The following is a 71,574-nucleotide window of genomic DNA, read 5'->3' on the forward strand; positions in this document are numbered from 1 at the left end:
GTTGCAGCAATTCGCCATCTACCTTGTTTATTGTGATACGTGAAAAGTATTGCAACTTTTGGTACTTTTTTAGGCAAAAAACAGGGTTGTATATCATGAGTACTGTGATTTCGATGTTGATTTCGCTAAAGTCACGAAATCAGATGATTTCATTTTTGTATCATGGTAAATTTTGCTTGATTTGATGCCGAATGTAAACCAAGCATTATAAGCAATGTCTTGTGTAATGCTAAGTTTACATTTACGAAATCCACTCGATTTCAACTGTCAATTTCATAGCTCAAACGTCAAATGAAATCTCATCTGTAAACCAAGCATAACAGTACGTTTACATATAACTGGATTTAGTCAATCCAGTGGGTTTCATTGCGTATACGTCAAATAAATCCTCATGAGCGGCTTAACAAAAAGTTTTAATGTAAACATGGCGTAAAAGAGTTTATGAATCTCCCAATTTACATTGGGCGAGTTTACTTACGGCAATTGTCATTTTGTAGGAAAGAGAGGTGAGGCATATGGTAACCCTTTGCCTCTCAGCACCCTCTCTCACTCATTGGGACAATTCTGAAGAAATGAGTGAGTATTCGATTTCATATTCAGGGGTTTATTACTAAATTTGTCTCACGGTCATGGGTGCGAATACATTGCGACATCACTTATTCGCACTATGGAAAATACAAAATACATGTTTATGTGTATAAACATCTTTAATAACACTGTGATACAAAAGTGGACAATTTTTTTTTTGCAGGATTTCTGATGCACAAATTCGGTTTTGTGGGAGTCCATAGAAGACGAAAATACCTTTGGTTTCTTTGGGTCACTTCGGGTTTTGATTTTATAACGGCAAATGTAGTGAAAAATGGGCTTTCTTGGATTTTCGTTTTTGTCACACTTAAACCACTATTACTTAGCCATTTGTTAACCGATTTTAAAAACCTATGGCTTGTTCGAAAGGCAATGCTTTCCCCTTTATAATGAAAAACAGTGTGTGCAAATCGGTTGTGGAAAAAAGAAGTAATGTCCGTTTAAAGTTGAAAATCCAAGAAAGCCCATTTTTCACTACATTTACCATTATAAAATGAAAAACCGAATTGACCCAAAGAAACCAAAGGTATTTTCGTCTTCTTTGGACTCCCACAAAACCGAATTTATGCATTAGAACCCCTGCAAATTTTCACTGTAGCACAGTGTAATTAGTTTTTTTCTAGAGTTGGATATCTAGTTCCTGGTATACTTGTACTAGTTCCAAAACGTATGATCAATGTCATAAAATCTAAAGTGTGGTATCACGTATACGCAGTTTGTTCATATAAATGATGTGAGCCCTTGGAACTACGTAGTGAACTAGATAGTTCCATATAGTTCATTTGGCACAACTTTAGCTTTTTCTAATTTCAACATGGTGGAAAGGATCCCATCGCCAAAGCGTTTCAATAGAGGATGAAAATCGGAAGATTCAACAGTCGACTTCCCTAGTGACGATCCTTTATACTTTTAGACCTCTCTCTCCAGATCATGAAGATCTCTCCTGACGTGCCTGGGTGGGGGAAGCTTTTCCACTTGATCGTGGCAGGGATGCTCACGGCGATAACACCCTAGCAGTTACTGCATCAACAACACCTTATTTTGTTGATGTACCGGTAAAATCGTCATCTTCTCATGAAGATGGCCCACCGACAGGTTTGAATTTTCTTCCACTGCGTAGCGCTAACATTTACATACCACACTGGCGTCGTATAACGTACCACAGACCGGCCTATTGCAATAAGGCTTCTTTGTCAGCACCCCAAGTGTTGCAGGCCAGCAACTTGAGAACCTTGTACCTAATTCTGTTCTTGTCGCAATTAGCTGTGCCTTGTGCGGACGTCTTAAACATGCTATCGAAAGTTACACCTAAGATCTTGAGGTACTTTGTGGTCAAAATCCGGACACCATCGACCAAGATGAGCAGGGCCAGCCTCATTTCAGACGCCCAGGTGGTGAACTGTGTGGCAGTGGATTTAACGGCGGATATTTTAATATTCCACAGATGAAAAAACTACATGTAAGTAGGTATTTAGCCTAAAGCCCTAGACACATCCAACTTTTAAGTAAAGTTGGACATCATTTCCGATAAGAGAATAAAGAAAAATTCGAACTGTGTTGCTTGTTACTTTATTCTTTTATCAGAAATGACGTCACTCAAACGTTGGATGTGTTAGGGCTTAGCACATACATAGTATGTCATCGACGGTAGGACCCGACGCCAAGATCGTACAAGTATCCGCATACATTACGATCTTTATACCGACTGGAGAGTGTGGAATTTCTGAAAGGGAAACTCCCTATTTCTGTGTTCGTGTCTTGGACTTCTTGTTTCTGAATTCTACAAATGACTGACGTCCACACATACTAACGTTTTAAACACAACTGGAGAGAGGTCTCCTCTATATCCTGGGATGAACAACAACTTGGATGTTAGATACTGCGTTTGTTGTTGTTGAGGAGTCTGCGAGGGTGTTTCGTATTCCGACGACGACGAAGTTGGAGTCACGCTGGGAGATGCTCTGGCGCAGCAAGAGGCAACACGGCCATTACATCTCACCGATCTGGACATGTGGTGGATGCAGATCTGGCAAACGGAACAGAACCATGGCCCGGGGTTGTTATCTATCCCAGCATGGACCAAAAGAGCTTGGGGCAAGTATTCCGGAATATTTTGCCGCTCCTATAGTGAAAAAAATATATGAACACAAACACATAATTGTCGAGGTGACGGCCCCTGGTCGAAGATTTCTCCGAGTCATTTCGGCGCATAGAACCTGCCGCCGTGGGATAGAAAGCCCAGCGTTGATCTGTTTGACGGCATATATTTAAAATGAATTTGAAGTTTCGGCGTCGACACCCAATCAAGGTATTTTTATATAACTAGGCGTTTACACAAGACAGTCTGCCTGAAATACAACTCTGATTTACTACCACATATACATATACATTTGTCGGCTGTCTCCCAGCTGTCCATCATTTTTCACAGACAGTGGGGTTAACAAATTTTTAACTTTTTTGTTAAAAAGAAGTGAGATGATAATTGAAATGTGTTGAAGACAAAAGAACATGAACAAGAATATAATATGTGAATGGAAAACAAAAAGAAATCGACGATTTTCATTCATAATTTTACAACTGTTTTTGCAGTTGTCTGGACGCCCACGTCATACAGGCAAGTTTTGGGTTTTTGACAATCAATACATGTACTCAACTGTCCTGTCATGTGTAAACGGAGCTTAAGGTAGAAGTGACAATCAGCTGTATTCATACTTTTTTGTAAATTTACAGCCAGTTTCTGTATGTCGAAAGAAGAATGTGTGCGAATGAAACACGCCCGAACTTTAGTTTTCGAAATAATTTTACCTTTGCTTTTGCGTCAAAACAAAAAACAAATTTGAAAAACACAAGAGTTTTTGGACGTGTTTCTTTCGCACACATTCTTCTTTCGACATACAGAAACAGGCTGTTAGTTTTCAAAATGTAATAGGGTGCTCATGAAATTTAAAACTTCTAAATTTGTTACCATAAAGTACTGCTTTTCATCACAAACGTGTAAAAAAGGACCAACGACAGTTCTGAATGCGTTATATTTACATTTTGATTCAAATTTGTTCTATTTTAGAGGATTTTCAAAATGTATTTATGTTTTTCTGAAAAAAATTGGAACGACCCTATTATTCAATATTATCTTTGAAATTAATTTTCAATAACAACAATAATGTTTTCGTAAATTTGTTAGTGTTGTAATTCATGCATATACCTTATATAAATTTGCCATGCACCCAACCATGGTACAATAATACAGGTAGCATTATCATGCCAGCTGATGGTAACATAATGTGTCAACTGCATTGAATTGATGTCAAATTTTGACACCTTATGTTACCAACAATTGCCGATGCGGCTACCTGTGTATTTGTACCATGCACCCAACTGTGTAAAAACAGCCAAGACGACGCAAAACTAAAGCCGAAAACAGAATCAACGTTTGGTCATTTAACTGTGCAGAATAAAATCCCCTGAGGGGGATTTGAATTTTTCGGCATCATGCCCAACAGTGTAAAAACGGCCAAAACGACACAAAACTTTACTCAAACGTTGCATGTGTTTTCAGCTTTAATGTCAAATTAAAGCTAAAAAATAATAAACGTTTGGGTATTGATGCCAACAAGTTCAATTATTTAAAATTTGATGCTACAAAGCACATCAACAGTTGTTCGTTCTCCTTGTGATTGATGTTTTCCTTTTGCCAACGCTTAAGCTGAAAACAGATACAACGTTTGATTAAAGTTTTGCGTTGGGCGTCGAGAAAAAAACAACAACAACAGGGCGACGACGACACCAAAGTCCAGCGTTTATCTGTTTGCCGGCATATATTTCAAATGAATTTAAATTTTTCGGCATCATGCCCAACAGTGTAAAAACGGCCAAAACGACACAAAACTTTACCCAAACGTTGTATCTGTTTACAGCTTTAAAGTGTAAACAGAATGAAATACGCCCAAGATAAGCAGGCAAGGCAGCTTATGTATTCACCCCTTAATTTATTTGAATTAGGTAGTACTTGGCCTTTAGTCTTTTACATGAAACTGAGCGTGAAAAAACGACGTATTTCATAGTGTTTCTACCTTTAAGGTGAGAACACAATGAAAAATGCATGCTTATCCAAGCCTCAATTTCTGTAAAAGAATAAAGAAATCCAAGATCGCATTTGTATTAGGTAGTTCCTGTTCACCTGTTCATTTACATGAAATTGAGCTTGAAGCAAGCAGCAAAAGTCATTGTGTTTTCTGGCCTCGACACACTAGCGGCTGTCTTTCTGGCTGAAGTCATCATTTCCCAGAAATGACTTCAGCCAGAAAGCCAGCCGCTTATGTGTCGAGGCCTTTAACGGAAAACTTTGTGAAATTTGCCGCCAAATACTCACCAACAACTCTTGCACATCCCAATAAAATTTAAAGTTTGAATCATCTTGCAGTTTCTATACTTAAATTCATTTCGTTTTTTATAAATTAAACGATCTCATTTCCTATGTAAATGATTTGAAATAATAATAAATTACAGAAAACAAAACGACAACAACTACAACAACATGAAATAAAAATCGCAAATCTCTTAATCTCTCAATTTAAACAAACAAAACAAAAAAAAAAACTTCAAAGATATCAACGAAAATTTTATTTATGTTATTTCATATCGCGCGTCATGTTAAACATCAAATGGTTAGCATGTGCGCGCCGGACATGCTGTTGTCCAGTTCAGCTTGCAGCCCACAAGCATGTGTGACGACTATGTGACATATGGGAATGCCGATATGTATGTTATCTATTATTACTGTTGTCTCGCTAAATGTGTCCATTGTTTTGTTTTGTTCCCCTCTATGTAATATTTATGTTTATAACATAATTAAGTACCGATTGAACAATCATCAACGTCATCATCACTGCTATATAGTAAACACGTCATCACCAAATCCCCACTGCCACCACCAATATTGCAATTGTATTTTGGTTTGAAAGTCATAAATTAGTTTTAAGGTCAACTGTAGAGTTTCACTACAGATTACAAGAAGACAAGATCGGGGAGTTGTCTTTCAATGTGAACATTCAAAGGAACATCGTCCACAATGAGCCATAATCCTAATCACCACAAGCTGAACAAAATCATAAGCTTGCTCTTGAAATGCTCTAGTACATGACCAAAAGGTCTCAGAGTGGAGTATCCAAGCGTCAATAGAAGCATGCTTTCATTCAGCAAGAGTCTGTAGAAGCACCCTTTCTTTCAGCAAGGGTCTATTATTATTATTATTATTATTTATTAATAGATCTTTCTTTACTTAACATATTTATTTACATATTAGTTTAAAACTATAATCTATATATAGGGCTAGCATAATGCTGTAAGCCATTATGAGATAATTCTATTTAAAAATTTAGTATGATCAGTTACAAAATGTATATGAATGTTTACATAAACATTTTTTTTCTAAAAATTGAATTCATTTATTAAATCTGTCTGGTTACTTTCCCAGCAAGAACTTTCTCAGAGAGTACGGTTTTTTATTCTCTTTTGCTAGAAAATTGTAAAAAGTAAACAGACACCTTCCCAGCAAAAACCAGCAAGCAATCAGCTGGCTTGCCAAAACAGAACAATTTGTCCGCCAATAAAGGAAGCAAACACGCTGTATTTTATTAACAATAAAAAAGAAAATGAAACAAAAAAGTATTTTTCCACTTTACAAATTTGTTCTCCATAAAACAATACAATTAGACTATGTTATTTCCACAATAAAATTTTTTTTAATGTTCACAAACATAAATAAACAAAAAAATAAAAACAGATGATTGACTGTTTTCAGGAAGAAGAAGCATTGCTAGTGCTTGCTATAAGAAATTTGTCCAGCAAGAATTTGCAAACTCTCAGTGAAAGAACTGTCAAAATGTCTCTCTCGTCTGTCTAATGGAAGCTTATAAATATTTCAGAGTTCGAAAATAAATAGTACACTAACATAGTGTACCGCTCCGAGTACAGTATCACTAAAATATTGTTACGAATGTAACTGATAGGTTTAAGTTAATTTAGTTTAATTTCCGTTAATTTAAAAATTTGAATTGTAACGTAACGTTTTATTACGCAGTTATTTTATTTAAGCAACAACAACTACCATGTAGAACTCTCTTCATCATTCTAGTCGTTACATTACCTTTTGTTAATGTTCTTTTGTTTGTTTTGCCATAATCATGTAATTATCGTTTAGTTTGTTACTTCTTTTCTTGCATTTATTTGTTGTTGTAATTACGTCATTGATCATCCCCCATGTATGTGAGTCTGGTTGTTCGCTTAGTGCGAATGTGCGTCTGTGTGTTCGTTGTACATATTCGAGGAGTTGCCAGACATTTTCTAGAGGACTCTCGAACAGGGAGACTTTGGGATATAAATACAGGGGAACTGGCAATGACGAGTTAGTTGTGTTTTAAGCGTTGAACTGAACAGATCGGTTAAAGAATAGCTGCGTGCTAACTAGAGACTTGCTGTGTGCTTAGTAATTAAAGTCGGTTCTGAATAAGAGTAATAAAGTAAATAAAGCATTGTAGAAACGTAATCTAAAACGAACCCTGTTTTATTTGGTACAAATCGTACTGGGGAATAAAACAACGTCTACACGGACATTAGTTAAATCTAATTCCGTAACAATATTTTTAGCGTTATGGATACTTTACACGATATGTATTTTACATATGGGTTGTCACTTTTTATATACAAAATATATACGCAATGTGACAGCACATATGTAAAATAACATATCGTGTAAAGTACCCATTAGTGTTCCGGAACACAAGCATTAAAAAATATTTTAGTGATACTGTTCATGGTACAATAAGGAAGGTAGAACAGGTTCTGAAAAACACAAAAAACTCAACCCTGAAGCTATTACCGATTTCTGTCAAAATTATTTATACATACATTTACAAACATCAACTTATTTTATTTATTTTTGTTTTCCTATTCTTGTGTTCAACTTTCAAAATCATTGAAATGTGCAAAATTGAATTAATTATAAGTTTAACTTTTCAGTATCGCGTTAAAAGTGTTGTTAATCGTTTTCTTGTCCATAGCTAAGTTTATTTTAACGCGGAGTTACCGAAAATGATGCTGTTTTCGAGCCTCAGCCCAATACATTCATTCCAGGGAACTAATACTATGTTTATATTTACGAAATTCACTCGATTTCAACTGTCAATTCCATTGCTCAAACGTCAAATGAAATCCAATCGATTTCAGATGAGTTTTCATTTGACGTATACACAAAGGAATTGACAGATGAAATCGAGTGGATTTCGTAAATGTAAACATAGTATAACAAGAGAAATTGACATGAAGGAAGCAACACGAAAAAAGGTCCCATATAGCAGGCTGTCATAAGGAGATTTCAACTTCTCATAAATAAACCATAGATATAGATGCATAATGCAGAATCAAAGTGCCACAAGCATATCACAAGATGTTTCTTCTTTCGGAGTTTTATCAAACCGTGACGCTGCACGGCAGAGCATAATAAGAAGTAGTGGCAAATGAGATCAACGATCAATACATATTGAAAAGTTATGTTATGATTTTGATGTTTTTATTTCGATATTACATGTAAATGAATAAATACATATGGATGTGGTGAGAGAGGAGGTAAATCTGTGGTTGTCAGAGGAAAGGATCATTTCAATTTGCATGAAAAGAGTAACAATCAAAAAAACTAAATCCAGTTTTGTGAAAAGTTTCATAAATTGGGCGCCAATTTGAACGTCAAAAAAGCCTGGAGGGTTTTCCAACACCACTTTGACGTCAAGAATAGCTTATTTTTCCCATTTATTCGAGTTAAAATAATTTGTCATTTCAAAAAAACAGCTAACTTGATCTTCAGGTATCGAAAATGCGACGTAAACAAATGTTAGTAAGCTCAAATCGACCTAGAAAGAATACAAAAATTGCCAAGTAAAACTGCAACCGAGCCCAAAAAAGAAAACCAACAGATTTCATCTAAAAATTATGTGAACTCTCATGCAAAATTGCTGGGATGGATTTTTTCTATTACTCAAACAATTTTCCATCCATTTTTCATAAACATTTTTACTTAAACCTACGTCTGTTCTTCTTCAGGCTCGATTGCTGTTTTACTTGCTAATTTTTGTATTCTTCCTAGTCGGTTTGAGCTTACTAACGTTTGTTTACATCGCATTGATCAAATTGGCTGTTGTTTTGAGATGCAAAATTATTTTAACTCGAATAAATGGGAAAAATAAGCGATTCTTGACGTCAAAGTGGTGTTGGAAAACCCTCCAGGCTTTTTTGACGTTCAAATTGGCGCCCAATTTATGAAACTTTTTACAAAACTGGATTTAATTTTTTTTTTTTTTTGATTGTTACTCTTTTCATGCAAATTGAAATGATCCTTGCCTCTGACAACCACAGATTTACCTCCTCTCTCACGTTAAAAATGTGTTTCTTGAAAACTGCTTTAAAGTGTCTAACTTATCTGCATTTTGAAAATAATTCGGGGACAACTTCCAAACCAAATTTCTCGTTGGACATCGGTTATCTAAAAAAACAACGATTTGCAAAAAATGTTCCTCAAATTTATGCGTGTAAATCCCTAATAATTGCCCTGAACCTGTCATTATTTCGCATCAAAAATAACGGAAAAAATTTTAATTTTTTATTTTGTCGCAAAACCAAATAATTGATATATTGACATCATGGGGAGTGCCCAACTCCATAATACGAAATTATAAAATCCCATAAAAGTCATCTGAATTATGAAAAAAATAGAAATTTACATGTGAACCTATCTTTATTTCGGGCACAGTACCCACAATGAACTATTTTCGAAATACCATGAAAAACACAAAACTGCATTATCAAGCGTATGTGAGGTACAAGTGCACAATTTTTGGACGATAGATCTTCAATAAACTCACAATTTACCCAAATATCAAATTTCAGAGATATGGTAAATTGCATTGTATATATATTTATTTTTTATATTGGGTGTATTCCAAAAAGGAACCTGATATTTAAAGACAATTTAAAGATGTAGCAGGATATGCTAATCAATGTGAATTTTCCAATTTTGGCATATTTTTTAGAAATGTATAATTTATATAATTGTTCCACAAACATCCCAGTAGGGACAAGGGAGGCTTCTATAATATCAATGAATTTATATTAAGTTATTGGTATGTGACCTAGTTTTTATCGCCGAGTCCGAACGGCGTGTCCTAAGTTGCCACTTGTGGAGACGTTTTTCATGGCTGAAATACTCAGGAAATATCGCCACCGTTGAAAATTTGATGTGGTAAGGCCTGGGAATCGAACCCGGACATTTAATTTATTTTTCATCACAAAAGTTTTTAATTCAAATCTATGCGTTGCTGTTTATTTGACGGCGGAGAAAATGAAATAAAAGAAAATGCAAAAAAAATCTGCAAAGAATAAAGAAACAAAACAGAATTTGCGAGTACATAAACTCAAACTTCTTTCCCATTAACTTTGAACGTCTAAACATCGACTATGGATTCAAGATGGAATAAGGTATTGTTTCTTTCTTCTATGTACTGTAAATAACTGGGTCTTGAATACTCATACAGGTTGAATAGCTGAAGAATCAAACCTAACCTCCTAAATTCAACTTAACCTCACTTTCGTCTAATTAACATTTCATCACAACGACATTGACCAATGTGAAGGTTTCTGGTACAGCGACTTAAGTCTATATACATATGTATGATATGTATGTAATATGTACACGGTCTGTAAGAAAATTGCCTATTGTCTCAAAAACACACATCCATCAAAGGTAGAAATTGTGGGAACGTCTAAAGCTTCGTTCTTTGTTTTAAATAGCTTCAATGTCGTTGGTGATGGAAACAGAATGTTTAAAGGTTTTTGTCATTGTTTACCCTGCAATGTACATTTACCAAGAAATGATGGCTTTGACTTTGAATTCTGTCTAAAACGTTTTATCATTACTTTAGGAACGGAGTAAACTTACCCATTGTCCAGGCTTTTCCGGAACTATAAGATGGCCTAACGACATGGGAAGGATTGTTTTTAGATACTCAAATCGCAGTTTATTTGAATGCTTAAACATTACCACCAAGATTCCGTCCACACAATGTTTTTGCATGCATTTGCGATACTTAGGAAATTCAGGCGGCTTGAAATTGTCTCCCATCTTCATACTTCACCTTCATTGAAAACTTGTTTTGTATGGGGGTTTTGTATGTTAATATCTTTTACTTAAACATATGTATTTTATGTCTTATATAAAAAACCTACTATAATAAATAGAGAGTGGGGGAAGAGAAATGCATTGAGACACAGGGATACATACATATGGGGGGTTTGTGACTTACAAAACTTCATTGTAATACCAAACTAATGTTACTTCTTAAGTATGATGACTTAATGACAAAACCTATTTTTAAAAGAGAATTCCCCAGGGAAAACTCTTTTCATACAAAATATGCATCTAAGTGGGCCATTTTATCTTTGGGTTGCCTTGAACCACCACGACCTCTACCGCTGCCGCCACGACCAGGTTTACCGCCACGCCCACCTCGAGCACCACCCCTGCCACTGCGTATATTAACAGGACGTGAGGCCACGGCACGATGTTTCTCCACAAGATTTGCGAAATCCGCAGAACAGAATATACAACCCGACTTTTCCTCAGAACCATCTTTGAATTTGGTTTTATCCGATTTGTAGACAACATTTACAGTTTGGGCACCACATTCCTCACATTTTTCATCTGCAATTAACAAAATATAATATTTATTTTTAATGGACTTTATTTATTTATTTATTTATTTAATTATACTTGGTAATTTCAAAGTCCGAAGACCACATATAAGAAATTACAATCTACAATAAACAAAATATAGCATACAATTTTCTTATTATCAAAAAAAATAAAAAAAATAGGGATATATGTAGATTAATATCCACGATAGGCCATGACTAATAACACATCTATATTCCACTAACTGACAACTTGCAATTAATGAAATTAGCAGTTAAATAGACAAGACCAAAACAACATCTGCCTTCCGACTAAAACAACTACTCGAAAATTCGAGCAGAAATAGCTCATATCAACAGAATATATACTAAATATAATATCGTGGATATTAAACACGAAAAATACAAAAAATTAAAAGTTTAAAATTAAAAGTGCATTAGCGTAAATTACTACTCAAAATTCAACGAACATTAAGGTAAATCATATAAAAAATTACAATGTAAAAAAATAAGTAAAATATATTTAATACATGTATGGTAAAAGTAAGTAAAATATAATTTAAAATATAATTTAATTGAACTTTAAGCTTTCTTTGCTCTTTAAACTTACCTTCCACAGTAATCTTGGTGGCTCCCTTAAAGCAATTAATTATGACATCACATCTATTGCAACCAACCTTCCAACTGGGCGCCAAGGTACAGTCCAGTACCAAAACACCATGTTCACATTCCACACAACCCGATATACCCAGCTGGTTTTGTGAATGGGGGCAGGTGGGATGTGTACATGAGTTACAGCCAGCATTTTTAGGCATATCCCTGAAGGGAGGATGATTATAACAATAAGGGCAAAAGGGATATGATCTCCCCTTGGCCCCTGTGGTAAATGCCAATAGTTCAAAGTCGTCCAACGGACATTTAAATTCACGATAAACTTTGACATTACCACCATTTGGCAGGGAATAGGTGTCATCACATTGGGAACAATGAAGGCGGGCAGGTTTGGATTGTATGTATTTCATATAACGGCGACATTTGCCACAACGTGAATGGGACTTTCCAGATTCGGCCAGCGGTGAAAAGGACACCTCAAACAAGCTATCCATATTGGAAATATTTTTAACAAAATACAAAAATTTCAATCGGAATATTTCAATGGCATGTTTCAATACGGCATGGAAATCTGCAGAGCCTTTTGATATCAAATTCAACATTTTTTCCACTTCCGAGCGCATGGTGGGCAGTACTAGCTCCGGATCAATCTGTAAGAAAAGCCTCTTAGTATACCTTATTCATATAAATCCCCTATCTTATCCTTACCTTTTGATACCCATGCACCAAAACAATACCCAATGTTGTAGGTATCAGCCTTCGCCCACTTTCTATGGTCACATAATTCCTCTGACAAATGTTGTTGATATGTACCGGTATTGAAGCATCTGTGCCAATACCATGCTGTTCCATAAGCGTAATTAGCTCAGCCTCTGTCAAATAATCTGGTGGACTTGTTTGACTTTCCGCCATGCGTACATCATTTATGGCGACCTTTTCGCCTTGAGTAAATGTGGGTACTGCCTCATCACGACCAAAGGCCAACCATGTCATTGCTTTGGTAAATCCTGGATCTACCAGGACATTAGCGGTACATGTAAAAGTTTCAGTGGCAACTTTTAGTTTGACAGTTGTGGCACGATATTTTAAGTCCTTTGAAATTGTACCCAAAAAGTGGCGGCAAATGAAATCATAAACACGCCAGGTGTCACGATCAAAGTCATTGCGAGTGGCCAATTTCATGGGGGTAATGGGAGGATGGTCACCACAATCTTTGCCTTTGCGTGGGGCATTGAAATCCGACAATATGGCATGGGCCTCCGCACCGAATTCTGAAGAGGGTTTTAAAATGTGTAGAACGGCACTAGGAAAATGAAGGGACATTATATGGGGAATATATAATGGTAATAAGGCTAGAAACTTACTTTAAATCAAAATTAGCTGGATATTGATTGGTCTCGGTACGCGGATAACTGATATAACCTTGTGTATAGAGGCGTTCAGCAATTTGCATGGCCTGAAAGGGGCCAATACCCAATCCGGAACTACAAATTCTCATAAGCTCAACAGTATTTAAGGCCTGAGGACGAGGGCGTGTCTGTTCCTTGGAGGACACGCTTTCAATGCTTTAAAAGAACAAAACCAAAGGTCAGAAATTATGGCATAAATCAATTTAAAGAATAAGTCAAATTTATGGCCTGATCGCGGATCTTATTGACATATGCACCATCGATAGGTCTTGGAGCTCTAATTACAATTCAGCAATACAAAATGTATATCGTTGTGGTAGCGCCGATTAGACTTGACCTGTACATATTGCTAGGGTACACGGCAGCGGGTTCTTTCGTACTGAATTGATCCGAAACCGTGTTTTTTCGGCCAGCGGCTGCCAACCCAGGATCAAACCTATACTTCTAGTACAACAACAACCAGGTAATCCGCAATCAGGCCTTAAACTTGATTTAAGTCCAAATCATGGAAACGCTATAAATATAAAAATACCTATTTTTCCTTTTTGTTTACTTACAGTCCCTCCTTTTGATTCTTCACCAAATTCAACAACATCGTGGCAATATCCTTCTTAAACACTCTTCCACGATTCCATTCAAACGAAAACTCCGGTTGCCCTGCTGTCAGTTGGAGATACCAAAAACTTTCGGGTTTAAAGGTTTGAATATCATCATGCCGTTTTACACAAAACCCCAAAGTGGGGGTTTGACAAGGACCATAGGAGATTAAGGAAGAATCTAAATCACCATAACGCCCCTGAAAGAATTTTGTTTGAAATCGTGTAAAGGCACAACCAATGCGTAAATCCAGCTCCTGGCGGGCATCAACTGATTTCGCCTCATTTTCATTGGGATAACCCAAATTGTTCATGGCTCCCTTGATATCTTTCTCAGTAATGGCTGAGAAATGGGCACGATAAGTAACATTATGGCTGTAGACATTATTTATTACTCTTGACACGCACTCCATCACCTCGTAACAAATATTTTCACCTTCTTTATCACAATCAAGCCAGAGGACCAAATAATCACAACCTCTAGCTTCATTTGCCAAGAAGCTAGGCATGTGCTGTTTAGGATTGGCTTCTTTCTTCTCTGTTGGACATCCAAACAGTTCTGCCGGATCCACCTTATCCCATGAATTATATTTACCCACAAAATCCAGAGACATAACATGGCCACACACAGAAGTCATGCGAAACAAGGCCGGGGAACCTTTAAAGTCTCCATTCCATTCATGTGTAGAACAGGAATTGGTAGTGCCTAGAAAATATGAGAGGTTTTATTAAATAGTAAACTATTTATGCATTTTTCGGCATAAGTTGAATATATAGACTGGATTCGAATCGATGATAAAAAATGTCGATTTAAAGGAAAATTTTGTTCGCGTTAGCCGATATTTGTTCCTGTCCATAGGAGAAAGTCTTAAATAACCGACCGAAAGCCGGCTATATTTGAAATAATTTCGATTTAAACTACTTATGTTGTTGTTGTAGCAAGTAATGCTACTTGATGCTGGGTTTGCACCCGCTGCCGTGGGATTGCAACTAAACAACTAAACTTATCGTCAAAACCAAGGGATTTTTGAACTTTCGGAGCCTATATCTCGGGAAGTATGGGCTCTCTGCCCATGATATATATACTGGCCTACCTGTGGTAGAAATTTCAGATCGATCCGAATCCAGTCCAAACATTCAACCTGCTCCCATTTTTCTATGCATAATGACATCACTAACCTTTTTTAGCATGACTTTTTCCATTGGACAAGATTTGCGCCAATGATGCAGCCAAAGATGGCTTCTCCGCCACCATCAACACTTTCTTCATTTTGTTTTACAATAAATTTGCAAGTAATTTTTGTTATTTATACAATTTTTTATTTATTTACTACAATTAGATGTGTATTTTCCTATTTTTTGCAAAAAGTTTTGACAAGCAAAGAAACCACCACACCACAGCCGACAATAGTGTTGTCAACGAAACGCTCTGAAAAAAACGCAATTTTTTCAAGAGGGATATTTTTACAATTGCCATTCTCTTAAAAAAATATTAAATTAAAATTTTAATATATTTAATATTTAATTAATTGTTTATTATTACCAACTAAAAATGAAGTTATGTTTATTTAGGGTCATTTGTATGAAAATATTAAAGAAGTATTATTGCGATTTCAGTATGTGTCTCTTAACTTTTCTTTGCGTGATATTGACAGCACTCTTTTGTTTAGTTGTCATTGGTTTAGGGATGCAGCAGCAAGATTTGTTATGATTTATAGCGCATTTACACCAACCAGACTTTAATAAGATAGCAAAAGCAAAAGCTATTAATAGGTAAAAATTTGTACAAGCAAACGAACTACATCCAGTAACTATTTGAAAAATTGTAATCATGGTAGAATAAATACAAGGTAAAGTTAATACTACAACAAATACAACTCGAACAACAACCACAAAGGAATTTGTTTTTGTTTGTAACGTTACTGCCAGTTGTATTTGTAAACAAAACAAGGAAATGTCTATAAATTATTGGAATTTAAAAAACTAATAATTTTTCACATTTGGTTCAATATTTTGGAAAACATGAATGAAAATTAGTTTCATTTTCAATTTTTATGTTTCCACATCATTCCACTAAATGCATAAATTCTCGCAGAAAGTAGAATTCTTGCAGAAAAGTTTGGGGTCGCTGGAAATTCATAGAAAAAGGAGAAGCTATTTCAATGTTTTGTTTTAGAAATCAAAGAAGCACATGTTCATTAGGGCTTTATTTTTTTTAATTTTAACAAAATACCTCACATATTAACAAACGTTGTATCGCCTCTACAAGCGGGGATTTACTGCGCGGCTTATCGTTCGAACTTGGAGGAGGTTACATATCATTGATATGAAGAAGTCTTTCTGGGAAATGTTTTTTTTTCGAATGATATATTTTTTCTCAAAAAATATATGTCCCTAATGTACATCGAAATAGAAATAAATGTATAAAATGTCATATGAAATTTGACACTAACGTTACAACCCAGTTCAGTCAGCTGTGTATTGCTGCTACCTTTTCTTATTCTACCATGATTGTAAAGGCCTGCGTACATAAGCTGCCTTGCCTGCTTACCTTGCTTACTTCTGATAAAAGAATAAAAAAGAAAAGGGCAACCCAGTTCGAAATTTCCTCGGCCTTCTTTATTCTTTTATTTTTATTATGTCAAAAATGAAGCAGGAAAGCAAGGCAATCAGGCAGAGCAGCTTATGTACGTAGGCCTTAATGCTTGATTTACATTTACGAAATCCACTCGATTTCAATTGTCAATTCCATGGCTTAAACGTCAAATGAAATCGAATAGATTTCGGATGAGTTTTCATTTGACGTATACGCAAGGGAAGTGACAGTTGAAATCGAGTGGATTTCGTAAATGTAAACCAAACATAAGTAAACGAACACACCAAATGATTGCTTAACAGCGTGTTTTTTTGTGAAAAGTTTTTGCCCATTCGTTCGTTGATTTCATGAACGAACAGCGTGTTTTTGTAAAAATGCTTGCCTGTCACACGAACCGTTCGTACTAAAACGTATACATTCAAAATTTGGTTCTTGTAAAATTTTACGAACAATTCGTTTTTATCTGAAAGCTTTCATCTATTTTATAAAAGCTTTTATATTTCAGGATTTCCATGATACTTGCATAGGCATCTGCACGTAAAATGTGTTACTTGATGGCAACCCCGATACACAGATATCAAACAAAAAATAAGAAAAAAATGTAATCAAATTTGTCCAAAAATAATTGTGATAATATGAAGAAACGGATGTACATATACGCATGTGCTTCTATGGAAATAAATAAAATTGCATTCCCTTCCAGTTTTCGTGTGTTTTGTGCCACTAATTACTCAAATTATTTAATTTTCTTTCAAAACGATGGGTCTTTTCCATTCGTTTATTTTTGACGTACTCGTTCGTCTGATTTTGTTACGAAAACTAAAAAAATTACGAAAATAAAAAGCTTTCATTTGTTTGTCACACGAATACAAACGTCAACCGCTATGAAAACCAAATTGTGTCTTCGTTCATGAAATCGACGAACGAATGGGCAAAAACTTTTTACAAAAACACGCTGGAAGACACAATTTGGTTTTCGTAGCGATTGACGTTTATGTGTACATCCGTTTCTTTATATTAGGTCTGTACGATAACCCAAAAGTTTGTACAAATTTGCACAAACTTTTACAAATTGCTGTTCGATAACAAACTTGTTCAGTAAAAGAGAATTGAGATGTCTTGCAAGTAGTTGCAAGAACTCTTTACTTGCAAAGTTATCGAACAGGCATAATATCACAGTTATTTTTGGACATATTTGTTTAATGGCCTGTTCCCGTACTTTATAAAGTGGTAAAAGTCGTAAAACTTGTAAAAGTCGTAAGCGATTTTCATATAAATTTTGGGTACGGGAACGCAAAATGTGTAAAAGTGGTAAAAATTGTAAAAACTTTTTAGTTCTGGAACAGAGCTTAAATTTTTTTCTTATTTTTTGTTTGTCATCTGCTTATCGGGGTTGCCATCACGTAACACATATTACGTACAGATGCCTATGCAAAATTCACAAAATAAGTATTAAGGAAACCCTGAAATATAAAAGCGTTTCTGAAATAGACGAAAGCTTTTAGATAAAAACGAATGGTTCGTAAAATTTTACAAGAACCAAATTTTGAACGTATACGTTTTACTACGAACGATTCGTGTGACAGGCAAGCATTTTTACAAAAACAGGCTGTAAGTCTAAAGTATGAAGTAAAATCGAAACAATCTAACAATTGGTCTGTTCCAGAACTAGTAGCTTCTTGCAGATTCTGGAACAGAGCAAATGTTTTGCATTTAAAATTAACCCTGCGTTTACATATGACAGGACAGTTGAGTACATGTGTTGATTGCCAAAAACCCAAAACTTGCCTCTGTGACGTAGGCGTCCAGACAACTGCAAAAACAGTTGTAAAGTTATGAATGAAAATCATCGATTCCATTTCGTTCTCCGTTCATCTATTTTGTTTTTGTTCATGTTCTTTTGTTTTCAACACATTTCAATCATTATCTCACTTATTTTTACGAAAATGTCAAAAATTTATAACCCGACTGTCTGTGAAAAAAAATGATGGACAGCTGGGAGACAGCCGACAAATGTATGTGTGTGTTAGTAAATCAGGGTTGTATTTGCAGACAGTCTGTCTTGTGTAAACGCCTAGTAAAGGAAATTGATCCCGTAGAGGTAGTTTATAGTACGTTTATATATAACCGTATTTAACACAACGCACTGACAGCCGCCTACAAAATTTACTGATCGCTACCAATATCATGATTTCATCCCGGCGAAGGGAATTATCAATTGGCTTTTTGAAACGATGATTTTACTAGTGAAATCCTGAACTCTTTAAGCATCGAGTATTCTCATGTTAATGAGAATGATGCTCACTTTCGGCTTTCAAAAAAAAAAAAAAAAAAAAAAAAAAACTCCAGAACAAAATATTTGGAAGCTGATTAATCGATTTTGTTTGTTATTATACATTTAATTTTTCTTTTTTTATATTGTTGAATTATTTGCATAGTTTTTATCTTACAATACATAAATAATAGGCTTTGTAAGCTTTCTTATGCCGTTGTCCAATGCTCAGGACCAGGAGAGTTCAAACAATGGGTGAACATACGTTATCATCTCTGACAACATTCTGCCAAGCCGAGCCGACAACACTGCTTCTTCTCGCCAAGGGTCTGAAGTGGCTTCAACACGAACAAACTACAGCATCTTAATACGGCTAACCTCCTTACTCGCTCTCTCTCTCCTTACAAATAATCTCTCAATCCGTAGCACTTACTTAATCATTCTCAACTATCCTCTAACTTAGTCCCAATTTACATTGGGCGAGTTTACTTGCGGCAATTGTCATTTTGTAGGAGAGAGGGGTGAGGCATATCCCAGCAAAATTAAATGGAAGTGATTCCATGTGAAATCATGATTTCACTGGTTCTTTTGCATGAGTGCGAAAGGAGTCGTGAAAGATCCCATCTTTTTCATCGAATTTTCATGAGTGTAATTGAAGTCGTGAAAGGTCCGATCTTTTTCATCGAATTTTCATGAGTGCAATCGAAGTCATGAAAGATCCGATCTTTTTCATCGAATTTTCATGAGTGCAATTGAAGTCGTGAAAGATCCGATCTTTGTCACAATATTATCATGAGTTCAAATAAATTGATAAGTAACCGCACAATAAATTATCAAATACTCATATACCCGAATAATTGTGTACTTGCAAAAGTAATTGTTAAAATGAAAATAAAAGTCAGATGAAAGTGGTCGATAGTGGCAAAATTTATATATTTTAATTAAAAATACAATGTAAATTGATATAAAACAAAAGAAAAATATATTTTGTGTTTGGAAACCTGTTTCGTTTTGTGGATATTAAAAATAAGTATGAAAAAGACCCGGTCTATAAACCACGAGCTTCCCCAGCCGACCAACACCGATATAGTAAAACATATCGAGCTGCAATTATTGGGTTGGTTGGGCCATGTTAACAGGATGGATAAAGATGCCACCGGCATATGAATACGAGCCATTTGACGTTATGCGACCCGAGGGAACAAAACTCCAATGGAAAGATCACGATATCACAAGCATGGCATGTAAAGTGAGAGAAGCAAAGTAGGAGATCGGTAAAATAAGTATAAAAGAGACCATAACGTGGTAACTATTACAGGATAAGCTTTTTCTTTTGAAATAAAATAACAGAATTCAAATTTATACTAGATTTCCCAAACGATGAGCTTGGTTCAGAGATTGACACATAATTTATCGAATATTGGAAAAACGGAACCCCCAAGTTGAAAGAAGTATCTTGCAGCCATCGGAAGAGATAAATATGATATTGCAGATTAATATAATATATAATTTTGAAAATTACATACAAAATAAAGAAAAATAACATCTGGCGATACAAATCATCTGCGCATTGTATTCTTATTAATTCAACAAATTACATAATTGTATTGCGAATTTTATTTCTGATTGGCAAAAATCCGGATCCAAAGCATTGGTGCAAGAAGCCATGACGATGAACTGGTGCAAGAAGCCATGACAATGAACTGGTGCAAGAAGCCATGACAATGAACCGGTGCAAGATGCTATGACAATGAACTGGTGCAAGATGCCGTGACAATGAACTGGTGCAAAATGTCATGACAATGAACTGGTGCAAAATGCCGTGACAATGAACTGGTGCAAAATCCCATGACAATGAACAGGTGAAATCAGGTGTCACTCCCTTGTAAATTTCATCGGTGATTCACCTAAATTTGCACCTATGACAAGTCACTTGCACCTATGATTCAACTCATGATCTGTCATCGAACATTTTGCTGGGATGGTAACCCTTTGCCTCTCACCACCCTCTCTCACCTACAAACTGACAATTGCCGCAAGTAAACTCGCCTAATGTAAATTGGGACTTACTTAATTATTCCTTTTTCCTACTTCTAAACTCGATATGCTATTATTTCTTTTCTTTTCTCCTACCCTTACTATAGGATGAACACAATGGACCATAAGGTCTCCGAGTGGAGTGGCTGTCCAACACGACAGCTGCGCGTCCTTTAACCTAACCTAACCTTTCTTTGTATTGATATTGAATAAATAAAAATAAAAACGTGAATTTATCGACACCCAGGAAGGTGTATTATGTACAAGGACAACTTCAAAGCTTTCTAGGATCTCAAGATCTGCAATATGACACTAACGTTGTAGTTTTTATAAAGTAAAGTACCTAAAAAATTAATGAAATTATCAAGGGTCCGCTTTAACGAACTTTACAAGAAGTCTGGCATTAAATAACGGCATATAATCCACAAGTATAGTTTTATTTGTTCAAAAACATATCTTAGATACCCAGAGGCATTCGCCAAAACAGTAAAATGGATAAATTTTGCTGCTAATTCCATAAATTGTACGATAATACTCATATTTCCTTGGGGCGTACGTAAACTTTTGTAACTATAATTTTTTGGTTTTTGAAAAATTTTACCGTTATTTATATTATGAAATATACTTTAGTTATATTAAAGACTGTTTATTAGTGAGAAGAAATAAAACTGCGTATGTACTTGGAATTTCATAAATATCATTACTTATCCTAAAACCCGTGATTTATGGGGCGTACGTATACTTTTGTAAGACAATGGGCCAATTATTATGTGTTCTTTTGCTATCTGATGAATTTGAAAACGAAAAAAAAAAACAATTTGGAGGCATTAAAAATATAATTTTTATATTGAAAGTTAATACCAAGAAGCTCCCCCTTGGAATTCAATAATCACTTTTAACTTTAAGTTAACCGGAACGCTATAAATATGTTCGGTAAATCCAAACTATAACAAAAGAAGACTTGTAATAATGGGATTATGTATACAAATTATTTGTCAAATAAGCAAAGTGGTTTATGTGGGAAACAAAAACAAATGTTCAAGAGGATTATTTTCAACAACTGAGATATTTTTTTGATATAGGGAAGATAAGAATACTAATATGCTGTTTATATTAGAGCTTTTTGCAGGGTTAACCTTCTTTATGAGGATTTGTTTGAAATATAAGCAATGGAATTGACATTTTAAACCCAGTCGGTTTGTTAAATCCGGTTATATATAAACGGGGTATTATAGTACGTTTACATAACCCACGTCTAATAAACCCGCTGCGTTTCAAATGTCAATACTATTGAGCGTACGTCAAATAAATCCTCATTAAAAGGTTAACCCAGCAAGAAGCTATTATATAAACTGTGTATAAAAAGATGCACGTTTACATAGTACTGGATTTAGAAAATCCAGTGGATTTAAATTGTAAAAAATATAGGATTGAATATGATTTTGATGATATTTTAACTCCTCCTTTGGCAATGTATGGCAATTTTGGTGACTATTACATGCAAAACTGTTCGAATTACCATTAAGAGGTAGTTTACACTACCTATCAATGTCGGACACGCCCACTTTTGTTGGTGTGGTTTTGCGTAAGGAAAATCCCCAATATTGCACACATTAGCGACTGTAATAACGATGGAATATTTCAGCACATATGACATTGATAGATAATGTAAACTACCTCTAAGGGATAAATTTCCTTTAATTTTAAATGCAAAACATTGTTAGATTGTTTCGATTTTACTTTCCCCCCACCATTAAGTATTTTTAACAAAAAGATGTTATTATTTTTATATTTATTTAATTTAATAAAAATATCTAGTTTTACTATATAAACTTAATATAGTTTACATCATAGTTATATATTATTTCAAAACGCACAATAACGCAGATCCATTCATAACGATAATTGGTAGATGATAGGATAAATGAAACAAATTTTCGCATATTACAAAAATTAAAAAAGGAAACTAGGCAGTTATTAATAAAAAGGGAAGAATAACTTAATACAAAATTACGTTGAATCTGAATCATTGCCATTTTGCTGGGTAAAACCAATGCCACCATTAAGACCCTTTGAGGCAGCCTCCAGCCGTTGAAGCTTCTTTTGTTTTTTCAGTTTACGTGAATCCTTGGCAGCTAATTTGCGTTTTTGAGCAACAGCAGAGTTATTAGATTCGGTGGTTGGCTTTTCTTTCTCCTCTTCATCATCATCCTCTGACGTGGCTTCAGATTCCGAATTATACTCTTTACCATTTTCCGTATGCTGGACCTCAGTATTGCGTATAACATTTAGCTTAAAGGCACCGCAGAAACGTTGATAAATGTGCGACGACTCGAGCTTTATTAATTTCCTAAGATTTTGTAAACTATTTAGTGTCTCTTCGGTGGTCAATTGTGAGGTTATATTCAAACGTTGTTGAGCCTTTTGTACATTTAATATCAATTCCAATATTGTTTGGAATTCTTTGGGTGATTGTTTAAGCGACTTATTTTGTGTCAAGGTCTGAATGTGATTCTTGAGGAATTTTTCGATTTTCTTAAAACGTTTCTTTGTTTCGTCTTCATTTAGCTTCTGCAGCTCATAATTTTTATAGAGCGTGGAAAGTATCTCAAAGACTTGTATACGCCGGAAGGTACGTGCCTCAAGATTAACTCCTTGTTGTGTTAGATCTTCAGCCAAATCGAAAATGTGACACCACCGCAATTTGAAAATATCCGAAAGTAAGGTTATGTTAATTGTAGGATTACGTGATTTTACAAATTCTTGGGTATATTCCTGGCAGAGAGCTAGAATTTTAGGTGTTTTGCCATTGGCATTGATTTTATAGGCATTGGCAATGAGGAAACAACAACATTTGTTACGCATTCTATTTACAATTTCAAAAACAGGAGCTGGTGCCTTCTTTTCGATGACGAGCCGGAGGAAATCTACGAAATTATCTTCCTTGAGATCTTCATCGGTGTTGTAGTTTTTAAGGGCAGTGAGCTTGAGTAGAGTTTTTTCTACCTTGCTTTGCAGGGGTTTCAATTCTTCGCCCACGCAATATTCCAACATATTGAAGAGGGCCAACATAATCTCAATGGAAATGAGCAGAGATGGTTTGTGTTGCAAATAGATTTCCAATAGATCTAGAACACGTATGCGGAAATGCATGACGGTTGTGGTTTTGACACGATAACTTTTTGATTTCTTGGTTTGAGAAGAACCAGTCTTCTTCATGGCCTTGAAGGCATTGGCTAAGGCTTCGTCTAATTTGCGGCCTTCTTCTTCGGTCATGTCATTTAAATCGACAGATTCCATGTCATCATCAACTTGGGTGCCACTGGCAATTAGGGCTTGGGAAACGGCATTGCGTAATTTGTCAATTTCGGTAACACCTTCTTCATCGTCTTCTTCTTCATCATCATCTTCTTCGTCGTCTTCTTCATCATCATCTTCCTCGTCATCGTCTTCGTCATCCTCTTCTTCATCTTCCTCCTCGCTTTCCTTTTTATTTTTACCATTAAGCTTGGGTTTCTTCTTTTCGGGTTCTTCCTCATCATCATCTTCTTCGTCGTCTTCTTCATCATCATCATCCTCATCTTCTTCATCATTCTTACCACTCAATGGATTTTGGCCATCCTTCATATCCAATACTCCCAAAATCTGATGTACCGCTGTCAAGGTTAAATTACCACACAAATGTGGAAACAAGGCATTGACAATATTACGCAGGGCATTGTTGTTTTGAGACAACAAATGTAGGAACAAATCCACCACAACCTCAATCCATTCAGGTTCTTCCCCATCCGCTTCTTCCACAGATTTCTTTGATTTCTTTTTATTTTTAGCACCTTCCTTTGTTTTGGCCATGCATTTCAGCAAATCCTCAACGGCTGGAGCAGCCATTTCAGGTTCCCTGAATAATTGAAGACCCATATTCAACAATAAAATATTAAAAACACTTTGCAACTTATTATCCGCCGAAGCTTTCTTCTTCTTCTGTGTTTGAGCTCCGGCCACAGCTTCGTACATTGAACGCCAAGCCTTTTGCAGTGACTCATCAAATTTAGCAATGCGTATAAACTTAGTGGCCTGCTTTTGGCTCAACTTCTCATGACAATACTGGGCCAAATTGTACAGCAACTTTTGCTCTTCCTGAATATCACTGAGCTTAGTTTGCAAACAGGTGTAGAACATATTCTTACATTGATCCGCAAAATCTTTACTAAACGAACCGGCCGCTTCTTTCTTACAGATCTCAGCCAAATCGGTGACATAGAATATGCCACAGGTGAATAGGAATTTCAATTGTTGCTCTCTCCACTCGTAGGCGTTGTGCACCGATTTGTGTTGCAATAAATGCTGCAGCATATAACCGGCATTTAACCTTTCGAAATTAAGCCAATTCTCTGAAGAATTTTCAGGATTTTTGGCCAAGGTTGCCAAGAATATACTTTTGTATAATTCGAATAACTCCTTGACACCCTCCTCGCCCAGGGTGTTGATCAATTGATGAATAATGCGATTATTGGTGAATTTTTCTATGTTAAATGTACCCGGAGGTAGTATTAAACGTCGTATAATTGCTACCTTATCACCATCTTGGCTTATTTTCGCACAGCATTTTACCAAAGACTCCAAGAAATCAGCATAGAAAGCCTTTAAGGTTTCATCCTTTTTCTGTTTCAAATTCTTGAGGCCCTCTATAAACATGTGCATGAAATTGTTACCCAATAAATCTTGCACCTTGGTCTTTTCCACATCCAAGTTGTCCAAAATATCGCTGAGAATCTTTAACGTTTCAATTTCCACCAATTTTGTGGGATTTTCCAAACCAGGATCAACGATATCACGCCAAAATGTCGTCAAATTCTTTGATGTTGCAATGTAGGCACCAAAATATTCGAAGGCTGGATGTGTTAGAATATCGGTATTGCTATGAACCCAAAATATTTTATGTAAAAATTGATATGACTCGGAATTTAGTAACTCCGCTCCACCAAAATGGGCCTTAAGGAATTTGGCGTTCAACACAGTGGGAAATGTCTTTTGCAATACTATAATACAGTGTATGCTTTGTAGATTTTGCTTGGCCCATGGCTTACACAGTTCCTTTTGTACTCCAGGCCATACGGCTGATTCAAATTGTTCTTGGGATAACTGAAAATATCGGGGGAAAAGAAAACAAGATTTTGTTATTAAATTAAAATAATTCTGAGTTAGTTTACTTGGATATTTCAAGGCCTTAGTTTAGATATATCTAACGCATTTTTTAGTTACTTTTCATTCATAAATGTCTTTCTACTTCTTGAAGAGAATTTACAATTTAAAAGAAAATCTTGTTGACGAACTCGCGATTTGCACCTGTCCATATGAAAAAGTCTTAAGTCCCCGGCCGGATGCTGGCTATTTACAGGTACATTGTTTTGTATATTATAGTGTATTCCGTAAGCTTTACAATGGTATCCATATTATCATTATCCTTTACAAAATGACAAAGTTATAAGCAAGGTAATTTTCGGAACTACAAAGGCCCATATTTCGGGAATATATGGATTTTCCCCCAAATAACTTTATATTTTTGTAATCAAGACAAAAATACATATCTATCATAAAAATTTCAGATGTTTCCGTTAGCTGGGAGAGTATTCAACTTGTTCCATTTTTAATTTTTCCTGTCAAAATTCCCGCCATTTAATTTACACAATTTTCTTTGTGAACCAATGTGCAAAGCCAAAGCAATGACAGATAACAACATATGAAACATGTGAGAGTTGTAGTGGGGAGAGTGAGAGTAACAAAAATGTTACGGTAGGTATCTCACTCATAACTCAGCTGCTTTGGGGTGTCATATTCCCCTTTGTTGGGGGTTTTAGGGTGGCAATGTTGTGAACAAAAAACAACAGAGACTTTTAAGTTCTTTGATTATTCTCTCTCACACATAGAGAATAACCCCACCATAAAGCACTCATTTCATATAGACTTCAAATTATATGGTTGGCGATAATGGTGACAACAAAAGTATTTGCCAGTATTTGCTTCAATTGCTATCAATTAAAACGACTAAAATTAAATAAAACGGCAAACAAAATAAGTATTAAGGGATAAAGTACTAATACAATGTATTAAATTGTGTTCTATAAAGAAAAAAATATTGTAAATCAGCATTCCAAGCAATAAAATGAAATATATTGCTGCATTGGATGTGGGTACCACAACGGTGCGATGTTTTGTGCTCAATGTCAAATGTGAAATAAAGGGGTCAGCAGAAGAAGTGGTAAGGAAGAAATGATGAAAAAAAAAAAACAAAAAAAGGCGCCAACTAGGAAATTCATGAATGAATTTGTTTTGTTTATTAGGTGCAACTGCTTAGTCCCCAGCCTAGATATTTTGAAATTGAACCAGAAGGATTGTGGCAACAAATTGTGAGGGTTATACAAAATGCAGTAAAAAGTAAGTCCCGTGTTTTAACTCTTTACATTTTCACAAGAAATAAATCACATTACTTCTTTCAGATGCCAACTTAATGCCCTCTCAAATTGCCTGCCTTGGCATTTGTACACAACGTTCCACATTTCTAACATGGAATCATAAGACCCAAGAATATTATCACAATTTCATAACATGGAAAGATTTACGGGCTAATGCTTTGGTAGATCAATTCAATAATGGATATATATTGAAAGCCTTGAATATAATTGGCAGTGCTTTATATTTGTTAACACGACGCAATCAATTTTTGGCCGCCAGTATTTTAAAGTTAATGAATGACCAAGTTACTATGAGACTATTATATGAAATGCAAAATAATCAACGTTTAAAGAGGGCAATGCAGCAGAAATGTGCACGTTTAGAGCTATTAGATTCATGGGTTCTATATAAATTAAGATCGGGTAATGGTAAAAATCCCAATGTACCACACATATCAGATATAACATCGTGTACTGGTACGGGAATGTTTGATCCATTTATATTGGATTGGTCACCAATATTGAATATGATTACAGGAATTAAGGTGAGTGGAATATAGAGAATGAAATTCATTCATATGCAGAAAAAAATCGGTTGTTTATATAGAATGATGAAATAAAACAAAATATAACTGTAGTGTTAGGCATTAACTTGGAGTTGTACTAAAGTAGCGATTGATATTGCGGAGCTGTGTCTGATGAAGAATACTGGCAGTTTTATATATGGTCTGTTCCAGAACTGTAAGAATCTAATAATTTTTACTATTTTTTCCGATAACATAAAGGAAAAATTGTTATCGTAGTTGAAATTAGTAGATTCTTGCAGGTTCTGCAACAGACATATAACGTTACAATTTTTTTGAATAAAATACACTTGATAGCAAGGGTTTGGCTCAATTGTCATTTGAGCTCAAAGGTGATGAAAACTTTCGACCAAAATAATAATACTGTTCTAATTTATATAGTCAAAGGTTATAATTAGTTTTCTGTTCTAATTTATATAGTCAAAGGTTATAATTAATTTACTTTGTAGAACCGAATAATAAAGGATCTTCGATACTTGACCAACCCCAGTAACAAAAAATCGAAATAATCAATAATAATACGTGACGTGCAAACCCTGATAATAGAACAATTTACGATTAGCGATATTGCAGACGTCATTCAAAACTCCAAATCAAAGAATTGGGACCACGAAATCTGAATGGTAATGCCTGGAAACTTGGCGGGCTTGTCATGCTACTAAAGTCTGGCAAGGAGGCCAGGCCGATCTCCCGCTTGTTGCCAGTAACAAATATTCTGGAGCCACTACTCTCCCCCATTGGAAGCTGTTGCCCAGTTGCCCAACATCAGCATGGATTCCGCCAAAAAGGCACAGCACCACAACAGCATTACATGTCATATCCACTCATATCTGTGTATGACGGAACCAGAACAAGGCGTGCGACCGAACAGCTATGGTGGATCTTATCCTATAGAAGGCCTTCGATACCGTCTAGCCATGCCAAGCTGTTCGAGAATACAGAGAAGACTTCCCTCCAGCTGTGTTTGAAACGTTGTATAATCAACTATATATGTGGGCGCCAGTCGTCGGTAGAATTCAGAAATAAGAAGTCCATGGCCCGTAGAGTGAAACAGGGTGTTCCCCAAGGCGGAGTGATATCTCCGAAACTGTTTAATATATATCTTTCTGAAATTCCACACCCTCCAGATGGCATAGAGATCGTAATGTACACAGATGTGTACGATTTTGGCGTCGGGTCCTATCGTCGATGACATATCGATACCTTGCTTTTTCAACTTGGTATTTAAAAAAAATTACCCAAAGGGTAATCCTTTTCAGAAAGGTTATATAGAAGCATCCTTTTTCAGAAAAGCTTTATAGAAGCATCTATTTTCAGAAAGGTTCTATAGAAGCATAATTTTTTTCAAAAAGGTAGCATTCAAAAGGAAGCATCCGTCTTTTGAGAAAGGTTTTATAGAGGCATACTTTTTTTCAGAAAGGTTCTATAGAAGCATTCCTTCTTTCAGAAAGGGTGTATAAAAGCAGACTTTCTTCCAGAAAGGGTTTACATACATAAGCACTCTTTCTTCCAGAAATGGTTACATAAGCACCCTTTCTTCCAGAAGCGCCCTTTCTTTCAGAAAGCTTCTATAGAAGCACCCTTTCTTTCAGAAAGCTTCTATAGAAGCACCCTTTCTTTCAGAAAGCTTCTATAGAAGCCCCCTTTCTTTCAGAAAGCTTCTATAGAAGCACCCTTTTTTTTCAGAAAGCTTCTATAGAAGCGCCCTTTCTTTCAGAAAGCTTCTATAGAAGCCCCCTTTCTTTCAGAAAGCTTCTATAGAAGCACCCTTTTTTTCAGAAAGCTTCTATAGAAGCGCCCTTTCTTTCAGAAAGCTTGTATAGAAGCACCCTTTCTTTCAGAAAGCTTCTATAGAAGCACCCTTTCTTTCAGAAAGCTTCTATAGAAGCACCCTTTCTTTCAGAAAGCTTCTATAGAAGCACCCTTTCTTTCAGGAAGTTTCTATAGAAGCACCCTTTCTTCCAGAAAGGGTCTATAGAAGCACCCTTTCTTCCAGAAAGGGTCTATAGAAGCACCCTTTCTTTCAGAAAGCTTCTATAGAAGCACCCTTTCTTTCAGAAAGCTCCCAGCAAAATTTGACGGAAGGGGTTCTTTGCGATGACGTGATTTCATGTCATCTTTTGCATTGGTTCAAAGGAAGTCGTGAAAGATCCGATCTTTTCATTAGGATTTGAACCAATGCAAAGGAAGTCGTGAAAGATCCGATCTTTTCATCAGCATTTGTACCCATTCCATCGATCCAATAGAGATGATGTTTGTGTTTTTATTTACACACCTGTTTATTTTCATTTTGGTATGTTCCAGTACTGCAAAAATCTACTAATTTTTACTATTTTTTCCGATAACATAAAGGAAAAATTGTTATCGTAGTAAAAATAAGTAGATTCTTGCAATTTCTGGAACAGACTAAAGTTGTTAGAACTGTCGTCGTGATGTTGTCTTACATTTCCTGCATATCAAACAACTAAAACTTCTAAACAATTGGTATTATATGAAGTCCCAACCATCGAGCTAAAAATAGAATCGGACTGCGCACATTGCTATTTTAAAAGTTCCCTTGTCTGTTCTAAATCTGACATAGAATGAAATCAATCAAATCTCGCTTCTTGGAATTTGAAAAAAAAGTCCGAAACGAAAAGGAACAAGAATCTGAAAATAAAGAAGAAACTACTTTTGGAAAGAAACAATTAAAAATAAATTAATTAATTAATCATAAATGGTATTTTCCATAAAAAGTCTCTCCTCCCCGTTCGTTACATTTTGTTCTTAGAGATCCCTAAAGCAAGCCGGGTTGTAGATCCCTACATATTTCCGTCACTAAACAAAAGAGTATAAATTACCAAAATGTTGTTATAAAATAACAAAATTATAAAATAAAAGTAATTTACGAAATAAAAATACTTAAAGGAGTGCATTTGGAGTCCATGTTGAAATCTGAACTGGTGATGGGAAGATAATTGAAAAAACCTTTTGTAAGATGAAAGAATATCAGTTGCGGAGAACGGAGGAAGCAATCTTTTGCGTTGCAGCGGTGGTGATTACATTGCAATTTTGGATGTAAACTTTTGAAAAACTAAACTGATAAATTAATTGTAGCTATTTCATGAATTCGTTTGAATTAATAAAGAGCTTTGTTTTTCATGAAAACCATATTTCAATACAGCATTTCCATTTTCCAAACAAGACATGAAAATTTCATGCCAAGGGGTTGGTGAAAATGACATGCCAAAGCATTGGTTAAAATGACATGTCAAAGCATGGGTGAAAATGACGTGTCAAAGCATTGGTGAAAATGACATGTCAAATCATTGGTGGAAATGACATGCCAAAGCATTGGTGGAAATGACATGTCAACGCATTGGTAAAAATGACATGCTTAGGATCCAGAAAAGAACGTCATCTTTTGGGGTCCACGCTCATATAAAATTCATCGATGAAGATGCTAAAAAGATGACATGCTAGATCACTTGCACCCATGATTGAATGTCATCTTTGGCATCGAACATTTTGCTGGGCTTCTATAGAAGCACCCTTTCTTTCAGAAAGCTTCTATAGAAGCACCCTTTCTTTCAGAAAGCTTCTATAGAAGCACCCTTTCTTTCAGAAAGCTTCTATAGAAGCACCCTTTCTTTCAGAAAGCTTCTATAGAAGCACCCTTTCTTTCAGAAAGCTTCTATAGAAGCACCCTTTCTTTCAGAAAGCTTCTATAGAAGCACCCTTTCTTTCAGAAAGCTTCTATAGAAGCACCCTGATGATGTTGCACAAGCAGTGGAAAAGTGCAGTCAGTATGTCAGGTGCCAATCCATACTCGAGTGATTTAGCCCAGTTAAGATCCAGACAATGCAGCCGCCTCAATTCATATTGGGCTTGAATTGATAGCGCGATGCCCAAAACATGCCTACATGTTGATTGGCACAAGCCATTTGTTTGTCTGCGCAGCTAACCCCTCTCATCTGTCTCCTGATTATGGATGCAGCCAGTTGAAGATGCAGAATTTCGCTTATCTTTCCTTTACCAACAGTTCACAGGAAATTATAAAAAATATTTCACACACAGATAGTGGTTTTTATACTGATTCCAACGGAAATGTATACTTCCCGAGATATAGACCTCGAAAGTTCCACAAAGTACAGACCGAAAGATGGCTATTTTGAGCAAACTTACGATTTAAAAGAAAATGTTTTTTGTTTGAGTAGCCGAAATTTGCACCTGTCCATAGGAGGAAGTCTAAAAGCCCCAGTCGAAGACCGGCTATTAAAAAACTTACGACATTACGACCCCCACCCCAAATATGTTGTTATCAACTACCACCCAAAAACTCCACTCAAGGAGAGGAGATTTAGTTTGATTGTGAGAGAGTAGTTTATCATAAAAAAACACTTGACAATGTCGAGAGAGGTAAAATGAATCTGGGAGAGAGAGACAAAGTTCAGAATGCGACATGCCAAGCAACGTTGAAATAACGCAACTCAGTTGCCAATATTCATTCAATTAGTTTAGAATAAAAAGTGGAAAAACGTGAAACTAAACAAAAACAATCCAATTTAAAATTGTAATTATAAACTAATAAATAAAAAATTGCCCAGATAGTAAAAAGTCACATTTAATTGACCACCAACTGTCTAACTATCAATAGAGATTAGCAACAATTTCTAATAGTTTTTATTTGATATAAGCCAAAGATTAAGTAAATATTGGCCGAGACAACAATCAATAATAAAAACAAGTTTTACACCCCACAATCGAACGCTACAACAACACTTTTTTCCAGCATAAAAAATATGTCTTATATTGCCGCATTGGATGTGGGAACCACAACCGTACGGTGTTTTGTGCTCAATGAAAAATGTGAAATTAAGAGTAGCTCTGTGGAAGAGGTGAGAACTATAACATGTGCTTGGGGCGCTTTTTATGAATGAAAATTTCATCTCCTTTAAACTTATTCTTTTGCTAAACATAAACAAAGGTGCAACTGTTGAATCCCAAAGCGGGTTATTTTGAAATAGAACCGGAAGCATTGTGGGCGCAAATTGTAAGGGTTATACAAAATGCCGTTAAAAGTAAGTTAAACTCTTAAAAAAATTGCTTAGACAAATAACCCAAATTATCACCCACCTCCCCCTTAGATGCAGACTTACAGCCATCACAAATTTCATGCCTTGGCATAAGTAGTCAACGTTGTACCTTCCTTACATGGAATCACAAGACCCAAGAATATTTCCACAATTTCATTACATGGAAAGATTTACGTTCAGATGCTTTGGTAGATGCGTACAACAATAGTGTGGCATTGAAAACTCTTAACAATTGTGCCTATGCTTTGTATTTGTTAACACGTAGTAATCGCTTTTTAGCTGGTAGTGTTTTAAAGATGATGAATGGTCAGGTGACCTTGAGATTATTGTATGAAATGCAAAATAATACACGTCTCAAGGAGGCCATAAAGAGGAAATGTGTACGTCTAGAATTATTGGATTCATGGATTTTATATAAACTAAGGTCGGGTAATGGAAAGAATCCGCAAGTGGCGCATATTTCAGATATAACCGCATGCACAGCAACGGGAATGTTTGATCCATTTCAATTGGAATGGTCACCAATTGTAAAGATGTTGACGGGAATTGAGGTAAGTTCGGGTTATTTCAACCTTCAAAGGTATCTAATCACCAATAGGGGTCCAAAGGCACCCCATTTCTCCGAAGAAACTTTGTGGTAAACAAAAAATGGACGTCTATGAAGACTTCCTCAAAAGGCGGGAGCTAAATTCTCTATAGAAGATCTTCATAGAAAACTTGAGGACCCAAACAAAGAGCTGTCTATAAAGACCTCCCATTGCTCGTCTATAATGACTCTAAAACACTCGTTACTGCTCGTTTATAAACAACCCACACTGCCTATTATTAAGTTATTTCTGTAGTTTCTAATTTCTAGGAAGGATTAATTTTACATTCCCCCCGCCTATGAATTCACCCTCTCACTTCTCCATTTTCCAGATTTCCCTACTACCAAAAATTGTCAACAATTCCTATAAAGATTTTGGTTACATTGATCCCGCAGATTTTGGTACGGAATGGCAAAATTGTCGCATACCCATAACATGCTCAATAAGTGATCAATGTGCAGCGACATTTGGTTCTCAATGCTTCAAGAAAGGCGATGTTAAAATTACCATGGGTACTGGGGCCTTTTTGGATCTAATAACTGGAGAGAGTTGTCATGCCTCGCTAAAGGGTATGTATCCGTTGGTGGCATGGCAGTATGGCAAAGAAACAACATTTTGTGTTGAGGGAGCAGCACATGATATGGGTACGATTATAGCATGGGGACAAAATTGTGGCCTTTACAATAATCCCAGTGAAACGGAGGCAATAGCTCAATCGGTAACCGATACAAACGGGGTATATTTTGTACCAGCTTTTAGTGGTTTGGGGGTAAGTTGGTAAATTGGCTTTAGAAATGACGCTTTAAAGTCTCATCCTTGTAGGCCCCCATAAATGATCACAAAGCAGCCTCGGGTTTTATTGGCATAACACCCTCAACGCAAAAAGCCCATTTGATAAGGGCCCTATTGGAAAGTATTGTTTTTCGTTTGGTAAAACTTATTGAAACAGCGGAAGAGGAGACAAAGCAACAATTGAAATTGTTAAGGTAGGTAGGCAGTCCTTCCCATCTCCTCAGGATATAACAGGTTTAATTTTATTCCTTTGTAGAGTCGATGGTGGTGTATCACGCAATAATTTCGTTTGCCAATTCTTGGCCGATGCCAGTGGCATTTGTGTTGAACGTGCCCGCAATCCCGAAAGCAGCATAATGGGCGCCGCCTTTGCTGCCGGCCTTAATTTTGGCCTTTGGAATTCATTTGAAGATCTTGCGAAATTTCGTGATGTTGAACGTTGTTTTGAACCCAAGCCTAAGAATTTTAAAGATATCCGTGAACGTTTAAATGTTTGGCTACAAGCTGTAGAACGTTTTGGCCATTGGTATTAAATGGGTCCGAAGTTTTTAATTGTAAAATTGTGATTTTTTTTGTTGGTTTTTGTAATTTAAGAATTTTTAAATTTGTATTAAAGAATTTTTCTAATAAATTGAGATAAAAAACAAGTAAAAAGTCGTTAAGATCGGCCGTGACGAACTTTTTATACCCTCCACCATAATATTTTCCTAACTAAAATGGAATAATTTATTTTCTTTCCTGTCCACAATTTTTGGTGCAAACATTCTTCCACCACGAATATCCCAAATGCCTAAATTATCTAATCTAACGTAAAAAATGTGTTCAAACGGGTGATAGATTTATATGGGGGCTATATCAAAGTGTGGACCTATGTCGACGATTTTTGGTGGAGATGTTTCGTGACCATAGAGAACCTCAAATATCAAATTACAGGTTCGGACAAAAATTGTAGCTAAAATCCTCAAAATACCGAAAATCCGGAGGTACCGTTATATGGTGGCTATACCAAAACGTGGGCCGATATAGCCCATCATCGAACTTGAATTGAGAAGTCTTGTGAGCACTACCGTTAAATGGGGGCTATACCAAAGCATGGACTTATTTTTACAATTTTTGGTTGGAAAGGTTCTTGACTGTAGGGACAAGCAAATGTTAAATTACGACCCCTGGGAACCTTAAATGTCAAATTAAAGCTATTTCGGCTAAAAATTGTGGCTAAATTCCTCAAAATACCGAAATTCGGGCCTATATATCAAATTTCAGCTGGTTCGGTCAAAAATTGTAGCTATAATCCTCAAAATACCGAAAATCGGCAGGTGCCGTTATATGGGGGCTATACCAAAACGTGGACCGATATAGTCCGTCATCGGACTTGAGCTGACTTCAAACAAAACACGCATCTTCCCAAAATTTCAGCGTCCTATCTCCATTTTTGTGGATGCCAGTGTGATTATCACAGACGGACGGACGGAAATGCGGAGATAGACTCAGGATTTTACCCTGACCAAGAATATATATGTATACTTCATAGGGTCGTAAATGATTATTTCAATGCGTTACAAACGGAAAAACAAACTTAAAAACAATGGACCTTTTATATCTTTAAGGTCTATAATAAAATAATCTATAATAATGAAGACTCCCTTCTGGTCGTTTGTTATGCCTTTCCTTCCTGGCGACTAATATGACTCCATTCTGGTCGTTTACAAAAACTACTCTCTAGTCGCCCATAAAGACAGGTTTCAATTCGTCTATAAGCACTCCTATCTAGGCCTCTATGAACATGCTTTCTAAACGTCTTTATAGCTTCCCTTCTGGAGGTCTGTAAAAACTCCATCCTGGACATTTGTAAAGACTCCCTTCTGTTTGACAACAACAAAATCCCTTTTAGTCGTCTATAAAGAGTCCGTTCTGGTCGTCTATAAAACGACCTTATTATCGTCTATAGACTTCTTTTTGGTCGTCTATAGACTTCTTCTCACTTCTGTTCGTCTATAAAGACTCCCATCTGGTCGATTATAAAGTCTTCCTTCTAGTTATCTATAAAAACTCCCTTCTGGTCGTCTATAAAAACTCCCTTCTGGTTGTCTATAAAGACTCCCTTCTAGTCATCTATAAAGACTCCCTTCTAGTCGTCTATAAAGACTCCCTTTTGGGCGTCTATAAGGAGTACCTTCTGGTCGTCTATAAAGAGTCCCTTCTGGTCGTCCAAAAAGACTCTCTTCTGGCCTTCCATACTTTCTCTATTTTGGTCGTCAATAAAAACTTCGATATGGAGAAGAATCCTATTGACCGTCCATAAAACTCTCATTCTAATAGGGTCTATTTCTGATTCATATTGCTTACAATGCTCTCTACGAGTTTAAATTTCCTTAAATATATATTTTTATAAATATCCAATTCAAATCTACTTACCGTTTCAATGATTTCACACAAAAACGAATAGCCCAACGAAGCATGATAGGTTTTGTGGCGTGTCGATTGCAACAGAATGTTGGTGATTTGTTCCAAATGTTCGGAATTAACATTAGCTAAACGTCCCGAATGTATAAGTGCACCAATAACTAAAATTTTGCCAACAACAGCATCAGCATCTTCCTTATTGACAACGGCAGAGCCAACATGTAATTCTTTGTTCATAACATCGAGAATCAGCTGTAGTGGTACCTCGTCGGCCGTAAATGATTTTAAAACACCAACAAGGCCAACATAGAAACCAGAACGTGAGGCATTTGTCGAAGAACCACATCCACGTATTAAACGTTTTAAACTGTATTGAAGTTCTTTTTGTTTCTATTGAAGAAAGAGAATTTATATGAGTAAGATTTCACCATTTTGAGACAAATCAGTAGAACACATGTTGGCATGTATCATATGTCCAACACAACCTACCTTATCTTCATCCTTGTTGCGATTCAATTGCTGCAGCAGGTGTACGGCTGCTTCCAAACGCTGTTTTTCCTCATCGCTAGTTAAATCCTTAAAATATTTAAAGATGTTGGTATCCAGCGTTTTGATTGTAGCTTTTGTTTTTGCTGGTGTCTCCTCAGCCACCTCGCCTACTTCATCACCATTTTCCTTGTTTAACTTTTGTTTTTTCTTTGACTTAACCGCTGCTATGGATTCCTCTTGTGTTTCGCTGCCTTGTGAACGCTTTTCAGCTTTTTTATCCTTCTTAATTTTCATTTTATTTGTTAAATTCATATAATTTTTGTTCCGCCGCTTGCACGTGTTTCGATGGGGCCGATGAGAAATTTTTCGATAGTATAAACAAATTCGATTACCGTGTAGGCAGGGCTGCCAGATTATTGTTATGAAATATCGTCAAAATAACGATTTTTAAAACAAAAATCGTCAAATCTATTTTATAAAATCGTCAAAAAAAAAACGTCAACAATTAAAATACGCACATTTAAGCTGGGTACACATTAAGTGTGTTCGTTTACTCAAAATTTGTACGAATTGTTACTGAATGTTGTTCGTTTACTCTACAGTACAATGCAAAAGACCTTAAGCTGGGTACACATTGTCAGTTTTGAATGACAGCTTTGTTGTTGCTTGCTAGTGTGGCCGTTCATTTTTGTCATTCATCATGCAACCACAAAATATTTTGTGGTTGCTGGACGGTTGGACAGTTATCGATAATTGTAAAAAATCGTCATTCAAAATTGACAATGTGTACCGTACTTTAGTCGTTTACAAGAAGTTACCGGACTTGTACAAATTTGTACAAATTATCGAGTGAACGAACACACCTATTGTCAGTTTTGAATGACAGCTTTGTTGGTGATTGCTAGTGTGGCCCTTCATTATTGTCATTCATCATGCAACCACAAAATATTTTGTGGTTGCTGGACAGTTGGACATATAATTGCAAAAAATCATCGTTCAAAATGACAATGTTTACTGTACTTTTTAAGCATAGTACACACCGGCCAACAAAACTGACAGTCATCGAGGTCTATTTTGTTAATGTCAAAGTCTAGCTGAATAATTACTTTCCTAATCTCTAAATAATTCTTTACATATTGTATATCAAGCATTATTTCCTAAACAAAAGTTTTTATTTGCCAGAAAATTGTAGCAAAAGTTCGTTGTCAGTTTTGATTGATGGTGTGTACCCCCCTTTAGATCATGTTTAATAGAGCTGGGTACACATTGTCAGTTTTGACTCATGGTACAATAATACAGGTAAAAGCAAGTCCCAGCTGATTAGATTCAGCCGTAATACTAGTGTCAAAATGTATATGACGTTTTGTCATTGTGTATACTTTTTTGTCAACCCTTGTATTGAAAGTTTAAAAAAAAATCATCCACAAACACATTAGAAAGTTATAGTACGTTTATATATAACCGGATTTAACAAACCCACTGGGTTTTAAATGTCAATTCCATTACATATACGTCAAACAAATCCTCATAAAGAAGGTTAACCCAGCAAAAGGCTATAATATAAACACGGCCTAAAAATATAAAAAATTGAATTTTTATATTAGCATATACATCGGTAAGTACAAAGAAATGCAATATTTTCATAAATAATGGTTATTGTGCGTATTCTGCGATGAAATAGAAATGAAGGAAAAGGACCTTATTTCAACATACCATTAGATCCACATAAAAGGCGTGACTGGGCTAAAATTTATGGAAAGGATTTCAAGAAGAATGACTGTATATGCTGGGATAACTTTTAACCGGAGGATACGAGAAGAGTAGGAAAAATGAAAGCTCATGCCACGTGCAGAACCATTTCTTGTGCATTCGACTATGGAATGGTAAGTAGCTGTATGTAATTTAGAATTGAACATTTATGTAACATGTACATATTTTATTCTATTCAACAGATGTAAATATACCATTCCATTCCAAATTGGTTGAAGAATATTGTGAGGAAATGGAAATAGATACAGACAAGGAGAAAAAGTTAGTCTTACATAAATAATCCATATTATGTGTTTACTGCATTTTTCTTTTACGCAGGAAATAGAATGGAATCGTAAAAGTTTGATGAATGTGGTACGCAGGCAGTTAATTGCCAATATTTTGTAACATTTTGAGTTTCATAAAATACAAAATAAAATTAGTATGTATATAAAATTAGTAGTGTTTTATTACTATTCCGCTACTTTAACAAGTAAAAAAGAACGATTCGTTGTTACTGATATATAATTACTTATTAGCATAATATAATTACTTTATGGGACTCCCGTGTCCAACATACCACATATCGTCCATAAATGCCCAAAGACGTATCTCCAAGCTTCTACGTTAAAAAATAACGATCCTATTCAAAAAAAAGGGATAACATTGCAGATTTTGTTGTAATGACGCATACCAAAACCAAGTGTTACCGCGGTTTTGGTTTCATTACTTACTCCCATTCGTATCTGATTGATAATATCCCATATACTCGCCTTCATAAGATGAATATTCCATAAAACAGTTTTTCATTTTATAACCTTTTTGTTTCTCCTGTGAAATTATTTTTCTGTTAGTTACGACTTTGGGCATTTATGATGACGATATATCAATGAATGTACGCCGATTCACGTTAGCTCAATAATGTAATGGAAACATATTTAAAAAAACCCTTTTCATGTAATATTCTCCTTTATTTAACTTCGTGTGGATTTGACACATGGAAATGGGACATTTTAGAAGTTCAAAATATAGGCCCTGTGAGAAACCTGGTGATGATCGAGTAAGGCCCACGTTGGTCCTTTCCCTTTCTTAATGTTCTCCTCATCTTCTGCACTATTTACTTCCTCTTTGAGGGCCGCAATGGCAGCACTCATCAATGGTTTGGCCTTTTTATGAGTTTCACTTTACCCGTTTCCAATTCTAACCTTCTTTGGGTAAATATCTCTTCGATATTTTAGCAGCTTTGTAAATTTGTGAATCCGGTTCATTCAATTGACAGGCATTCTTGTGGCAATTAATCTCAAATCAATGGGATATTCAATAACATCATAGTAATCAGGATACATTTTCTTGGAGGGCAGCAAAAACATTCTATGCAATGGGCGGTCATTCATGTTGCTATCCACCGATGTCATTACAGATGAAACAGTTCTTCATATAAATTCAAGTCATCTTTCTTATTACCGGTACCATCTTCATCGGCTGAGGAAGTCAAACGTCTGCTGCCTCTTTTCTTCGGTTCATCTTCGGCGAATCTGTATTCCAGTAGTTTTTGTTTGTGAGCTGTAACACATTGCCACAATGCCACAACATCTTGGTTTGTAGAAAGCTTTGGCGTTGTTAACCAACAATTGAAAATCTTGCACCAGCAAATCCAAATCATTATAAATATCAGTTTTAAGTTCTTGTTCTATTTTCAACAAATCACTTGGATATCTTTCAATGGAATAGGTTTTGTCATCCTCGTCCTCTTTCTTCATAATTATTGATATCATCTGAAAAATAATCAATTATTGATTGTAAATATTTTATTTAGAGAAATACATACCGCTAACAACTCCTTGTTAAGAAAAAATGTAGTGGAAACGTTAAAATTGAAAATCTAACGTTTTTTATTCATCTCTTTTTAATTTAAGAAGCCTTGACATTTTTCAAAACAATACTTATGAACCCTCAAAATGCGTGTTTATTTTTTTATATTTGTTTACATTTTTGCCCATATGGCTATGACACTTGTATTACGTACAAAAACAAATTTCTATGTGGTTGTTGTATCGATTGTTGTACAACAACACTTGCTTTTACCTGTAATAATTGTACCATGGTTTTGACTGACGATTTTTCGAAAATATCGATTGCTTCAGTTTTGTTGGGTTTTAAGTACAGTACACATTGTCAGTTCTGAATAATTTTTTGCAATTATCGATAACTGTCCAACCGTCCAGCAACCACAAAATATTTGGTGGTTGCATGATGAATGACAAAAATGAATGGCCACACTAGCAAGCAACAACAAAGCTGTCATTCAAAACTGACAATGTGTACCCAGCTTTACGGAGCGGCCACACTATCATTCATGTTGGATGCCAAGCCGTCAGTCAAATTATAAAATTTGCTCAATAAATATGGGCGCTGGCAACCACAAATAAATTAAAAAGTAAAATGATGCATATTAATAAATACATATATGCCTATTTTCTATTCACTTGGGAATGTTGTACATAAAAATCCCTACTCAGCGACCCATGACTCCATTAATATGAAAAATACACATATGTATAATGTATTTGCAAAACTACAAGCATTTATTTATTAATACAGCACATTTATTAGTATAGCACAATCAATTTAGACACGAAGATATTGAGCACATTTTCCATTGGCACAATACACGAATTTGTTTGTTTCTATTTGCTTTGGCGTCATACACAGAATCATCTCGTCTTTCACAATTTGGTTTTATGTATAGCTATTTCCACATACAATTCAAGCTCCGGGAGATTTTTATATTTGTCCAACAGCACAATGCACAAATTTATTTTTTCCTTTTTGTTTTGTCGTCATCCACAGAACCATTTGCTTTTTTCTTTGTTATGCCATTCACTCCATTTGTTATGACCGTGTTATTATCGCTAATTCCAATAGGAATTCTCCAAATTTAATAAAAATACGCGAATTATTCATTTTTATTTGATATTTACACCGCAAATTTATTCCTTGAATGACGTTTTGGGTTCACACTATCATACCATCATACAACCAACACCTGACTGTCCAACAACCACAAAATTTTTTGTGGTTGCATGATGAATGACAAAAATGAACGGTCACACTGGCAAGCATGGCCCAATTATAAAGGTCCTCTCTCAAAAACAAATGATTTTGATTTGAGCTGTCAAAATTCATATTTGTCATTTGAATTCGCTGTGAGGTAGAGAAATGTCAAACTGTAGAGGAACAGGTAGATGTATATCGAAAAAAGAAAACAAATCCACTTTATGTTGTACATGTAAAATGTCAACATTTGTTGTGTTTTGTATTAGAATTTAATTTACAATAACTTATTTTGGCAGTTAAAGATCGATCAGCTGGTATTTTCTGTTACGCCAAACAAATGGTCTGTTCCCTTACTTTTAAAAATGGTAACAGTGGCAGAAAATGGTAAAAGTGGCGAGTTGCTCTCATATAAATTGTATGCTTTTTAAAGTAAAGGAACACTTTGCTGGTTAAAAATGGTAAGAAATGGTAACCTCATGCAAGTAAAGGAACAGAGCAAAAAATAACTGCGTCAACAACTTTTTCTCGGAAAATGTTATATATGCATCTACCTTAATTGACAATAAAGAAATTCGCCTCAAACCATGGCCCAATTATACAGGTACTCTCTCAAGCGAATTCAAACAATAACAAAGATTTGAAATGTCAAAATTCATAAACAAAGGCGAAAAATTTGTTTTCGCCCACACGGAATAGCCGATAGCTTTTATTGCTAGTGCTTTTTGTAATTTTTCTTTATTATAATTTATAATTATAATAAATATATTTAAATAAATAAATAAATAAATTTATGTTTTTCTGAAAAAAAAATTTGGAACGACGCTATTATTCAATATTTCCTTTGGCAATTAATTTTAAATAACAACAATGTTGTTTTTGTAAATTTGTTAGTTGTTGTAATTCATGCCTTATATAAATTTGCCTTGGTCGCTATATAGAAGGTCACACTAGAGTGATTTCATTGAAACTTTTAGGGATTCTTAAATCGAGTTTCCCACTACAGCAACTTTATGATTTTACTCTAGTATAGAAATCGACCTAGGAACCTAGGAACGACCACTTGCACGTGTAAACGGTGGGTTATCGAAGTTTGAGACACCTACAATCACTAGAGCTGGCAAAAAATCTATGGGACTATCGAAAATATCGATTATTATTTAAAAATTCAATATCGATAGATAGTTTTGCCTATCGACATTTTCGGAATAAAAACCCCTAACCTGTAGTGCGATTCTCTAACTAATTTTTTAAGTTACCGACAAAAATCGGTAAAATTAATATGCTTATAAATTCGGTTATTAACATTATTTTTCGCTAAGTTAGCGACGAATAAAAAGAGGTCGTAAAGTTTTACCAATAGTAGTAGTGTTGTCAACTTTTGTTAAACTTTTCATTCATAATTTTGCGTTTTAATGTTACCGATTTTTGTCGGTAACTCAAAACATGAGTTAGAGAATCGCACTACTGAAAAAAAGAAATTTCGGCAAAAACTTAAATCGCTAGAATAATTGCCGCTGGAGTACATCTTTTCCTATGAATTCACCAATGAATTTTACAAGAGAGCGCGCAGCTAGGATGCACTCCATTTAGCTTCCACAGCACACATCTAGGATGCACTCCATTTTCGATCCAAATCACAGCCTTTGATGTAGTATTTTGGATTGAATTTAAATGCAGCCTAAAGATGCTATAAAATGCAAGCCATTGCAAATATCCCAAAATAAATAAAATACATTGCTTATCCGTGTAAAACAAGAATATTAACTTTATTACATTAGCACAAATTATAAAAACTCTCCATTAAATTTAATCGTAACTAAGTTTACTTTCTCTGCTTTTTGTGACACCGCAACTGATATTGCTTTGTCATCCAAATGGTTTTTCATTTTTCCTCCAACTCCAGTTCAGATTTCCAAAAAAAATCTAATGATAAGTTTACATTTACGAAATCCACTCGATTTCAACTGTCAATTCCATAGCTCAAACGTCAAATGAAATCTCATCTGGATTTCATTTGACGTTTAACCTATGGATTTGACAGTTGAAATCGAGTGGATTTCGTAAATGTAAACCAAGCATAACTCCACTTCAAAGATAATTTGCGTCTCGTGAATTACAGCAATGTTCGTATCTTTAGTTTGTATTTCTTTATTTTTTTAAACAAATTCTTATAATTTTAGACACTTTTCCTTGTGTTCAGAAGAAAAACTGCGACAGTAGGGATCAAAAAATTGGCTTGCTTGGCTAGGGATGTTTAAGCAATTGCTTCCATAATGTATCGAGCGCAGTGCATTTTCATAACCCCGTGTGGACTGCATCGAAGGATGTATTGAAATCATAACTCTACATTGCACTACTTCCAAACTTTTTTGCTGGGAAACTTTTCTTTGTTATTCTCGCTTATAGGGTTGCCATGGATCCATGTTATATACATTTTTTAATTGCCACAGGACCAACATTTTTTAACAAAGACTAACCCCCTGTTTTTGTAACTTATTTTTGTTCGTTCGTCTATATTCGTTATAATTTAGGCATCTATAGCTCAACCATGATACAATGAATAGGTAGCAGTAACTGCCGTTTTTGGTAACATAAGATGTCAAAATTTGACATAAATTCAATGCAATTGACACATTATGTTACCATCAGCTGGGCTGATAATGCTACCTATTCATTGTATCATGAGCTCAACCCCCAGAAGACATACATACCTAATTTTTCGTATACCCGTTCCATATACAGCTAAGAATTCCTCACTTAAAAATCAGCGTTCTACATTTGCGCTAAAGCGAGTAAATCGATCTACAAAATTTGACAATTCGTGTGAGAAGAATAGTTTTTTTTACAAAAACTGGGGGTTAAAATGGTTATACATCTTTTGGCCTGTTCCCGTACTTTATAAAGTTGTAAAAATCGTAAAAGTTGTAAAAGTCGTAAACGATTTTCATATAAATTTTGTGTACGGGAACGCAAAATGTGTAAAAGTGGTAAAAATTGTAAAAACTTTTTAGTTCTGGAACAGAGCTTTTGTTTTTAAGTATTAGGTTTTTTGGTTAGTCCCAATTTACATTAGGCGAGTTTACTTGCGGCAATTGTCAGTTTGATGAAGAGAGAGGTGAGGAATATGGTAACCCTTTGCCTCTCAACACCCTCTCTCACCAACAAACTGACAATTGCCGCAAGTAAACTCGCCTAATGTAAATTGGGACTTAGTCCCAATTTACATTAGGCGAGTTTACTTGCGGCAATTGTCAGTTTGTAGGAGAGAGAGGGTGCTGAGAGGCAAAGGGTTACCATATGCCTCACCTCTCTCTCCTACAAAATGACAATTGCCGCAAGTAAACTCGCCTAATGTAAATTGGGACTAATTGGGTATGGACTTCTAAAAAACTGAGATGTTACTGCTAAACCTAAATTACGACGGCACGTACACAAATATTTCACCAACCTACCAAAACAACGCTCTCTGAGCGTCTGTATGTCCCAATTTACATTGGGCGAGTTTACTTGCGGCAATTGTCATTTTGTAGGAGAGAGAGGTGAGGCATATGGTAACCCTTTGCCTCTCAGCACCCTCTCTCACCTACAAACTGACAATTGCCGCAACTAAACTCGCCTAATGTAAATTGGGACTATTACCCAAATACGTTGAGTCCCAAATCTCATTTAAAACACAAAATCCGCGACCGAAACTTATATACAATCGCTACTCACAAATGTATGTGTATGCTAAAATCGTTACATTGACTACACTTTTTTTTGGGTAGTCGGTATTTAATGCAAAATTGAACAGCCAAAAAATTGCATTAATTTCAAAACAACATTTTCACAAAGCATTTTCCAATACTACTAACTTCCACAATTCCCAACAATCAATATGGTTATGTGGCATGGAGTAAGAAAATTTGGCGTCGTTGCCTTAGGAACTGGTTGTGGATTGGGTGCCTACTACTACCAGAAATTGCGTGATAACCAACAGAATGTACAGATGTCATGGACAGTTAGTGATAAGCCGGTTAATCCTTGTGCTCTATGGGATAATAACTGGGATTGTAGGAATCCCAAAAGTTTAGTTAAACCAGCTAAAAATGATACACCGCAAGAACAGAATCGATATAACAGTGATTTGGAAAAGGCTACTACCAAGGTAGCACGCCACATAATTCTTATTAGACATGGCGAATACTTGGATTTGGGTGATACCGATGACACACATCGTCTTACAACTCGTGGACGTTTACAGGCACAATATACGGGAAAGCGTCTCAAAGAGTTGGGTATAAAATGGGACAAAGTAATAGCCTCAACAATGACAAGGGCCCAAGAGACATGTGATATAATCTTAAAGGAAATTGATTTTGATCCCAAGGATGTAAAGCACTGTGCCTTCATCAGAGAAGGAGCACCCATACCACCTCAACCTCCTGTCGGCCACTGGAGGCCCGAAGAATCGGTGAGTTAGATTGAAATAGTTTACTCTATAGCTTTTTACTTATAAATTATCCTTTGTTTCTCCATGACTACAATGCAGCAGTTCTTTCGTGATGGTGCCCGCATTGAAGCTGGCTTCAGACGCTACTTCCATCGTGCCTTGCCTTCAGATAAACATGATACATATACCCTAATTGTGGGTCATGGCAATGTTATACGTTACTTTGTGTGTCGTGCCCTACAATTTCCACCCGAAGCATGGTTACGCATTTCCATAAATCATGCTTCCATAACTTGGCTGACCATACAACCTTCGGGTAATGTTTGTATTAAATATTTAGGTGATACTGGATTTTTGCCTGCTCAATATTTAACACATCGCATACCTCGGGATGCCAAAAATGTAGTCTAAGTTGAAAGCCCCAACTCAGATTGTTGCTGCATTAACAGCCATAATAGTCTTATAAGTATTAAAAAAGTTAACTTTATGGAAGAAAAAAAAAAAAGTAAAATGCTGAGATTGCAAGATGGTTTTTGATATTAAAAAGATAACTAAGCCCTAAAAGTTTTTGAACATTTACATAGAATGTATATTATTTTATGAACCAATTGTTAATTAAAGAAGAATATTTATAATTGTTCTGTTTTCCATGTAGATTGAAAGTTTTTTTTTACCACTAAAGTACTTAATAATAATCTCTAAGAAAAAGAACTGCCAATTAATAAAATGTAAACATTCATACTCTCAACAGAGGATATTGTAATTCAATTTTTAATAAAACCGTTTTTAAAATGTTACAAATTAAAGTGTTTGATGTTAGAAAGATAATTACTGACAGCAAGTCAGTCGACGAATGATTAGGCCAATTTTGGACTCGATAGGCTGTTTTAAGAATTTCGTCCGTTCCCGTACTTTATTCAATGTGAACGGCTCTCATATAAATTGTGCCATGTTTTGTTACCGGATTGACCCGAAATCTTAATTGGGGTTATTCTGAACGAAAATTCCCCGTGAGTTTTTTACTTTCTCCCTTAAGTTGCAACGGCGGAAAGTCAAAACTCACGGGGAATTTTCGTTCAGAATAACCCCAAATATCTTGGTCAGCGGCTGCCAAGCCAGCATCAAACATATGCTGCTACAAAGGTTTCTTTGCTAACACAACGACAACATTCATGGGCAGCCCCCTGAAGCGATGATTGTAAATTCTCCGAAGCCTTGCCAATGGTTCAGAAAAGGTTCGTAGTTTGTGTTTGTTGGAATTTGTGGTTAGGAGTGAAAACATTTGGATTTGTTGTTATAAAAACTTCTTCCGTATATGAAATGTCGGTCATTTTATTATTTTGTCTGAAGCGGTGGCCATTTTCACAAATCTAGCAGTAATTCCTAATTTTTGTTGTCATAAAAACATATTCCAATATATCCCGTTTTTAAAATATAGGTCATGTAGATTAGTCTGGAGCGATTGTAATATTTATAAATCTAGCAGGAATTCGGACGTTTCAATATAAGGTTAGGATTGGCCATGTTTCTTTTTTTTATTAAAATCGACTTATTTCCTCCATAATTTTGATTAAGTTAAAATAGACTCAATAGACTCACATTTTATCTTTAACAGTTATAATTTATATTCGATTAGAGGTATTCTTTATGTAGCAATTTGAGGTTAGGTGTGCTTGGTTTTGAATTTTTATTAAAATCGATTTGTTTGTTCTGTGGTATGTTCTAAAGATTACAAATGTCATTTAACCTGTAGCAACTGCAATTTCACCAAATGGTTATCTTACTCTATAATATCAATTAAAAATTGTATACACGGTGTTTTCCTCCATATTAGCAGTCATTTTCAACAATTTAAGCTAATTTGTTTCGTTGGAATTTGTGGTTAGGTGCAATAACATTTGAAACTTTTTAAAATATATTCCGTTTATAAAATTTCGCTCATGTTGTTATTTAGTCTGGAGCGGTTGCCATTCTAGCAGGAATTCCTAATGTTTCACTTTGAGGTTAGGTCTGGCCATATTCCAATTTTTATTAAAAACGGCTCAATTAATATATAATTTTGATAAATTACGTTAACATAGACTTATATCTTGTCTACTCGATTAGCAGAATTCTTAATGTTCCAATTTGAGGTTAAGTCCAGAGTTCGAATATTAACAGTACACTAACATAGTGTACCGCTCCGAGAACAGTATCACTAAAATATTTTTAGCGTTAGTGTTCCGGAACACAAACACTAAAAAATATTTTAGTGATACTGTTCCGGAGCACAACGAAAAGCGTAGTGTACCACATTTTGGTACACTAAAAACGTTGGGTACCGCAGTCGGAACACTAAAAATCGTAGTGCTCCGCAGTCGGAGCACTAAAAATCGTAGTGCTCCGACTGCGGAGCAGTCCAAAAATCAAATCAGATGTTTTACACATTTACTTCTAATTTTTATTTATTAATATGTATTAATTTATCCTAAAAACATAAAATATTTAATTTCCCTCATAAATTATAATAAACAGACGATTACCTTAATGTTATTTTTAGCGTTTTGGCTCTTGGTACGCTACGATTTTTAGTGCTCCACAACCGAACACTAGAATTTTTATTGATCCATTGTTTCGATTTTTAGAGATCCGGCGGTCGGAACACTACAATTTTTAGTGATCCGACAATCGGAACACTACGATTTTTAGTGATCCGGCAGTCGGAACACTACGATTTTTAGTGCTCCATTGTCCAAAAACCAAATCAGATGTTTTTCACATTTTCTTTTAATTTTTATTTATTAAAAAAATATATATATAATATTAACCCCCAGTTTTTGTAACTTATTTTTGTTCGTTCGTCTATATTCGTAATAATTTAGGCATTCATAGCTCAGCCCCCAGATGACATACACATCTAATTTTTCGTATACCCGTTCCATATATCGTTAAGGATTCCTCATTTAAAAATCAGCGCTCTACATTTGCGCTAAAGCGAGTAAATCGATCTACAAAATTTGACAATTCGTGTGAGAAGAATAAAATTTTTTACAAAAACTGGGGGTTAATTTCCTCAGAAATCATAATAAATTAATGTATGGTTCATTACCTTATAGTTTCAAAACGTGGTACAAAACGATTTTTAGTGCTCCGGCACAACGATCTTTCTGCTTCATTCCACAAAAATTAAATATTGTTTTTTCATAATTTTGACCATATTTCGCAATGTGTTTAACTAATTTAAACATACATGGATGTAACAGTTTATCTTAATTTTTATTTGATCAAATTTAAACAAATATTTAATTTTCCTAAGAAAACATAATACCTTTATTATTTTTTAGTGTTCCAACACGTGGTGCACTATGATTTTTAGTGATCCGGCAGTCGGAACACTAAAATTTTTAGTGCTCCGCAGTCGGAACACTACGATTTTTAGTGCTCCGCAGTCGGAGCACTACGATTTTTAGTGCTCCGGCATGCGGTACACTACGATTATCGTTGTGTTCCGGTACAGTATCACTAAAATATTTTTTAGTGTTTGTGCTCCGGAGCGGTACACTATCGTAGTGTACCTATCCACCTTGGTACGGTACAGAACGGTACGGTACGATATTATAGTGTTTATTTTCGAACTCTGGTTAAGTCTGGTTAGTTTGCAATTTTTGTTAAAATCAATTTATTGGTGGCCGGTTTTACTAAGACGGATCGAATTCAAATTCGTTGAAACTACCATCAACCTTCTGTTTTTGAAAAAAAAAATATTTGGTTCATTTTTGTTTTCAATCAAATGAAAATTTTCTAAATAAAACAGGAGTTTAGTAGTATTTTGAACGAATTTCAATTCGAATAGTCTTCGAGAAACATACCATTGATCTGTCATATGCACTAAATATGACAAATGTTTTCATTTAATCTGTTAATATTGCAAGTTTTCCTCACTTAGAGCCAGCTTCTGTATGTCAAAAGAAGAATGTGTGAATGAAACACGCCCAAACTTTAGTTTTCGAAATAATTTTACCTTTGCTTTTGCTTCAAAACAAAAAACAAATTTGAAAAACACACAAAAGTTTGGACCTGTTTCTTTCGCACACTTTCTTCTTTCGACATACAGAAACAGGCTGTTAATTTCTTTTGTTTAAATATGAGCCTAGGTCAAATCGTAAAAGATAGGTATTGCCTTTTTCACAAATATGTATAGCAGAATTCCTGATATTTCAATTTGATGTTAGGTCCGATGATATTCTTTTATTAACTGTCTGTTTCTGTATGTCGAAACGAAAATGTGTGCGAATGAAACACGCCCAAACTTGAGTTTTCGAAATATTTTTTACCTTTGCTTTTGCTTCAAAACAAAAAACAAATTGAAAACACGCAAAAGTTTGGACGTGTTTCATTCGCACACATTTTCGTTTCGACATACAGAAACAGGTTGTAAAATTGACTTATTTCATCTACACTTTTTATTAAAGGTAACATGTACTGACATTTTGTCTACAGCAATTGTAATTTCTATTCATTTAGCAATATTCTCTATGTTCCAAATTGAGGTTAAGTCTGGTTAGTTTGCAATTTTTGTTAAAATCAATTTATTTGTGGCCGGTTTTACTAAGACGAATCGAATTCAAACTCGTCCGAACTACTATCAAACTTCTGTTTTTGAAAAAAAAATATTTGGTTCATTTTTATTTTCAATCACATGAAAATTTTCTAAATAAAACAGGAGTTTAGTAGTATTTCGAACGAATTTCAGTTCGGATAGTCTTAGAGAAACATACCATTGCCTTTTTCACAAATATGTATAGCAGAATTCTGACATTTTAATTTGAAGTTAGGTCCGATCATATTCTTTTATTAAAATCGACTTATTTCATCGACAATTTTTATTAAAGTTAACATGTGCTGACATTTTGTCTATAGCAGTTGTAATTTCTTTTCGTTTAGCAATATTCTCTATGTTCCAAATTGAGGTTAGGTCTGGTTGGTTTACAATTTTTGTTAAAATCGTTTGTTTGTTTGTTCCAAAGATAACAAATGTTGTCATTTAATATGTAGCAGCTACAATTTCACTCCAACTCACCCAATTTCATTAGTTTTTATTGGAGGTTAGGTCCGAACGAAATGAATTTACCATTTGATTTCTCTCCACTGTAATAAAATAAAACTACAATTACTACTTTAATTTGTTGTTGTTTTTTATATTTATTAAATCCTTTCTAAAGATAACACACTTGAATGTAAATTATCAATTAATTCGCAAAGAGAAATGTGTTAGTAATACATTTTAATTTTTCACTTTTTAAGAAAATTTCAAATTAAATGCTTCAACTTAGGTCTATGAACACAATAACAAAGACAAGGGACGTATTTTAAGTAGTAAAATCTTGAAACGGTAGAAGTTGCTTCATAGACCCTTGTCGATCCCAATGTGTTTATAGATCTTAAGCCGAAATGAGCAGCCAAATCAATATTATTGCACATATTTTTGTTGTTGTTAAATATTGAGATTTTTTATTATTTGTTATTATCTGCCATAGTTTAGGGAAGGACTTTATTGTTGTTGCATTCGTTGTATAAGCTTAAAATTAACACACACAGAGTTGAAAAATAAAATAACGACGATAATGACAATTAGATAGGCCCCTACAAAGAGATGGCCTAACCATAAGCACAATGGTAGGTATGTAACAAAATAAATATCAATTAATGTTGTTAACATTTTAAGAAGAAGGCACTTAGATGTTAGAGGTTTTCTTTGTTTGTTTTGTAGGGTTGGGTTTTAAGTAAAAAATGGTAATTTTTTTGTAAAAATAGAAACCTATACAAATGTTTTGATGTGGCGGCGGCGTCTTAGTATTGATACCAAGGTTGGCGACGAACCCATTGCAGGCGATTGGTGTGATCGGAGCGGATCTTAATGCTGGCACCCTCAGCGGCACGGACAGTTTCTTTGACCTAAAAAATTAACAGAAAAAACAAATGATTAGAAAGAAAATCCAAAAAATGTGGTTTTAGTTTTTTTACTTACACTTTGCATAAGATTTTGGGCATTTCCAACCAACATTTCTGTGGCCTCACGATCTTCATCGGAACCTTGAGCACCCAACATAGTTGCCTTGACAGTGGACAGAATCTTCAGCTGTGTACCAATTGTGGGTATACGTTCGCAAACTTGCAACAGATTTGTTCGAATACGACGATCAGTACACTGGCGTGCCAATTCCTTGGCCAAGCGTGTAACATCCTCGGAAGCTTCGGCAATTTGTTTAGCTGTGGCAATTAGCTCACGTTTACTGCCACGTGAATCAGATTGCACTAAATCGGAAAGGCGTGCCATTAGGATGGCCATTCTCTTGGCGGCGGCAATAATTTCATTGTCTTTCGATGACCATTGACGAACTTCTTGATGTAGGCCACGGGCAGCAATCTATTCGGAGTAGAGGGAAGTAGAAAAATTAGTAATGTTTTCAATGGAAGAAAATGTAAATGTATTTGTGTCTCTTAGCCTAATGATCTTCTAATCTATAAATGAGATCTAAGGTCACAATATGCCTGCAGTACCTGAGGCATAGAGTAAAAATAATTACCTAACAGCTGATTTTAAGAGGTATTTACATTGTTATAATTAGCTTTGATCTATTTTCAGCTGAGCTTTTTTGGAAAATTGGGACTACCAAGGATATCTGGTTACTACTGATGTAGTTGATATATAATGGGGTAAAATACAATGCGGGGGAGATATATGTGTTCTATTAATTCTACCACATGTCAAACTTTTAACAGCAATTTACCTTAAAACAATTTTCATCATTGCTGCTTGTATCGCTGCTTGTATCAATTGTAATCTTTTAGAATATAATATTTCATGCGTAGGTCCAGTCGAATTTGTGGTTAGATCCAATCGATTTTGATTCTGCATTATTTTTGTTTCTTGAAAAAGGCTTATTTGCTCTAATATATTTGGTAAATATTAGCTGCAGTTGTAATTAGCCTACTGTTGCTGTCAAAATTAGCAAACTACTCCCTTTTGAGGTTAGGTCCGAAGATATTACAATTTTTGTAAAAATTGTTGCTTTTTGATCTATCTACTATTTAGTCCATGCCAACTTTCATTTTAGATAATCTAGCTCTATTTATTTAAGTGGATTTCATAAACCTGTTTTAACTTTGAGGTTAGATCTGAACAAAATTGTATTGGCAATTACTTTTTCCATTAAAATGGTCACTTTAGTCTACTCTTCTTATTAGAAATAGATATAGCATATAATTACTGTTACTATTGGTAAATCTCTGGTATTTAAATTTGAGGTTAGGTCCGAACTTGGTTAATTTGTGGAAAAAGGCTTTTAACATATTCTATTTTGTGTACTAAATTCTATTGATATTACCACTCAGCTTTTAGAAGCAGTCATTTCACTAACTTTAATAAAACTTGGGGGTCTTTAAATTTGAGGTTATGTCCCATAAAAGTTTCGTTCATAAAGAATCTTTTTTCAACAATTTCTTAGAACTTTCATAAAAAAAACTTACCAAAATTGGTTGATTAGCATGTGGCATAGTACGGAAGACACCCTCATCTTCATCATCGGTTTCTGGTGGTGGTGGACGCTGAGGAGCCAAACCTTCACGGGGTAGTGGGGGACGGGGTGGAGCACGCTCGGCTGGAAAAATAGGAATACAAAAATATATGTATATTTAATAATATTTTCTACAAAATAATTTAAACAAATTTAGATAGAAAGTCACAAAAAAGAGATAAGTCAATCTGCACCCTCTATAAAAAATATTGAGCAAACGCTTTTCTTTCAGAAAAAAACAAGTTAGACACATTTCTACAGAAAATCAGACAACTTTTTCTATATAAAAAGTCAAGTCCGACAACTTTTTTATAGAAAAAACCAAGTCAGACAATTTTTTCTATAGGGAAAGTCAAATCAGGCAACTGTTTCTATAGAAAAAAAGTCAAGTCAGACAATTTTTCTATAAAAAAAGTCAATTCAGCAAATTCTACTACGGAAAAAGTCGATTCAGCAAACTTTTTCTTTAGAAAAGGTCAAATAGGACAACTGTTTTTATAGAAAAAAGTTAATTCAGCTAACTATTTCTATAGAAAAGGTCAAATTAGCAAACTTTTTCTAAAGAAATATCAATTCAGCTAAATTTTTCTTTAGAAGAAATCAATTCAGCCAACTTTTTCTATGGAAAAAATCAATTCAGCTAACTGTTTTTTAGGAAAAGTCAATTCAGCTTACCTTTTTTAGCAAATGTCAATTTAGATAACTTATCGTTAGAAAAAGTTAATTCAACTAAAATTTTGCTATAGAAAAAGTCAAGTCAGACAAATTTTTCTAGAGAGAAAATCAATTTTTTTCTTTTTCAATAGAACAAGTCAAATCAAAAAGTAAGTTAAGCTAACTTTTTCTTAGAATAAGACAATTCAGCTAACCTTTTCTTTAGAAAAAGTCAATTGAGCCAAAGTTTTCTTTTGAAAAAATCAATTCAGCTAACTTATTCTTTTAAAAAAGTCAATTCAGCTAACCTTTTCTTATAAAAAGTCAATTAAGCTAGCTTTTTCTTTAGAAAAATTTAATTCAGCTAACGCTTTTCTTTAGAAAAAGTTAATTCAGCTAACTTTTTCAATAGAAAATGTCAATTCAGCTAACATTTTCTATGGAAAAGTCAATCCAGCTAACCTTTTCTTTAAAAAAGTCAATTCAGCTAACCTTTTCTTTTAAAAAGTCATTTTAGCTAACTTTTTCTTTAGAAAAAATTGATTCAGCTAACGCTTTTATTTAGAAAAAGTTAATTCAGCTAACTTTTTTGATAGAAAATGTCAGTTCAGCTAACATTTTCTATGGAAAAGTCAATCCAGCTAACCTTTTCTTTAAAAAAAGACAAATCAGTAAACCTTTTCTTTTAAAAAGTCAATTCAGCTAACTTTTTCTTTAGAAAAATTTAATTCAGCTAACGCCTTTTTTAGAAAAAGTTAATTCAGCTAACTTTTTCTTTAGAGCAAACTTTTTTCTATGGAAAGTCAATGCAGCAATCTTTTTCTATAGAAAAAGTCAATTCAGCTAACTTTTTCTTTTAAAAAGTCAATTCAGCTAAACTTTTCTTTTAAAAAGTCAATTTAGCTAGCTTTTTCTTTAGAAAAATTTAATTCAGCTAACGCTTTTCTTTAAAAAATGTTAATTCAGCTAACTTTTTTGATAAAAAGTGTCAATTCAGCTAACCTTTTCTTTTAAAAAGTCAATTCAGGTAGCTTTTTCTTTAGAAACATTTAGTTCAGCTAACGCTTTTCTTTGGAAAAAGTTAATTCAGCTAACTTTTTCGATAGAAAATGTCAATTCAGCTAACATTTTCTATGGAAAAGTCAATCCAGCTAACCTTTTCTTGAAAATAAAGTCAATTCAGCTAACCTTTTTCTTTAAAAAGTCAACTCAGCTAACTTTTTCTTTAAAAAAAATTAATTCAGCTAACGCCTTTCTTTAGAAAAAGGTTATTCAGCTAACTTTTTCGATAGAAAATGTCAATTCAGCTAACCTTTTCTTTTAAAGAGTCAATTCAGCTAGATTTTTCTTTAGAAAAATTTAATTCAGCTAACGCTTTTCTTTGGAAAAAGTTAATTCAGCTAACTTTTTCGATAGAAAATGTCAATTCAGCTAACATTTTCTATGGAAAAGTCAATCCAGCTAACCTTTTCTTGAAAAAAAGTCAATTCAGTTAACCTTTTTCTTTAAAAAAGTCAATTCAGCTAACTTTTTCTTTAAAAAAATTTAATTCAGCTAACGCTTTTCTTTAGAAAAAGTTAATTCAGCTAACTTTTTCGATAGAAAATGTCAATTCAGCTAACATTTTCTATGGAAAAGTCAATCCAGCTAACCTTTTCTTGAAAAAAAGTCAATTCAGCTAACCTTTATCTTTAAAAAGTCAACTCAGCAAACTTTTTCTTTAAAAAAAATTAATTCAGCTAACGCCTTTCTTTAGAAAAAGTTAATTCAGCTAACTTTTTCGATAGAAAATGTCAATTCAGCTAACTTTTTCTTTAAAAATGTCTACTCAGCTGATTTTTTCTATAGAAAAACTCAATTCAGCTAACTTTTTTTAGGAAAAATTAATTCAGCTAATTTTTCCTTAGAAAAAGTCAATTCAGCTAACTATTTCTTTGGAAAACGTCAAATCTAATTATATCTTTACAAAAAAGTCAATTCAGCTAGCTCTTACTTTAGAAAGCGTCTATTCAGCTAACTATTTCTTTAGAAAAAGTCAAGTCAGACAACTTATACTATAGAAAATTTCAATTCAGCTAAATTTTTTTGTAGAAAATTCAATTCAACAAAATTTTTTTAGAAAAAATCAATTCAGCAAACTTTTTTCTATGGAAAGGGTCAATGCTGCAAACATTTTCTACGGAAAAAGTCAATTCAGGTCAATTCAGCTAACTCTTTTTTTAGAAAAAGTTAATTTCAGCTATCTGTTTCGTTAGACAATTTTAATTCAGCTAACATTTTCTTTAGAAAAATTCAATTCATCTAATATTTTCTTTAGAACAATTCAGTTCAGCTAACCTTTTCTTTAAAAAAAGTCAATTCAGCTAACCTTTTCTTTTAAAAAGTCAATGCAGCTAACTTTTTCTTTAGAAAAATTTGATTCAGCTAACGCTTTTCTTTAGAAGAAGTTATTTCAGCTAACTTTTAGTCAATTCAGCTAACTTTTTCTTTGGAAAATGTAAATTCAGCTAACTTTTTCTTTGAACAATATCAATTCAGCTATTTTTCTTTAGGAAAAGACAATTCAGCTAACCTTTTCTTTAGCAAATGTCAATTCAGCTAGGTTTTTCTTTAGAAAAATCAATTCAGCTAACTTTTTCTTTGGAAAATGTCAATTCAGCTAACTTTTTCTCTGGAAAATATCAATTCAGCTAACTTTTTCTTTAGGAAAAGTAAATTCAGCTAAACTTTTCTTTAGAAAATGTCAATTCAGCTAATTTTTTCGTTAGAAAAAGTTAATTCAGCTAACATGTTCTTTATACAAGATCAATTCAGTTAACTTCTTCGTTAGAAAATGTCAATTCAGCTAACTGTTTCTTTAAAAAAGTCAATCCAGCTAACTTTTGCTTTAGAAAAAGTCAATTCAGCACCCCTTTTCCTTAGAAATATTCAATTCAACTAACTTTTTCTATAGAAGAAGTCAATTCAGCAAACATTTACTATAGGAAATCTTAATTCAGCAAAAGGTATTTAAAATTGCAGTTATAAGTTTATGTGTGTGGGAAAACTTACCGTTCTGATTGGATAAATGCATGGCACTGAATTCTGGAATTGGTGGTGGTGGTACCTCGGGCAATGGTGGTGGTTGTGGAGGAGCAATGGCATTGCGAACATCTTTGACATCACCCAATAACTGGAAATAATAAAAAAGGATTCATTAAAATGGCCTTTTGTAACACATAACCTCAAACTATTTTGAGGTTATAATTTTCTCTTAATGGGAAAAATCAGAGATTTCCAACTCACCCTTTGGAATGATGTCTTCCATGCATGCGCCGCAGCAGGATCATTGATGTTAGTTGCCACCCGTTTAGCATCTCCCACCATTGCTGGCAGGGAACTTTCCAAACGATTTGCAGCAGCATTCAATTGGGCGGTATACTGGGGATCTTCTGAGTTGTCAGCCTCCTGTTTGGCCACCAGCAAGACACGATTAATCAGACGAGCAATATTCGAAGTATTGTCCACCATCTTCTGCGGTTGTTTGGCATGAATGGCATCCTCACAGAGTTTGGCATACATCTGCATATGTTCCTCAGAGGTTTTTATGAAATCCGCAGGATCTGTGGCCTGATCACAGACTGTACGCATGCGTAGCACCGTATCGGCATATTGCTGCTTGAGATTTTGTAAATGTTCATCGGCCGCCTTACTGGCTGGATAATTCATGCGAATGCGTCCTGCATTGATTAGCTGAGGTGTCAGAGAGTCCACTTGCGATGCAGAGGAGAGTAAAATTTCGGCAATTTTCTTATTTCCACAGGCACCACCGGCGGCAACCATACGCGATGTCTTGGAGGCACGATCAGAGAAGGCCTGAAGATTATTGGATTTTTGATTGAAATTCTGTTCCCGTCCGGGAGTACCTTCGGGTAGCATAACAGCTTCGGTGAATTGTTTCAAAGGAGTGCTGACATCCATAAAGTCCTGGACAATGCGATTGACCAAAGCATTTTGGACAGCAGCCTTAAGTTCATGCAGTTTGTGGGTCAATTTCTTGGCTGCTTCCTTGGCTGCAGGGGTGTTGCCAGCAGCCTGACGCTTTAGACGTTCCACTTCATCACACAACTGCATAATTTCAGCCTTTTGATGTCCCGGACAGCCCTCAGCAACTTTGCGGCCTTCCTCAACAATCAGATTCACTGCCCTCTCACCCAAACCGCCATCATTGATTTCAGGATGTTGCAACCATTTGACAGCCTGTTCCAAACGTCCTTGAATTGTGTGGGCTGTTTGCTGGACACCAGCCTTATCAACACCCACAACAGCATGTTGTATCTGTGACTGCAATTCTCCCAGCTTCTCGCGTATGCTACGGGCCAAAGATTCAGCCTGTGGCGAGGCTCCCTTACCTTCCTGTCTCAACTCACACAGGCTATTAGCCATGGCAGCAATTTCGTCAGCGGTACGGCGTATGGGATACGAATCTTGAGGCAAACAACGTTCCGAAATTTCATTGGCATTTTCAATGATTTGCCGCAGAGCCTTCTCGCCCACACCTCCCTTCAGGGCATAGGGATTATTCAACCAATCATTTGCCAATTCCGCCTTGTTGTTAATGGCATTGCTGAGCTTCTTGAGCACCGTTAAATTGTCCAGTTCACTGGTATCTTCATCATAGGTAGTCAATTGAAGAACTCTGATAATTTCTTGGATTTCGTCACTCATCCTCGAAGCCAAATAGTTACGATTCTCGGCAGCCTCCTCAACCCCCTTTCCCTGCTGTTCCACAATGTGGATATACACCTTCATGCTGCATATCAAAATGGGGGCCAATATCTTGACTTGTTCCAAGCAACGCACCAATATTTCACTATGCACCTGATGTGTCAGCTCCTTTTCACGGGCACTAACCTCACGCGATACCTTACTCAGGCAGGGTGATAAGTCTTTTAAGAATTGCACCAAATCTTCCATGGTATTGATGATCTCAGCCACAGCCAAATAATCGAGGACTCGCTTGCACTCTTGGATTATTTTACGCACCTCGGATTCATCAAAGCAGAGCAATAGCGAAGAGGTGCCTTGCAGTATACCGCGGCTTCCCTCAATTAGCTTTTTGCGTGCCGGCCCTGAATATGGATCGGCCCGCAACATATCGGAAGCTTCTTCCAGCAACTGCGAGGCAGTCTCAACGCGATTCAATGCTGCTGGCATATCTTGACGCAGGATATTGTCATCGGAACTGTTGATGGTGTCGCGACCAACTTTCACCAAATTGGTAACGGCAGCCGATACCACCTGTACCGGACGGCTAAGATCGGGCATGGCATTGCCATCTTCGGCTTCTTCATGGAGGATAACTAAACGAGATACCTGGGCGGGAGGGAGAGAAAGGAAGAAAAGTATGAATGGGGAATTAGGGGATGCATACATAATTTGATAAATAAAAATTAAAAAGCTAATTCAGCAAACTAATTCAGTAGAAAAATTCAATTCAGCAAATTCTTTCTTGGCAAAACGTGAATTCAGCCAATCTTTTCTATAGAAAAATTCTATTCAGGCAAAAATGTTTATGGAGTAATCAATTCAGCCAATTTTTTCTACAGAAAATTACATTTCAGCTTACTTTTTCCATAGAAAATACCAATTCAGCTATTTTTTTCTCTATCAAAACTCAATTCAGCTAACTTTTTCTGTAGAAAAACTCAATTCAGCTAACTTTTTCTATGGAAAAACTCAATTCAGCCAACTTTTTCTATAGAAAAACTTTATTCAGCAAACTTTTTCTGTAGGAAAACTTAAGTCAGCTAATTTTTCTAGAGAAAATCTCAATTCAACTTGCTTTTTCTAGTGAAAAACTCGATAAAGTCAATTCAGCTAACGTTTGCTGTGAATTCAACGTACTTTTCTATGGAAAAAGTCAATTCAACCAACTTTTAATGTAGAAAAATTCAATTAAACTTAACTTTTCTATGGAGAAACACAATTCAGCCAACTTTTGGTGTAGGAATATTCAATTCAGCTAACCTTTTCTATAGAAAAATTCAATTCAGCTAATTTTTTTCTGTAGAAAAGGTCAATTCAGTAAATTTTTTCTGTAGAAAAACTGAATTCTGCTAACTTTTGATGTACAAAAACTCAATTCGGCTACCTCTTTCTGTAGAAAATGTCAATCAGCAATTTTTTTCTGCAGAAAAATTCAATTCAGCTACCTTTTTCTGCAGAAAAATTCAATTCAGCTACCTTTTTCTGTAGAAAAACTCAATTCAGCTGAATTTTTCTATAGAAAAACTCAATTCAGCCAACTCAATTCAAAAAACTTTTTTATACAAAAAATCAATTCAGCTAACTTTTTCTGAAGAAAAACTGAATTCAGCTAAATTTTGATGTTTAAAAATTCAATTCAGCTATCTTTAATTGTAGAAAAACTCAATTTAGCTAACGTTTTCTACAGAAAGAATTAATTCAGGAATCTTTTTCTATAGAAAATTTAATTCCGCAACTATTTTTTATAGAAAACTTCAAGTCAGCTACTTTTTCTATGGAAAAAGTCAATTCAGTCAACCTTTTCTTTAGAAATATTCAATTAACCTGACTTTTTTCTGCAGAAAACTCAATTCAGCCAACTTTTTATGTAGAAAAACTTAATTCAGCTAACTTTTCTGTAGAAAATAGTAAATTCAGCCAACTTTTGATATAGAAAACTCAATTCAGCTAACTTTTTCTGTAGAAAAACTGATTTCTGCTAACTTTTGATGTAGAAAAACTCAATTCAGCTAACTTTTAATGTAGAAAAACTTAATTCAGCTAACTTTTTCTGTGGAAAAACTCAATTCTGCCAACTTTTGATGTAGAAAAACTCAATTCAGCTTCATTTATCTGTAGAAAAACTCGAACCAGGTAACTTTTTTCTATAGAAAAACTCAATTCAGCCAACTTTTCCTGTAGAAAAACACAATTCAGCCAACTTTTTATATAGGGGAACTTAATTCAGTTAACATTTTCTATAGAAAACACAATTGGGCCAACTTTTTCTATAGAACAACTCAATTCAGCAAACTTTTTTATACAAAAACTCAATTCAGCTAATTTTTTCTGTAGAAAAACTGAATTCTGCTAACTTTTGATGTACAAAAACTCAATTCGGCTACCTCTTTCTGTAGAAAATGTCAATTCAGCAATTTTTTTCTGCAGAAAAATTCAATTCAGCTACCTTTTTCTGCAGAAAAATTCAATTCAGCTACCTTTTTCTGTAGAAAAATTCAATTCAGCTGAATTTTTCTATAGAAAAACTCAATTCAGCCAACTTTTTCTATAGAATAACTCAATTCAAAAAACTTTTTTATACAAAAAATCAATTCAGCTAACTTTTTCTGAAGAAAAACAGAATTCAGCTAAATTTTGATGTTTAAAAATTCAATTCAGCTATCTTTAATTGTAGAAAAACTCAATTCAGCTAACGTTTTCTACAGAAAGAATTAATTCAGGAATCTTTTTCTATAGAAAATTTAATTCCGCAACTATTTTTTATAGAAAACTTCAAGTCAGCTACTTTTTCTATGGAAAAAGTCAATTCAGTCAACCTTTTCTTTAGAAATATTCAATTAACCTGACTTTTTTCTGCAGAAAACTCAATTCAGCCAACTTTTTATGTAGAAAAACTTAATTCAGCTAACTTTTCTGTAGAAAATAGTAAATTCAGCCAACTTTTGATATAGAAAACTCAATTCAGCTAACTTTTTCTGTAGAAAAACTGATTTCTGCTAACTTTTGATGTAGAAAAACTCAATTCAGCTAACTTTTAATGTAGAAAAACTTAATTCAGCTAACTTTTTCTGTGGAAAAACTCAATTCTGCCAACTTTTGATGTAGAAAAACTCAATTCAGCTTCATTTATCTGTAGAAAAACTCAAACCAGGTAACTTTTTTCTATAGAAAAACTCAATTCAGCCAACTTTTCCTGTAGAAAAACACAATTCAGCCAACTTTTTATATAGGGGAACTTAATTCAGTTAACATTTTCTATAGAAAACACAATTCGGCCAACTTTTTCTATAGAACAACTCAATTCAGCAAACTTTTTTTTTATACAAAAACTCAATTCAGCTAACTTTTTCTGACGAAAAACTGAATTCAGCTAAATTTTGATGTATAAAAACTCAATTCAGCTATCTTTTAATGTAGAAAAACTCAATTCAGCTAACTTTTTCTGTAGATAAATTCAATTCTGCTATCTTTTGCTGTAGATAAGCTCAATTCAGCTAACGGTTTCTACAGAAAAAAATTAATTCAGGAATCTTTTTCTATAGAAAATTCAATTCCGCAAATATTTTTTATAGAAAACTTCAAGTCAGCTACTTTTTCTATGGAAAAAGTCAATTCAGTCAACCTTTTCTTTAGAAATATTCAATAAACCTGACTTTTTTCTGCAGAAAACTCAATTCAGCCAACTTTTTATGTAGAAAAACTTAATTCAGCTAACTTTTCTGTAGAAAATAGTAAATTCAGCCAACTTTTGATATAGAAAACTCAATTCAGCTAACTTTTTCTGTAGAAAAACTGATTTCTGCTAACTTTTGATGTAGAAAAACTCAATTCAGCTAACTTTTAATGTAGAAAAACTTAATTCAGCTAAATTTTCTGTAGAAAATAGTCAATTTAGCCCACTTTTGATATAGAAAACTCAATTCAGCTAACTTTTTCTGTAGAAAAAGTCAAGTCAGCCAACCTTTTTCCATAGAATAAATAAATTCAGATAAATTTTTTTATAGAAAATCACAATTCAGCTAACTATTAATGTAGAAAAACTCCATTCAGCTAACTTTTTCTGGGGAGAAACTCAATTCAGCCAACTTTTGATGTAGAAAAAATCAATTCACCTAACTTTTTCTGTAGAAAAACTCGAACCAGGTAACTTCCATAGAAAAAATCAATTCAGTCAACTTTTTCTGTAGAAAAATACAATTCAGCCAACTTTTTCTATAGAACAACTCAATTCAGCAATTTTTTTTATACATAAACTCAATTCAGCTAACTTTTGATGTAGAAAAACGCAATTCCGCTATCTTTTAATGGAGAAACATTCAATTCAGCTAACTTTTTCCGTAGAAAAATTCAATTCTGTTAGCTTTTGCTGTAAATAGACTCAATCCAGCTAACATTTTCTACAGAAAAAGTCAATTCAGTCAACCCTTTCTTTAGAAATATTCAATTAATCTGATTTTTTCTTTAGAAAACTCAATTCAGCTAACTTTTTCTATAGGAAACATCAATTCAGCCAACTTTTTGTGTAGAAAATGTCAATTCAGCAAACTTTTTCTATAGCAAAATTCAATTTATCTAACTTTTTTCTGTAGAAAATGTCAATTCAGCAAACTTTTTCTATGGAAAAGTTAATTCAGCTAACATTTTCTATACAAAACACAATTCAGCCAACTTTTTCTATAGAACAACTCAATTCAGCTAACTTTTTCTGTAGAAAAACTCGAACCAGGTAACTTCCATAGAAAAAATCAATTCAGTCAACTTTTTCTGTAGAAAAATACAATTCAGCCAACTTTTTGTATAGAAAAACTTAATTCAGCTAACATTTTCTATAGAAAACACAATTCAGCCAACTTTTTCTATAGAACAACTCAATTCAGCAATTTTTTTTATACAAAAACTCAATTCAGCTAACTTTTGATGTAGAAAAACTCAATTCCGCTATCTTTTAATGGAGAAAAATTGAATTCAGCTAACTTTTTCCGTAGAAAAATTCAATTCTGTTAGCTTTTGCTCTAAATAAACTCAATCCAGCTAACATTTTCTACAGAAAAAGTCAATTCAGTCAACTCTTTCTTTAGAAATATTCAATTAATCTGATTTTTTCTTTTTTCTCAATTCAGCTAACTTTTTTCTATAGGAAACATCAATTCAGCTAACTTTTTGTGTAGAAAATGTCAATTCAGCAAACTTCTTCTATAGAAAAATTCAATTTAGCTAACTTTTTCTATAGAAAATCTCAATTCAGCCAACTTTTTCTATAGAAAAATTCAATTTAGCTAACTTTTTTCTGTAGAAAATGTCAATTCAGCAAACTTTTTCTATGGAAAAGTTAATTCAGCTAACATTTTCTATACAAAACACAATTCAGCCAACTTTTTCTATAGAACAACTCAATTCAGCTAACTTTTTCTGTAGAAAAACTCAATTCAGCTTACTTTAAATGTAGCAAAACTCAATTTAGTTAAGTTTTTCTGTAGATAAACTTAACTCAGCCAACAATTCAGCTAACCTTTACTGTAAAACGTTTCAATTCAGCAAACTTTTTCTATAGAAAAATTCAATTCAGCTAACTCTTTCTATAGAAAACTTCAATTCAGCCAACTTTTTCTGTAGAAAATGTCAATTCAGCAAACTTTTTCTATGGAAAAAGTTAATTCAGCTAACATTTTCTATAGAAAAACTCAATTTAGTTTACTATTCTGTAGAAATAGTAAATTCATCCAACTTGTGCTATTGAAAAGGTCCATTCAGCCAACTTTTTCTATAGAAAAAGTCAATTCAGCCAACTTTTTCTATAGAAAAAGTCAATTCAGCCAACTTTTTCTATAGAACAACTCACTTCTGCTAATTTTTCTGTAAAAAAACACAATTCAGCTTACTTTTAATGTGGCAAAACTCAATTAAATTCAGTTTTTGTGTAGAGAAGCTTAACACAGCCAACTTTGGATGTAGAAAAAACAAGAAAGTTACTGTAGAAAGTTTCAATTCAGCCAACTTTTGCTATAGAAAAAATCAATTCAGCCAAATTATGCTATGGAAAATTCAATTCAGCTAACCTTTGCTATAGAAAAAGTTAATTCAGCAAATTTTTTCTATGGAAAAAGTAATTCAGCAAACATTTTCTATAGAAAAACTCAATTCAGCTAACTGTTTCTGTAGAAAAATTCAATTCAGCCAACTTTTTGTACAGAAAATGTCAATTCAGCAAACTTTTTCTATGAAAAAAGTTAATTCAGCTAACATTTTCTATGGAAAAACACAATTCAGCCAACTTTTGCTATGGAAAATGTTAATTCAGCAAACTTTTTTATGGAAAAAATAATTCAGCTAACATTTTCTGTAGAAAAACTCAATTCAGCTAACTTTTTCTGTAGAAAAATTCAATTCAGCTAACTTTTTCTGTAGCAGATCTCAATTCAGCTAACTTCTTCTATAGAAAAGTTCAATTCAGCTAACTTTTTCTAAAGAAAATGTCAATTCAGCAAACTTTTTCTATGGAAAAAGTTAATTCAGCTAACGTTTTCTATAGAAGAACTCAATTTAGCTAACTCTTTCTGTAGAGAAATTCAGTTCAGCAAACTTTTTCTATGGCAAAAGTTAATTCAGCAAACTTTTTCTATGGAAAAAGTTAATTCAGCTAACATTTTCTGTAGAAAAACTCAATTCAGCTAACTTTTTCTGTAGAAAAATTCAATTCAGCTAACTTTTTGTACAGAAAATGTCAATTCAGCAAACTTTTTCTATGGAAAAATTTAATTCAGCTAACATTTTCTATAGAAAACCACAATTCAGCTAACTTTTTCTATAGAAAAATTCAATTCAGCTAACTTTTTTTGTAGCAGATCTCAATTCAGCTAACTTCTTCTATAGAAAAGTTCAATTCAGCTAACTTTTTCTATAGAAAATGTCAATTCAGCAAACTTTTTCTATGGAAAAAGTTAATTCAGCTAACGTTTTCTATAGAAGAACTCAATTTAGCTAACTCTTTCTGTAGAGAAATTCAGTTCAGCAAACTTTTTCTATGGCAAAAGTTAATTCAGCAAACTTTTTCTATGGAAAAAGTTAATTCAGCTAACATTTTCCTTAGAAAAACTCAATTCAGCTAACTTTTTCTGTAGAAAAATTCAATTCAGTTAACTTTTTGTATAGAAAATGTCAATTCAGCAAATTTATTCTATGGAAAAAGTTAATTCAGCTAACATTTTCTATATAAAAACTCAATTCAGCTAACTTTTTCTATAACAAAACTTAATTCAGCTTACTTGTTTTTTATAGAAAAGCATAAACCTTTCTCTATAGAATTGTTTTTATCGGTAGAGTGGTTCTCCACTTCTCATTGTTCGAGAAAATCACTTTTAGTGACAGCTGTCAAATCAAACAAGTCGTCAAATCCGAGTCCACAGATTTATGTGGCCTATCAACATCTGATATTAATGATCCACAATGATGGATATCGTTGATGGATCTGTGGTCTTGTCCGAAATAATTAATAATTCAAGGCATTCCGAACACCATTCTCATGTAAACAAAATCCATAAATTTAGAATAGAAAACAAAAAATTGGAAAGTATTTTTAGACAAAACGTAACATTTGGCAATAGATCAAAATCATAAACATTGTCGAATTGGATGGGGGCACAGTGGAGCAAAAGAGAAATAAAGCAATAGTTTGATGTAATGAAAAATTATGCTGTCGAACTTTTCTATAACAAAAATAGTCAAATATTCTTCAAATATTTTTTGTCCCTAGAAATCTGAATAAAAATATGTATTTTTCCTGGAAAATCCCACCGTTCATCTTTACCTCCCAAACATTATTGCAATGATGCTGCCACAGGGCAGCGTCATTTCGGCGACTAGTGAAAGAAAAGAAAACAGAAATCTTGCCAACATATATTCTTGGTGCCTAAGCGAAATTCGGTCGTAAAAATTCACCTAAAATCCCCAATTGGCAAGCATATGTGTATCGGCGTTTTTATTCAATTTCATTATAGTGAAAGGTGGGCGGCGGCGTTGTTTGCTTTTATTTGCAGCGGAGAGTAGTTGAATCTATTTCATGATTATTTTTTTCTGTGCTAGTAAATCAGTTGAATGGTGGCATTAGTCATCTTTGAAATTGAAAATATAATCTTCTTATGACGCGATCTTTGGATGAGAAAAAAATTAAATTGAAATAGAAAAGCGTCAAAAATGAGAGACATCCGAAAGATGAATAAAAATGAAAACATTAATTTCATGTGTGAAATTACAAAGGCCTTTCAACATTTGATTCGCTATTCGGCTGACATTTGAAATGTTGGGCGCTAGAAAAATTGACTAGTGATGATTGAAGGAAGGGTGGTATTAGATAATGCTTGAGATTTAAAAATGAAGAACCGAATCTTCACAGAAGATTGCTCGTAAAAGAAAATAACTCTTTGCAAGCTTCAGGTAATGTCATGGATTCTGATTCTTGCCGCCGCGTAGAAATCTCTACAGTTGCCGAAGCATAAAAAATGTCACATCATCCAAAGTCGATTTCCACGCAAATAATGTCATAGTGGCGCCCAACATTGTAGTCAAATTACATGTTACCAAAATATCATCAGACTAAGAGTACTGAAGATCAAAATGTGAAGCTCTCTAGAGTAGTTGAATTGTTCAACAGTTAAATTGCTTTCTAGACTGACATGTTTTTTTTTTTTATTTTCTCCTCACACAAAAAAGTGGCGCCCAATTTAGTAGTAAAATTACTTACATCAGGGTCATGAACCGAAATAGCTAGATAATGTGAAGGTCTGTAGCATGGTTGTACTGGTATTGGAAGTCGGTCGTGGTTAAATGATTAAATCGCTTTCTATCTTCATAAGAAGAATTATCCGACTTCTGTGATATTTGACAACGACTTGCTTATGTCATGAAAAATGACAATTCATCCAAACCATTTAGACTTGACCTAATTACCCGGAAATTTGCAAAAGGTGTCATGTTTTTTTCATCCCCACCTCAAAGAAATAAAGTGGCGCCCAACATTGTAGTCAAATGATTTGCAACCAAATAGGTGAAATTACCGGAAATCTGTCATGTTTGGCAACGACTTGTGACAGATCCGAGGATATTTTTCTCTATCTATACAAAATACAGTTTGCCAATTTTCGTGATAGGCCGAAGCTCTTTCAGCCGAGTAAAAATCCCTTTAGTACTAAAGTTTCCAAAGTCATAAGGAATTTTAAGTAATGCAAAACCCTTGGCTTGACCGGAGTTTTACGCAGAAATTATTATGTCTTCCCATTGACGTAGGGAATGGAAGATACCAAGGAACGGTCCTGACCGGTTTTAACATGGAAAAGCCCAGAATTTATCTTGGTCCCTCTTTAATCTCAAGTGGACACTGACCTCCCCGTGGTGTCACCTGGGGAACTGCCTTTAACACCCGTTAAAGGTAGTGAGCTAACATGTGCCGCGCGTTCACCCATAAGAACGTTAAAAACTTGGGTTTGGGCGTCGGGTTAGTAACCCTCCCCTAGAAAAAACAGCCTACTATGAAAAAACGAAAGAAAAGAAAAACAAACCCCTCTAAAGTTGACGAACCCCGCAAACGTTTTAAGGACCATGATCTGCGAATCTGCACCTGGAATGTTCGCACTATTTATAGAGAAGGTGCAGTCTTCGCATTGGCAGACGTACTTGAAAAGTACAAGGCCGATATTACTGCCATACAGGAAATACGATGGATTGGGAAAGGCGTCACAACAACACCTAAAGGTGACGCACTGTATTATAGCTGCCTTGACGTAAACCATGAGTTTGATTGCGGATTCGTAGTTAGTCGGAGACTAAAACATCTGGTATTCAGCTTCACCCCAGTGAATGAAAGACTTGCTGCAATTCGAATAAAAGCTAAATTCTTCAACATCTGCTTTATTTGCGCTCATGCTCCCACTGAAGGCAAGGACGAACAGACCAAAGATACATATATTTTACAAGCGCTTAGAAGAAACATATGACCGTTGCCCTGCCCATGACATTAAAATCATTCTAGGCGATTTTAATGCCAACATTGGAAAGGAGAATATCTTTGGCCCAACAGTCGGGAAATTCAGTCTCCACAGTGAAACATCTGACAATGGTATGAGGCTGATAGACTTTGCAGCTGCAAAAAACATGGTAGTTAGCAGTACCAGATTTAATCATCTCGATATTCATAAGGCCAACTGGCTGTCTCCAGATCAGAAAACAAGAAATCAAATTGATCATGTTGTGATAGCTGGAAGACATTCATCGAGCGTGTTGGATGTACGATCGTTCCGAGGCGGAAACATTGATTCGGACCACTACCTTGTTGCAGCAAAGGTACGCACTCGCTTAAACGTAGCAAACAAAGTACGAACAGACACAACACAAAAGTTAGACATCGGTAAGCTGCAATCACAACAGATAGCCACATCATATTCCACTCAACTAGCCCAATTGCCTAATCAAAGCACTCCTCATCCCGATAACATATCAGCGCAATGGCAAATCATTGCCCACTCCATGCAAACAGCCGCAAAATCCATACTTGGATACCAGAGACCTCCACCAAGGATTTCCATGGTATGATCAGGAGTGTCGTGCTGCCACCGAAGAGAAAAATGCGGCATATAGGGTTACTTTACAATCCGTAGCAACGCGTAGCGCATGAGAGAGATACAGGGAGAAAAGGAGAGAGGAGAAACGTCTTTTCCGCAGGAAAAAGAGAGAGATGGAAAAGCGGGAGTGCGAAAAAATCGAGATGTACAGGAGCCAGAATGAAGTCCGAAAATTCTACCAAAGAGTCAAGCATCAAACTGATGGCTTTGGTACAGGCACATCCTCCTGTAGAGACCAGCAAGGTAATTTGGTAACTGATACAGATAGTGTACACAGGATATGGAAATAACATTTTTCAAAACTGTTGGTATCCAATAGCAGCGAAGACGACGAAGATACCACAGTGCCAATCCCAGAAGATGGTATTGAATGTATACCGCCCAGCCAAGATGAGATAAAGACAGCAATAAATCGGCTGAAGAATAATAAGGCAGCAGGAGCGGATGGCTTACCAGCCGAGCTGTTCAAAACCGGAGGCGACGCGCTGATAAGGTGTATGCATCAGCTAGTTAGCACCATCTGGCAGGAAGAACGTGTACCCGACAATTGGAACCTGAGTATCCTGTGCCCCGTCCACATGAAGGGAGATAAGACTGTATGCTCTAACTATAGGGGCATAAGTCTACTCCCTATTGCCTACAAGATCGTGTCAGGGATATTGTGCGAACGACTAAAGCCTATGGTCAATGAGATAATTGGACCATACCAATGCGGCTTTAGACCTGGCAAGTCCACCATTGACCAGATATTTTCCCTGCGGCAAATCCTGGAGAAGACCCAAGAGATGCAGATCGACACCTACCACCTTCTTGTCGATTATAAAGCAGCCTTCGACAGCCCGCTGCGCTCAAAGGTATTCCAAGCCATGTCTGAATTTGGTATCCCCGCAAAGCTCATCCGTCTTTGCAAAATGACTTTAACTGACACGAGGTCCTCAGTTAAAATAGGAAAGAACCTCTCCGAAGAGTTTGGTACCAAAAGAGGTTTCAGACAAGGAGACAGCCTTTCGTGTGATCTCTTTAACATCCTGCTAGAAAAGGTTATACGAGAGGCAAACGTCAAAAGAAGTGGCACAATCTACACCAATAGTCACATGTTACTTGCTTATGCTGATGATATGGACATCATAGGCGGTTCAGTAAAAGAAGTAACTGATACCTTTATGAAGGTCGAAGGAGAATCTGCTAAAGTGGGTCTGGCGGTAAACGGTGAGAAGACCAAGTTGATGGTGTCGACGCGCAATGCGTCCATTGAGCTCGGACCGACTGTGGAAGTTGGTTCCTATAATATTGAGGTAGTAAAAGACTTCGTGTACCTCGGCACCTCCGTAAACACAACAAACGACATCAGTTATGAAATAAAAAGAAGAATTGTATTGGCCAACAGATGCTACTTTGGTTTAAGTAAGCAGTTTAAAAACAAAGCCACATCTCGTCAAACAAAAATAACGCTCTACAAAACACTGATACTACCCGTGCTGATGTATGGCTCCGAAGCCTGGGTACTTGCGCAAGCAGACATGCCAGTGCTTGGTGTG

The 71,574-nt window shown here is 35.0% G+C and overlaps 5 protein-coding genes and 2 long non-coding RNA genes across 14 annotated transcripts in view; 4 read left to right on the forward strand and 3 right to left on the reverse strand.

The window, feature by feature from the left end:
* Window positions 1-10,785: 10,785 nt before the first annotated feature.
* Window positions 10,786-15,373, reverse strand: Top3beta (DNA topoisomerase 3-beta). Its single transcript, XM_073972365.1, has 6 exons — window positions 15,122-15,373; window positions 13,904-14,648; window positions 13,302-13,502; window positions 12,646-13,240; window positions 11,936-12,587; window positions 10,786-11,335 (listed from the first exon to the last, which is right to left on the reverse strand). The coding sequence occupies exons 1-6, from the start codon at window positions 15,210-15,212 to the stop codon at window positions 11,037-11,039; spliced, it is 2,583 nt and encodes an 860-aa protein (XP_073828466.1). The 5' UTR covers window positions 15,213-15,373; the 3' UTR covers window positions 10,786-11,036.
* A 4,103-nt stretch (window positions 15,374-19,476) lies between these two features.
* Window positions 19,477-20,369, forward strand: LOC141397799 (uncharacterized). Its single transcript, XR_012411507.1, has 2 exons — window positions 19,477-20,115; window positions 20,179-20,369. It is a non-coding gene; the product is annotated as an uncharacterized lncRNA (long non-coding RNA).
* A 2,261-nt stretch (window positions 20,370-22,630) lies between these two features.
* Mybbp1A (MYB binding protein 1a) lies at window positions 22,631-37,697 on the reverse strand. The gene is made up of 3 exons (XM_073972003.1): window positions 37,230-37,697; window positions 36,753-37,130; window positions 22,631-25,989 (listed from the first exon to the last, which is right to left on the reverse strand). Exons 1-3 carry the CDS (start codon window positions 37,539-37,541, stop codon window positions 22,858-22,860), a joined length of 3,822 nt encoding a protein of 1,273 aa, XP_073828104.1. The 5' UTR covers window positions 37,542-37,697; the 3' UTR covers window positions 22,631-22,857.
* On the forward strand, window positions 26,705-34,991 carry LOC141396509 (glycerol kinase 5). Of its 4 annotated transcripts, XM_073972006.1 has the most exons (7): window positions 32,397-32,435; window positions 32,655-32,760; window positions 32,850-32,943; window positions 33,010-33,509; window positions 33,877-34,314; window positions 34,368-34,531; window positions 34,594-34,991. In XM_073972006.1, the coding sequence occupies exons 2-7, from the start codon at window positions 32,665-32,667 to the stop codon at window positions 34,868-34,870; spliced, it is 1,569 nt and encodes a 522-aa protein (XP_073828107.1). In that variant the 5' UTR covers window positions 32,397-32,435; window positions 32,655-32,664; the 3' UTR covers window positions 34,871-34,991. The 4 variants fall into 4 exon arrangements, with proteins under 4 accessions (XP_073828106.1, XP_073828108.1, XP_073828105.1 ...); XM_073972005.1 differs by lacking the exons at window positions 32,397-32,435; window positions 32,655-32,760; window positions 32,850-32,943; window positions 33,010-33,509 and adding exons at window positions 26,705-27,106; window positions 27,189-27,282; window positions 27,345-27,844; XM_073972007.1 differs by lacking the exons at window positions 32,397-32,435; window positions 32,655-32,760; window positions 32,850-32,943 and adding exons at window positions 26,871-27,106; window positions 27,189-27,282.
* Window positions 37,698-38,801: 1,104 nt separating the features above from the next.
* LOC141400017 (uncharacterized) lies at window positions 38,802-39,261 on the forward strand. Its single transcript, XR_012412056.1, has 3 exons — window positions 38,802-38,844; window positions 38,911-39,112; window positions 39,182-39,261. It is a non-coding gene; the product is annotated as an uncharacterized lncRNA (long non-coding RNA).
* Window positions 39,262-45,775: 6,514 nt separating this feature from the next.
* On the forward strand, window positions 45,776-47,268 carry Pgam5 (Phosphoglycerate mutase 5). 2 transcript variants are annotated; one of them, XM_073976429.1, is made up of 2 exons: window positions 45,776-46,488; window positions 46,567-47,268. In XM_073976429.1, the coding sequence occupies exons 1-2, from the start codon at window positions 45,913-45,915 to the stop codon at window positions 46,876-46,878; spliced, it is 888 nt and encodes a 295-aa protein (XP_073832530.1). In that variant the 5' UTR covers window positions 45,776-45,912; the 3' UTR covers window positions 46,879-47,268. The 2 variants fall into 2 exon arrangements, with proteins under 2 accessions (XP_073832530.1, XP_073832531.1); XM_073976430.1 differs by having other exon boundaries at window positions 45,794-46,488; window positions 46,570-47,268.
* Window positions 47,269-51,628: 4,360 nt separating this feature from the next.
* Window positions 51,629-71,574, reverse strand: part of Vinc (vinculin) — a 76,635-nt gene continuing 56,689 nt past the window's right edge. For all 4 annotated transcript variants that reach the window (XM_073976431.1, XM_073976434.1, XM_073976433.1 and 1 more), the window contains exons 3-7: window positions 57,963-60,032; window positions 57,729-57,849; window positions 53,977-54,107; window positions 52,475-52,873; window positions 51,629-52,401 (exon numbers count right to left, since the gene is read on the reverse strand). In XM_073976431.1, coding sequence (XP_073832532.1) covers window positions 52,297-52,401; window positions 52,475-52,873; window positions 53,977-54,107; window positions 57,729-57,849; window positions 57,963-60,032 — 2,826 coding nt within the window. In that variant the 3' untranslated portion in view covers window positions 51,629-52,296. The remainder of the gene's footprint in view (window positions 52,402-52,474; window positions 52,874-53,976; window positions 54,108-57,728; window positions 57,850-57,962; window positions 60,033-71,574) is intronic.

This window comes from Musca autumnalis, unplaced genomic scaffold (genome assembly GCF_047663935.1).
Source record: "Musca autumnalis isolate F117 unplaced genomic scaffold, ASM4766393v1 scaffold_3, whole genome shotgun sequence".
Lineage (NCBI taxonomy): Eukaryota > Metazoa > Arthropoda > Insecta > Diptera > Muscidae > Musca > Musca autumnalis.

Coding starts and splice junctions, on each gene's coding strand:
- Mybbp1A (XM_073972003.1), bottom strand. CDS start 37,541: ATGAATTTAACAAATAAAATGAAAATTAAGAAGGATAAAAAAGCTGAA. Junction 37,131..37,229: donor GCAACAAGGATGAAGATAAG/GTAGGTTGTGTT, acceptor TTTCTTCAATAG/AAACAAAAAGAACTTCAATA. Junction 25,990..36,752: donor TGTGTGAAATCATTGAAACG/GTAAGTAGATTT, acceptor CGATATTTTCAG/TTATCCCAAGAACAATTTGA.
- Top3beta (XM_073972365.1), bottom strand. CDS start 15,212: ATGAAGAAAGTGTTGATGGTGGCGGAGAAGCCATCTTTGGCTGCATCA. Junction 14,649..15,121: donor AAAAAGTCATGCTAAAAAAG/GTTAGTGATGTC, acceptor CATATTTTCTAG/GCACTACCAATTCCTGTTCT. Junction 11,336..11,935: donor CACCAAGATTACTGTGGAAG/GTAAGTTTAAAG, acceptor TGTTAATTGCAG/ATGAAAAATGTGAGGAATGT.
- LOC141396509 (XM_073972005.1), top strand. CDS start 27,011: ATGAAATATATTGCTGCATTGGATGTGGGTACCACAACGGTGCGATGT. Junction 27,283..27,344: donor TATACAAAATGCAGTAAAAA/GTAAGTCCCGTG, acceptor TACTTCTTTCAG/ATGCCAACTTAATGCCCTCT. Junction 27,845..33,876: donor ATATGATTACAGGAATTAAG/GTGAGTGGAATA, acceptor TCCATTTTCCAG/ATTTCCCTACTACCAAAAAT.
- Pgam5 (XM_073976429.1), top strand. CDS start 45,913: ATGGTTATGTGGCATGGAGTAAGAAAATTTGGCGTCGTTGCCTTAGGA. Junction 46,489..46,566: donor ACTGGAGGCCCGAAGAATCG/GTGAGTTAGATT, acceptor ACTACAATGCAG/CAGTTCTTTCGTGATGGTGC.